The 65,392-nt window shown below is 37.5% G+C and overlaps 2 protein-coding genes across 2 annotated transcripts; one reads left to right on the top strand and one right to left on the bottom strand.

Moving 5' to 3' along the window:
* Positions 1-13,098: 13,098 nt before the first annotated feature.
* CUL1 (cullin 1) lies at positions 13,099-53,116 on the top strand. The gene is made up of 22 exons (XM_085320194.1): positions 13,099-13,389; positions 24,290-24,464; positions 25,673-25,840; positions 26,905-26,955; positions 27,896-27,986; positions 28,705-28,868; positions 33,840-34,002; positions 37,719-37,849; positions 40,778-40,885; positions 40,979-41,085; positions 42,342-42,390; positions 42,858-42,989; positions 43,514-43,631; positions 44,652-44,728; positions 45,490-45,621; positions 47,005-47,097; positions 48,598-48,645; positions 48,723-48,805; positions 49,251-49,257; positions 50,137-50,235; positions 51,028-51,141; positions 52,056-53,116. The coding sequence occupies exons 1-22, from the start codon at positions 13,250-13,252 to the stop codon at positions 52,134-52,136; spliced, it is 2,331 nt and encodes a 776-aa protein (XP_085176320.1). The 5' UTR covers positions 13,099-13,249; the 3' UTR covers positions 52,137-53,116.
* Positions 53,117-55,328: 2,212 nt separating this feature from the next.
* On the bottom strand, positions 55,329-61,276 carry LOC146587053 (histone-lysine N-methyltransferase EZH2-like). Its single transcript, XM_085320235.1, has 9 exons — positions 61,178-61,276; positions 60,682-60,832; positions 59,376-59,501; positions 58,828-59,006; positions 57,903-57,998; positions 57,247-57,328; positions 56,309-56,389; positions 56,104-56,188; positions 55,329-55,998 (listed from the first exon to the last, which is right to left on the bottom strand). Exons 1-9 carry the CDS (start codon positions 61,274-61,276, stop codon positions 55,824-55,826), a joined length of 1,074 nt encoding a protein of 357 aa, XP_085176361.1. The 3' UTR covers positions 55,329-55,823.
* Between the last annotated feature and the right edge of the window lie 4,116 nt (positions 61,277-65,392).

The raw sequence follows: 65,392 nt of genomic DNA, 5'->3' as shown, positions 1-65,392 counted from the left end.
GGGGGCTCCGCCATGTCGCGGCGCCGCGCGTGTCCGCGGCGGGAGCTGCTGCGGCCGCGGCCGCGCAGGGCCCCCCGCGGGTCGCCCCCGTCGCCTTCCTGCCGAGCAGCAGGCTCCAGGCCTCCYCCCTCCCTCCCCGTAGCCTCTTCCCTGCTTGTTTATTTATCGCCTCCTTCCAGGCGACTAGCCCCGCGGGTTTAGGTCGCGGGGAGCCCTCAGGCTCCCGCTAACTTTGCCTGCTGCTGGAAGCCRGCCGCCTCCCTCCTGGGGTCTCTCCCACCCTGCTTGTTCCCCTTTCCCAGTTGTATATCCTTTCATCGCCATCATTCCCTCGTCACCTTTCTTTCCCAGCTTTCTTTCCTCCCAGTAACTGTTTCCTTCGCCACGGTTCTTTGCCCTGCTGATCTTACTTTCCTGTCGTTAAAGCCTTCCCTGTGATCTGAGCTAATGCGCCTTCCTTCTCCCAGACTCCTTTCCTCCGTGGGCTCCAGTGTTGTCTCCCACAGCCCTGCATTTAGATCCTTCAGCTGTACTTTTGAGGAGAAAGGACCTTAACCCTCGATTATATTTGTCAGTCAGTCCTAGGAGGACACAACTAAAAAAGAAAAGAAAACAGAAACACATTAACCTGTTTTACTTTGTTTTGTTTATTACTTCTTCTGCAATCTTCGTCCCACTATATACATTCACATACACTCACATGCGCTACCCACTTTCTCCAGCAACATGCACACAGCCCCTGGCGCTAGTCTAGAAAAACCAGCTCCCTGGGAAAACCTTTTGGTAGGCCTGAGGAGAGTGGTCTGTGGGGACTAGACACTTCTAGTGGCCGTATGACTTAAATTAGTGCCAAACATTGTTTCTACCRCTATGCTGTGCATTGGTGCTGCGGTTGAGATAAAGTATGCCTGGGATGACTTCTCTTTGGGRAAGTACTACGGTGAACTGCTGCAATGTTGGGTATTGTTGGCCRGGAGTCTGTGTTGCGCTGACGCTTTGCTTGTGTGACTCTGCTTGCTAGTGACCCTACTGGAAAAGGGTCTTTTACCTCTGCTTTGTGATTTCTCTTTTCTCTCAGGTTGCCTGACTTCCCATTTTACATCTTTCTTAGTTGCGTTAGTTGTTAACATTGATTGCATTTTATAATCATATCACCATGACATATTTGAGGTCTTGTTTAAACACTGGACATAGTTGTCCTGTGGAGGTGTAGGGAACAGATTCAGATTTTCAAAGTAATTTATACACCATACATAAGTGTCTAATGTTAACAGCTTATTCACATTAGAATCTGTTTTTTCCCTTATTGAGAAAGTAACTGGAGGACATGTTCTGCATTCAACCACTGAATTAGGTTTCTAGTCTGATTCACTCCTCTAGAGGAGTCTTTTTTTCATTGCCTGTCAAGGAAGGGGTCATATGGAGAACAGTTTCTTAGTTTAGACACCTGAATAAGGCACACAGGTGCCACTACTCTGTTGATGAAACAGTTGTGCTGATTTAACTAAATGATTCTACTTCCACCTTTATCCTTCTACAATAGTTTAAACCTGCCTTATAGCTTGAGCCTGTTACTTAGTCTGCTAGCATCAGAAAATTGAATCGGTTTAATTTTATTATTTAAATTAATTAAAGCTCAATTGATGCACAGTCTTATTTGGAGACTGATTTGAGGGTAGCTTTTTTTGATTTCAGCTTATTCTCATTATTAGCTTAAAATTTTGCATTCTAGCTATATCTTGAATATAACATTGAGTCCTTTGAGAAAGTTGTTACGTCAGATATTGAGCTTAAGAAAAGTGTTTTCTTATAATTTAGATGTCAGCATTTCTTGAATGCTGCTCCTCATCGGTTATATTTCTCAAGTTGGTGTCTACTTTTGTGTAGTCACACAAAACTAACTTCATGCTTCAGCGAGACCCAGCTTAATGATGAATCACATCCTGGGTATCAGTGGTGAGGTGAATTGAGTATACCTGGAATATTCTCTTCTGACATTGAGACTGTTTGCTTGGTCGTTTGTTTATTTTTCCAACTGGGATGAAACAGCTTAAAAGAAGTCTCTCTTGTGGTTACACCACTGCCAGGGTCAACAATACACATTGTGAATGTGACGTGAGCAAGTTGTCCTAGTAAGAGGTTGTCTGTGTGTTACAGGGGATACCTGTGTAATTTGTGCTACACTTTTTAGCCAGGATTTTCTAACTTGCTGAAGGCARAACAGATGGAAGTGTAATTTGGTTGGATCGGTGGTGCTGTTTTGCTGTTGCGGTGGTGCTTCTGTATGTAACGTACTGTCTAACCTGGTCTGCCTAGAGAGGGAAAACTGGGCAGGGGGGTCGCACCTCGGTGGGCATACCGGCAGGACGTTTGCAGTCAGTGCACTTCTGCAAGTCCTTGGAAGTCCTGTGGACACTTTAGGAATGCATGAACTTGTTTTAAACTGACAACTTATGTGTTGGAATTGTTTTTTTGCAGGGGTGAGCTCATGTATGGTGTTCAGTTTCGAGATAAACTCGATGTAAGCAACTGGTGGTTGGAACCAATGTTTAGAGACCTAGGTAAAAGTTGTAGCCTATACATGGTGCAAAATTAAACTATTTTTTTAAACTTGTTGCGAAGACCATTCAGTTCCTCTTACAAAGTTCTTTTTTTAAGCAGTGAGAAGGCAAAGATAAAGAAAAATGAATAAGTGGAAAATTTTAGAGGGCTCTTGAGCTTGTCTACTTTTGCATTCTTCTTTAACTTGCTATTTTATTATAAGAGATGTAGCTCTTTCRCTGAAAGAACTACTATCAGTTGGCTGCTAATGGTTGTACCACAATGCAATTCAGGCCTCCTATAGACACGTGTAAATGACATGGTAGTAAGATTTTTTGGAGCTGATGTGCGCTGCTTTAGTGCTGTAACTTGTAGGCTTTCTTTAACATGATTAGGAATGGAACATTGTTAGATTTAAGCATTCTCTGTATTATCCAGCATGAGTAGTTATACCAGATTTAATCATGGAATAGTTGCAGTGCGGCTGATGGTGAAAAAAATACTGTTTCAGGAAACAATCTGTTTCTTGGTAGGTTGTTTCCTGATGGTTTTCTTTTTATCCACAAAACCACTGGTGTCACAATGGTGAACTGCTTCGTGTTGCTAAATCGCCTCTTCTTATAAGTGATATAAGTCAAAATGTCTTTTCAATAAACCTAATATTTCACTCTATTTAGTGTAACACTTTTGATCACTTTTGAACACTCTTCATCTGAGAATTTTAAAAATTACAAAAACRAATGAAGGCTATTGTGAAGATGAGAAAATACTGATTACATTTTGCACTTCAGAAAACTGCCACAAAATCATATAGCAATTACTGTTGGGTTTGGGATTTCTTTGTATTTTGTCCTCAAGATTGCCCTACCTTGAATACACAGTACAATTTTGATGTGATCTCTCAAAAACTCAGAAAAAAATTAATCTCATCTCCTTTTCTTTCCCTTTTGTTTTTCTGGTTTTGAAGTCAGAAGGTTTACTATTACAGATTGCTCTAGCAGATACGAGGCATTGCTTTGAATCAGTACTAAGAATAAAGGATCACTCACATTTTCTTTCTTCCTAATGTCCTCCTAGTTGTGCAGTAGGTGTTGTTCATAGTTCAATACCCTTGACTTCTGTTTTTTTTATTAATTTATAAATATTCAAGGGTGACAAAAAATGCTTCTTATCCTTGATTTCATTAGATTTGCTCTAGTTAATGTTGCTGCACACTAAAAAAAAATTGGTGTTATTGTGAATGAGAAACTGAAATCTTTCATTCACACATAGGAAGGTGAGGATCATAATTATTCAAAATTTTGCACTCAGTGTGGGTACTCTCTGCTCTGATACTGTCCTGATTTTTGAGAGATGTAGAGGTGGTTTTCTTCTCCCCTTTCCATGGGGTGGCTGGTGGTTTTGCTACTGGGGCCTAGGTGTATGTGATTTATTAGTGTACAAAGTAAATGTAAAGCAGGAAGATAAAAGAAATTGGGTAGTTAGGTAGTTATACAATTTTGGCCATAGCTGAACTTGGAAATTTCTCGTTTGTCTTTTTAATTTGCAGCTGATCTAACTTTACTTTTTGTGCTCTCTGTTTTTAAGATCAGGCAGTATCTTAAYGTTGATAGAATTTAAAATTCAGACTCTTGATCTAACTTCATCTTGTTTTGCTCTGTAATTTAAACTTAATTTCATATGTAAATTTACAAGCTTTTTTTGTCTCACAACAGTGGAGACTATTGAACTACAGATAAAATTTTTGTAGACAGAGGAGTGAATTGGGTGGGGGGGAAGTAATGGTAAGGATTGTAGGAAACAGTTATTGTTTCATGTTAGATACTAGCCTCACCTGCAATCTTATTTTTCATGGTAGTAATGTCACGCTTACTTACTGGTAACTCAGGGAGAAATTTTTCACTATATAATTTGAAATGCTCAGTTATCTCAAATTTATGCATTTGCCCAAGAGGATGATCTCTGTTCTCTTACTGCAGGCGTTTTTCCAAGTTTTGTTTTCTTTGAAAGTATGCCTTTGCTAGACTCCCATCAGCAATAGGCGTGGTATAACATCAAAATGTATGTGCTAAAGTAAATCATTAAAATTGATTTGGCTAGATTCTAGTGCAAATGTAGCTTTGTAACTTTTAACGGTGCAAGCTAACGCAACAAGAAGCAGGATTTAAATGGGGCTGTTAGGGATTTGCATCAGTTTAACCTTTACGAAATTAAGTTAAACTGTTTCACTTCTGTACCGTATGTACATGCCTGTTTCAATTGCTGTAGGACAGAACTGATTAAAAATTTGCTGTATGTGGAACAAATGTTTTATGAGGTATAAATTCTTTGATATGAGAAGCTTAAATTTGTGTTTGTTACAGTTAAGAACAAAGTCTTGAACAAGAAAAGTCACATGTGGTTACCTTCTCAGTCTTTAATAAGAAAGTTCTCATCATTTTCTTGTCGGTTCTGAAAGTGTGTTGGTGTGCTTTGTCAATATTTAGGTGCCAAAGATGGAATATTCAGGAGCAGTACTGTTTGTTGCTAACAGTGTCACAAGCACTAGACCATGCTAGGGAGTTACATCACTACCAGATGTATGGGTGAGCTCAGACTTACAGTTAGAATATGTTAGATGTATGGGTGAGCATAGACTTACAATTAGAATATAGTCAAATGCAGAACTTGCACGCTTTTTCAAAATCAAGCTTAAAAGGGGCAACTTTCTCAGAGTAGTGAGTTTGTCATTTGCAGGAAATGAATGCAAGTAATTACAACACTTCTGAAAATATTTTWTTTCAAAATGCGGTATTCCTTGTTATTATAAAACATTTTAACTATCTGCTAGTTGTAATGCCAGTCGCTCCTGAATTAAACATYAGTATGAAGACAAATAAGGAGGAAGCGCTTCAGTATATAAGCCATACTCTTGAGATATATTTGGACWTCTAGAAACTTCAGACTGCTTGCAAGACAAATCAGTGTGACTGTTATCTTTATTTATAAACTGAAGTGGCAAACTGCATTGCCTTAATCAGTTGAACCCTTGCACAAGTTACAAAATGGAAGAAGTTGTAAAACTAGTAAGCCTCTGGGAAGAGATTCCAGCCAAAATTGAATGGCACTGGTTAACATTAGTACTTTTTTAAAGATACTGATAAAAATCACCACTTTCTAAGAGTGAAATGAAGACTTAGTTTGCAAACATTATTTCAGATWAAAAAAAAAATCCYGTTTTTTTTAACAGGTCAGTATGAAGTTAAAAGATGCGATGTGCTAAGTTCTGTTATACTGTTATAATTGAGCGGGTTTTGTGTCAGGATTTAGAGACTTGTCCTGAGAGTTTTGTTTGAGATTGCTTTGCGTGTTATACTGTGACTGAAGTGGGTTGTCGGATTGTACCCTGTTGTTCTTGGTAGAGATCAGTCAAATCACAGTGTTTCAGATTATTGAATTAGTTTYAGATAATGTTTCGATAGCTGCTGAGAGCTTTTAGGAAATCAGTTACYTGTAAGAATTTTCCTCCTGGGGTCAGCAGGCTCTCTGAACTGCCCAAGACGCCTCAGAGTTCCCAGAGCCTTTGGTGTGTGTTCTTGCTAAATTACATTTGATGCCACTCCCTACTGCCTCCTGTTTTTCTTTCATAGGAAAGACAAGATGTATTTTTCTGGCTTCTGCTTGGCAGGTTGGATATCTAGCACTATGTTTTCTTGATCTATCTTCTCTAACCTTTTTATTTTTATTTTTTTTTTTTTTGCATCTTCTTGGCTGGTTCAAGAAACACATCTTGATCCATGTTATCTTTTGAGGCTGCCTCAACTTTTCTTCCTTCTCTTTAGTCCACTTATTCCTTGACTTGATTTTCACTGCACATGCTGCTGCTCTCTCCCAAGGCTGCTGCATTCCATTTTTCAAGATACAGGAGCTAAGCATTATCAGTCTTTTAAGAGGTACAAAACTTACCACTGCAGGCGCAGTTGAAAAGCGTTGTTGGGTTGCATCATGTGTGTGGCATGGGAAGACCTGAACCTCTGGGTTAGAAAAGACACACTCTTATTAAGAGTAGTTSTAAATATTTGATACAAGGATTACTTGTATGGTGAAAAAAACTAAACTCCTGCAAGATACCCAAACTAAAAAACCTTTGCTAGTATATTAATGTTAAGGATGTGGTTTCTTAGAGTATTTCTGCACAGGCAAAGCATTAGGATTGATGCAGTCACAGTACTTTTTTTATTATTAGCAAGATTGTGTATACTGACAGATTTTACTTCAGCTATGTTTGCTTGTACGGAGACRTTAGTAAACCTTACCTAGTCGAGAGTTAGCCTCCATGCATTAGGCAGTGCATACATGCTTTTGTTGTTTTATATTAGTTATTGCGTTACTGTAATGACATCTCTGTCGAATRCTGCAGGAACTTTTGTTCCTCAAGAAAAGCAAAGGTAAAGCTGTAACCAAGAAACTGTGAAAGTATGTTAAAGAATTAGTAGAAGACTACGCTGTTAGGTTTAGTTCAGTTGGAGTGTTGTGCCAAGGTTGCTGGTTGCTGGTTCGATCCCCATATGGGCCACTCATTTGAGGGTTGGACTAGATGACCTCCAGAGGTCCCTTCCAACCTTACCAATTCTGTGATTCAAAGAAAAATGTGAAAGAGGCATGCTCAAACTCACTGTGTGCRCTTCTGAGGAATACTCACTTATGTCTTGGAAAGGTCTTTGTAATTGGGCATACAAATTAAAACCGTGTTAGTTAGATCATGATAATGTATAGTTTAAGTAAACAGAAGACTAAAAACTGCTATTCCAAATTACATTCATATATTGTGCTTGAATTTGAAAATAAAGGTGACTGTAGGTGTCTTTCTGATTGGAAAGAACACGTCCAGTGGTGTGTTTTTTCAGTTTTTCAACTGGCAACTGTGTCACTGATGTGTGAAGTAATGTAGGGGTGTATTCTTTTTCCAGCTTTAGATTTTACTGATCAGAGCTATGACCTGTAGAAAGGAGAGGAGGTGGGGAAGAACACTAGAGTCCTGAAGCCCTGAATGGAGGCATTGTCAGGGGAGTAAATCAGCAGCTGTTTGACCTTCATACCAAATTTGTACAACTTGGTATTAAACTGCTGACAAATTGAACCTATTTCTTCACTTCATTTCTAAACTACTTTTTAAAAGAACATGCCATGCAACATGCTTTTYGCATCCAAAGACAACTTTTGGAAGGAATATATGCATATATACATCTGTTTTTCTTATAATGAGCTGCACTGAATTTAACTCTTCAGAAAATAAGATGAGCTGAAGCTTTTCACGCTACATCTACCTCAGTATTTTCTAATAATACAAGAGAACTGAATGCTGTAATTTGTGTAACTTCTATTGAACATCTCTGCTATAGTTGAAAGAAAGGAAGAAGTATATTCTAATATTTCTCCTCTAATATTGATATGAATTTTAGAATAGTTATTTTTCCACAGTAGTTGTGGCTTCATTTTGCTGGGACACAGTGGAAATGTCTGTTGTAGACRCTATTTCCAGATCTTGTTTAATAATGCAAATGTAGGGCGTAAAATGCTAAGGACATAATCCTAGGCCTGATATAAAAATTGATCCTAGTCTTGATATGAGGATTGGGTCATTTGATATGCATCTGCCTAGTTTATGCTCTATATATTTAGTGACCTGATACTTTTAGACAGAAATGTCAGTGCTATAAAATGTTGTGTGCAGGACCATGGTTTCAGCTTGACTTTAACTAAGCTGTGTTACATTATAATTTTGACCACATAATGGTAACCYCATGAAGTCAGCTAAACAAATTAATTAATTTGCAGGCATCCTCAAAATCCTAAATTACGAGTGCAAGTGATTGTAGGGACAAAATAAAATAATTTCTCCCACCTCTTCCCACCCTGTCAAATCAGAGTRTGCTGGAGCAGAGGCCATGTCCTTTAGGATTTTAGAGAAACATTTGTTAACTTGAAGAAAAATTCCAAGGAATAGCTTATATTCATTCTAAAGGCAAGGAAGTGCTTCATTTTGCAGAGGATACTTCTGTATGAAAAAATCTAAGGTTTTTTTTTTTTTTTTTTTTTTTTGTTATCCCTCATGCCAATACTTATATCTGCTTAAATATGTAGATTGTATCTTACAGTTTTACAGGCTAATAAGCAGTGACGGTTTGTTGTTCTCAGCTCCTCACTTTGCATTTACAAGTGCTTTCAAAAGGTACGGGTTTGGTTACATTACTCCAAGAAGAGTCCTAAGTGTGTGATTTGTAGGATGGAATATTTTCAGTATCTTTATCTATGGAGCTGCCCCGTCTTTGGTAAGAAAGGCTTTGACTGTAAGGGGGGTTTGGTTTAATTTTTTGGTGTGTTTTTAGTGTTAGGCTTGGGGCAAAGTAATAGATATGCCCTTGGAGACCTGTTGCAAGACAAAAACTTGCCAGGTATTTTGATGTGGTAATAATTTAGAGTCATTTCAACTACAATGATTCTGAAATACATTAGAGCTGGAGTGGAAATGAGCATCCAATGTAACTAAATTGTTTTAAAAATAAGAACAAACAAATTGCGTTAGGCCRAAGATAGTATTTAATGTGCTCCTGATTTACTTTTGTGAAAATATTTCTAGTGTACATGTTTAGTAGGGAGTTGGTTTGATCCATATTACATATCTTAGGTAAATAAGCTTAATAGTTGTTCTGACTCAGTGTAGAGGTAGCAGAGATTTTAGGGGAGTAAAATTGTCTGGGAACCTTCTCCAGGGTTGCTGTTAGCTGGATACAAGAGCATCTGTTGAATTACTAGATCAGACTGTTGCTGAAATACAGCAACAGGAGATTGGGATAAGATTAGTAAGAAGAGTTGAGCTGGAGAAAGGGGGATGAAAGAATTTGACAGGAGGAATTTCATCTTGCATTTTAAATCTGTGATGCTTTTGTTGAATCTTTGCCTTCAAAAGTCATTTATTAATGCTTTATCCTTTGAGCACAGAAGGTTGCTATTTTACTTACAGTGATTGTTCAATGAATGTGGCCAGTGCACAGACTTTTACCGAAGACAGGACTTGCAGCCACTGTCCAAATGAACTGCTACTGTATTRTTGTTCCTGGGAAACTTTCATTCAGTTTTGTAAGCAGTAAATGGATTTGAGGTGATGTACAGAAGGTAAAATTCTGACTTTTAGTACTCAAATGTAAATTTTGGAAACCTCATAACGTTGAAGGTTTTTGAGCATTTTTAATGGATTTTTGTTGTATTATAGATTATTAGTAAAACTTGCTGCTTCTCCACAATGTGTTTGTTTTTACCATGGTGAGATCTGGTCAYCTTACTTCATGCTGTTAGGAGTGGCAAGAACGTTTTCCTTCCTATGTTTGARATCAGACAAGGGATAAAATATTTGGAAATGACTAAGTCATTTMTGGTCCTATGCATCTCTACCTTTTCTCTAAAAAAATGCTGTTTAGACTCCTGGGTTAGTTGGAAAGCCTTGTCTCGGAACTGAAAGTTCTTATTGGGGTCAAGAAGGTAATAACTAACGGTATAAATAACTATAGATAGATTTGGAATTAAGTAAACTTATCTTCAAATTGATAGTTWGGAAATAAATGGTTGTGGGAGAACAATGGACGCATAGGCCTTTTAGCTGTGAAGTAGGAAGGTGTTGTAGTAAGGCATCAAAATAGGTTAGTAACTCCTTCAAGATGGCTTTAGGTGCTGTAAATTCAGTGGGTTTTCTTACAGTTCTTAGGTCTAAGACTTAAAATTAAGAGATTTTCTTMTAGACCTTTTTCAATGTACATATCATTTTCCTCAGGTGGACTATGGTTTACTGTTAGAAGGTTAGTAAAAGCAAAGATACTATTATCAAGTGAGCTCTGTTCCCTTGTTCTTGTATTTTTATTTCCCAACAAGTCCAGAAAGGAAGGGGAATAGCACTTCTCTTTGTCTTTCAAGGATGTAGTTCTGAAGTGTTGGCAGGAATAATGCTTGCTTTTGACATTGGTATGAGCTGAAATGACAAGTTTGCTTACAGGTGTTTTGATTGTGGTGCTTGAAAGCAAGGTAAGAAGTGGGGTGATGTTGAAAAAGAATTCAGATGTAATGCGGCCATACTTCTCTATGGACTTGTACGTGTATCAGTCGGGAAGTGCGGGAGTGGTTATTCTGTTGTTAATTGTAGTTGGTCCTGAAGAAATAGTGCAGTCTGGATTCTCTAGTCCAAAGCTGCAGAGCAGATGATGTAACTCGAGCAGGTAGTCCTGTTCGTGAAGCTTTGTGGGGGACGGCACGGTGACTGTCAGGTCAAGACTCGCTTGTGCATGCTCCTACTAACAGTGCTTGCAAGGTGAATAATTTGCTAATGTAAAGATTATGAATCTATTTTGAGCTTTTAGTTCTCCCATAGCAGCTTATGATGCTAGGGCGGGCACTGTGCTCTTGGTGGGACTTTTGAATTCTGATGCTAATTTTTTCTATAGTCCCTGTACGTTCTGCATATCAGTATTTCCTGACCTCAGAAGCCATGAAGATCACACCAATGGATTTTTTTTCCTGTATGTTTTCTAAAACATTGAAAACATCAGCAAAATCAGAGTACTGTATGATTTCAGGTGGTCCACACAATGTCATCTTGTCACAGTCAGCTCTAAGAGCTTTAATCTCTGTGTAGCTTATCAGAGAATTTACAGGAATAATGCTGTGGATTTTTGATCTTTGTAGAAGCTTAGCTGTCAGGACCTTAGATACAGATGCAGAGAAACTACTGTGGACCAGATTTGACCTTCCACAATTGTATGTGTAGGAGAGGCTTTCTGTGCTTCAGTCATAAAATCATTTTGAAAATCACGCTTAAACTTGGCATATGGAATAGAACTTCATATTTTCATGGGGTGCTTGTATATAATAATAACTGGGCTCAGTAACAAAGCCTCATTTCTCCCTCCCCTTCCTGCAGTCTAACATCATATCTTAGTTTAGCAGCTCTGTACAAAAGGCTGCTTTCATAAGCAAGCTTTTGTAATTAATCTTATGTAGTGATACCAGTCACTTCCTATGCCTGTGAAGTTAATATATTAATTTTTCTTTCTATTTTGCTGCACATGAATAAATGTACAGAGAAATTAAGTAGTTTATAGCTTTATTAATCTGTTGCTCTTTTTTTCCCTTCTGTGTTAACTAATAACTAACTGGAAAAAGCCAATTCCTTTACTCTAGGAAGTTAGCAATATAATGCTATTATGATTCTGTATTGATGCACTTAGTTTCAAAATTCAAATTGAAAATCAGCCAAGGGATATTCAGGTAATGTAGTTAAATCCAAATATTGTAACACAGATTATTAGTTATAAAAAGAAGATACTTCTAAGAAGTGGAGGGCATGCAAAAGTAAATTTCATAGATATGTGAAACAAATCAAAATTATGTTCTTTCTCATGGCTTTTTTTGTAATGGCCACATCATGATATAAAAACAGGGTAACTTCAGGAGGATGGCAGGGGAAATAAGGTATGAYGTGAACAAGGAACGCTTTGATTTCAGAAGACTGTGATAAAGGTAGTATTTGTAGATGCACTGGGGTATATACACAATTAGGAGAGCCTTAATTAGGAAAGGAAGTTAAATAGTATTATTATTGTGGAGGGGAAAACTCCACCTCTGTTAGGCTAGTGACTGCGGGCTTACATGGAGGAGTGGTTGGCTCTTCCTGGCTCCAGAAGAGACATTTGAGTAAGAATACTGGTTGTTGCAGTCTGCCTGGGAAGGGACATTAGAAGCTCCCAATCTTTGTGTGCTCAAGTGCTCATGTGAGTAATATATTTTCTTAGTTTCTTATTCTTTCTTTTACATTTCACTCAGTATTTATTTCGTGCACTTAGTTAGTTTTTCTTTAATCCCCCCCCATTATAGGCTGCATATTCTCTCACTCATAAAACAACGTACAAGAGAAAGGAATGTTTATTTACTTAATTGGAAATTAATGTAAACATGCATTTACCAGATATGAAAATTCTCTTCCACAAAATACCTTGGACTGTTGGATTGCTTGTAACGACTCTTAGATCTGGATAACAGTGATAACAGGAGGAAAAGAATGATTTTAGTAGCTTCTGATAATCCAAGATATTCATCAGGATGTTTGTTAAACAATGAATTATCACAGAAGTCTGAACTGAATTATTGGAGTTTCCCTGTTGTATAGGGAAGAAACACTTTGTAGTAGGATAGTGTCTGCTGCTTGGAAAGATTCTTACTCGGAGCAATTCTATTACGCTTTCTTATTAGCGTTAGGTTTTTGTTTTCAGTCGCGCTAACCAAAGTACCTACGGTTCCATTGTTGCACAGTTTTGGACAGATTCAGGCACAAATGGTCGCATCTTCTAGCGGGTTGCTGGATCATAAAATTATGTTCTTTGACTGTGGTATTTTAGATCTCATCATGAATTTCTCATCATTCTGAATGAAAACTATTTCAATTAAATCATTAATTTCATAGCTTTTCATCTGGTATTAATGAAGATGATTGGACTGCCAGTGCGTATAATGTATATTTTTTCTTTTTGCAGGTTACCTTCCTGGGAAGCATTGCCTTTTTTATGTAAAGAACATCTCTTGAGTTATTGCTACTGAGTTTAGAATGTTACTTTACTTGTGACTCTGATGGAGGAATAACCAGATCTCRGACTGCTGCACTGGAAGACTTTACAGGAAATACAAAATGTCATCGAATAGAAGTCAGAACCCGCATGGACTTAAACAGATTGGTCTGGACCAGATATGGGATGACCTAAGAGCTGGAATTCAACAGGTTTACACCAGACAAAGTATGGCAAAATCCAGATACATGGAACTCTACACGTATCCTAACACCTAAGCCAGTTAGTACTTCCACTGTTAGTAGTTTATTAGAATTTCAGGTTTGATTACAGTTAACTTTGTTGGAGCAGACATTAATAAAAAAAATTAAATAAGTTTAATTTTGAATACACAAAAAATACACCAAAAGAAAGTAGAAATTCTTTTTCCTTTCTGTGTTAGCGCTCTCTGACATTATGCTGCATGTCTGATTTGTAATGTCCAGTTACCAGTTAATGTTCAGTTGGAGTGAGGATGTGTCCAATGGATCTCTCTTGAATTCCCAGCATTCCCATGAAATTTTTCAGCAGCTCCTGTTCTGAGGACTGTTTTAGGATACAAAAATGGAGTTGTGTTCATGCTCATGTGTGCATGCAGAATTACTGTTTGGAAAATTTTAGGAAACTTGTTTCTGGCAGGCAACACGAAAGGATCTTGTATTACTGTTTTTTTTTAAGGAGAGGTGATGCCTCTTGCTATATTAGAACTTCAGCATATGATTTGGGGACTTAGTTTGGAACGTGAGAAATCCTGCTTCTATGCTCCACCTATCAAGAAGCACGTAAATGGATTTGATGGGGGACCACAGTAAGGCGAAGTCTCTCAGGTGTCCTCTAYTTTGCATCTCTTGGTCATTATTCACTCTGTTTCCCAGAAGAGTAAGTACTACTTAAGATGGCGATAACRGCAAAGCACATAGAAATGATAGGAGAAGTCCTAATGACATAGCACTGGAATATGGTTGCCCAGAGAGGAATCTCCTTCTCTGGAGATATTCAAAACYCACCTGGATGCGATTYTGTCTGACGTGCTCTAGGTGACCCTGCTTGAGCAGGAAGGTTGGACTAGATGATCTCCAGAGGTCCCTTCCAACCTCAACCATTCTGTGATTCTGAGTGAATATATGCCCTCTCTTGTATTAAGTAGCTTTGCTTTTTTTCTTAATTGACTTTTAAAGTGATTTTTTTTTTCCTAGGGTGGTGGTTCTGATACATAAATTAATGTCCAGAACTCATATCGGCACTGGTTTGGAATTGCATATCAAATTTTAATCTGTATGGTGAATTTTTTTGAAGGGTTAGCGCTTTTACAAAAGAGGGAATCTTGATGGCTGTAAAAAATTCTCTCTGTCACCTCAGAAAGTCCAGAGGACTACAGAAGCTTGTAATCTGTGCGTATAATCTCAGAGTGGTCATGTAATCTTATCTGTACTTGCAGAATCTGTGCTGTTAAGGCAAGTTAGCCTAAGCAGTCTTCTGAACGTTTGTAACATACTTYTTTAGTAGTTGTGAGAAGATTAAATAATGTTTGGCTTAGAGTTAGAATTTTTCCCACAACTTTCAAGACTGATTTTTTTTCAGCGCTAGGTCTATTCTTGACTGAATGAAACAAGTCTGCAGCAATTGTGTGTGTGCTAGAAACTGAAGTGTAGTAGAACTCCAAGGGGAAAAAAGAAATCCCTCAGATGTACCTTTAACTCCTATTTGAGTTCTGTCAGGCAGTCCAGCTGAATACTAAGTACATCTTATAATGGTACYGTTGTTTTTTTTTTCTCTGCATTTGGTGTTTTCAAATATTTGTGGGACAAAGTTGTAAAAGGGATGTATTGTCTATTACCTACTCATTTTCTTTTAATTGCTGCTTCAGCAACAGTTGTTGGGTCTGAAACTTAGGACAGTTGCTGTTGCTTTCATAATACAGTGGATAAGTTTTATTTTATGATTAGTTTATTAGTTTGGTAACTTAGAATATTTGAAATTCGTTAGGCTAAGAGTTCTGAATGCCTGTTTTAGAAGGTGCTCTTTGTGTCTTATGTTAAGTGCACATTTCCAGAGGCTGTGTTTAGAAGAAAGTTATTCTTTATTCTTATTACCTTTTAGATGCAGTACAGGTAGCATATTTACTAAGTCATCACATGAAGAGAGTCTAGTAGATTGACAGATTTTGTTTTGGGGGATTCTGGCTGTAGAACAACTTGGTTTGGAAAGTGAAAGAGCAGTTTCAGCTCCAACTGTAATGGATTTGCAGAACAGGCCTACTTAGAAGAATGTTGAATGTGACAGCAGTTTGGAAACCTTGGGCTATGGATGGCTTAATCATTCCCTTGTCCTCTTTTATTCCCTTTCTCTGTCAGGCTGTTGTTACTGAAGTGGATTCTATTTCTCCTGTATAATTTAGAGGAGGAGGAGAACCGTGCATATGCGCAAAACTACTTTTACTCCTATATCCGCTATCAAAGTTTCAGGTAGAGTTGATTGGAAGTGTGGAAGCTTCATGTCTTACCTGGATCAAGCAGTAGTATCCTATATTCTGAAATAGCTAAAAATTGGAAATCTGTGCTTTACTCAAGTGAATCTGAGAAAGAGCAGGAATAGTTATACAATTTAAACAATTCAGACCTCCATCCCATCTTCCCAGATTTTTCTTTCTTTCTTTCTTTTTATTTATTTATTTTTTTTTCCAGAGGATCTCTTTTGTGAGTCACTGGATTCAGTCATTTTCARGTACAATCCAGAGCTTGTATTTAAGTGTTTTTGTTTTGTTTTTTAATCCCAGCAGGACAGAGTGGCTGATTGTTCTAGAGCTTTTCTAGATTWAAAAAAACTGAAAGGATGAACCAAGAAATCTTGTTTCTAAATGGTGTTTTAATGGATTCTCATCCCATCTCTTTGCATTTTAGATTGATTTGTGCTTCTTGATTTCAGAGTGTATTTTCTGTCAGACTAGAATATCTCTGAATGTTTCTTAGTACTCCATTTAGATTTTTGCTTCCTTTTACCCTATCAGCTATGCCAAAGTGCCTGACCAGAAGAGCAGACCATTATAGAATTTGTGATATTTTTGTTTACCACTCCTTACATGATTATGAAGGTCAATGTACTAAAATTATCTTCTGAGATATGTTTTTCGTATGTGTTTCCTACTGAGAATTTAGGACTTACGTATAGAAACAGAATTCCTTTAGAACAATGTGGAAGTGAGCTTTTTCTCATCCCATGTGAAAGATTCATGAAGTCTTTGATGTTTTTCTGTYGCTTATCCAGATAATTAAGTTATTTCTGGTACTGAAGGGTCCAGTATCTCCTACAATAATAACATGTTATGATAGGCTTTATTGCTAGTTAGAGTAGAATTACACACTAAGTATTGACATCATGCAGAAAAGACAAATAGTCAAGGAGATGAACTAGATTTCTGAATATGGTGKACATAAATCATTAATGTTATGAGGGAGAGGTTTTCCTTCAGTGACAAATAGTTTGGAGGCTATTAGCAAAAGGGCTGAGATGTAAAACTCTCTGGAGCTGTCAGGGGAAAAATGGCAGGTTTTTGTACACTGCAGCTGAGAGTAGCTCCTTTACAGTTAAGTAATTCTTTCTACCTTATGCGAAGGAAAAAGAAATTCAAGCCACTGTCAAGTTGATGGTGTTATGCAATGAGGAAAAAGGAACTCCCGTTTGTTAAAATTAATCAAGGAGTAATGAGATTAGGGTGTTGTTATATCCTTCCCTCGAGTCAGTGGCGGAGAGTACCATGCTTGTGTGTAGCAAGTTGTGGGCTTCTGTTTTGAACTGTTGGCAGAAYACACATTACTTCCTGTACTAGAATTATTCTTGTAATGGTATAATATTGGCATGTTGGTAAGTCACATGCCTTTATGGCTACCTCCTAAACTGCATTTGACATTGATAAAACATTTGTGCACCTTGCACTTAAGGTGGCTACTGGATGATTTTTTAAAAAAWTTTTTAAGGGAAGGTGATGCCAGTTAATTATACAGTAAGTCTGCAACTTATTTTCCTCAGCCCACATAGCCTGAAAGGATGAATTGGGATTTACGTACATTTGGGTTTAAATTCTGTAGAGAATGAAAGGGTTTGGTGGTTCTTCATGTTTATGTATCTTAAACTGATACTTGGACCGGATTTTAGACTACACAAAGCTTTCCTGCGTGACACTTTTCATAGTGTCTTGCACAAAATGTGAGTAACTTTCTGAAATCTCTCACTTTCTTCCTCTGAGCACACATGAACTTTGCATTCATCATAGCTGAAAATTAAAAAGTTGGTTTTGTTGTTGTTGTTGGGTTTATTTTTCCCCCATGTCTCTGTACTTTTTATTTGAAATATCAAGATGAATTTTGTGGCATAAATTCATGATTTCAGTGTCTTAGCTTGCAGAACATAATCTGAGAAATGCTATTTTTAAGGAATTTTTTAGGCCATATAATTTATTCTTATACTGATCAAAGTAGTCTCTTTTTGGTTTTAATAGTTAAAGAAAACCTTATTTGGAAAAATAACACTAAACATTTTCTGTGATGAATTAGATTTCTACTTACTTGAAACAGGGAGCTGTCTTTAATTGGTGAGAGGAAGAGGTGAGAAGTATGCAGGTAGAAGGATTGGTTTTGTTACTAAAATGGCATCTGCAATGTTCAGATTGGCTTTAAAGGTCTTTTAGTGTTGTTAGTTTTAGAGAGTCCTCTAACACACAGGAGTAATATTTGGCATAATTGTTACATAGCGTTTATATGAAACTTTGAAGGAAAATAGCCACATTTATTGACTTAATTTTCTCTACTCTCACACCACTAAGTTGTATTCTCCAACTATGTTTATTATTGTTTCATTATTGACAACTTTGTCAATAACTTCTGAAAACATTGTTGATTACTTTTCAGAAGTAAAGTATTTTAAAGCAAGGTTTGGTAAACGTTCGGTGGTTTTATCACATTTTACACATTTATACTTGTTTGTAAACTTGTGTATGTTGGTTCAAGTTTTGTTAACTTACTGTGATGAAGTGATATTACTGGGTTATCCTTTTCAGCAAATATAAGTAAATTTATCGTCACAGAAGGTTACTTTAATCTGTGTGTTGTAAACTGGCATATTGCTGAGACAGATATCTTATCAATGTCAGTAAATACCTTAAGGGAGGGCATCAAGSGGATAGGGCCAGACTTTTTTCAGTGRTGCCAAGCGACAGGACAAGAGGCAACAGGCACAAACTGAAACACAGGAAGGTCCACCTGAATATGGGGGAAAACTTCTTTCCTATGAGAGTGACAAAGCGCTGGAACAGGTTGCCTAAAGAGACAGTAGAGTCTCCTTTTCTGGAGGTATTCAAAACCCACCTGGATGTGATCCTGTCTCACATGCTGTAGGTGACCCTGCGTGAGCAGGGAGGTTGGACTAGATGATCTCCAGAGGTCCCTTCCAACCTCAACCGTTCTGTGATTCTATGTGGTATTAGCAAGGAATAGAGGGAAAGATTGAATTAAATGGTAAATAATTAAGTGTACTGTGTTTGCAGATTAGAAGAGCTAGATGACTTGGGTTAGTCTATCCACTGGTAAATTAGAATACAGAAATGCATTTTAGATTTTTTTTTTTTTTTTTTGCTTGTGGATAGAGTCAGCAGCACTAGTAGATTTGCTTAGGCAACACTTATCAAGGCAGTGTCTGTATCTATTTGCCATGGGTTTTGTGTGATTGCTTCTGTTCAAATCCTTGTCTTCATGGCTTCCATGGGAATCCCTGTGCTCTAGTAAGATTTTTAGCAGGCAGGTGTACAATACAACTGCAAGGATTCTTTCTTCCTGATCACATAAATCTGTTGTTACTAGGCAATGCAGTGTGTTTTCTTTCAGAACATTGTGCTCTTCCTGCGTTGAAAAGATAGCCGGGCATTAAGGCATTGCAGGTTTTAAACCTGGGAAACTGTTCCACTTCCTTTGGAGATGAATTCATTCTAAGCCATCCTTTCACTTTAACATCAAATTGTTTGAGGYCACTTTGGATTCATCAAAGTAACCTCCACTGTCTTCTAGTATTAATTCTGCTTATGTTCAATGTGGTATTTCATAGCATCTCTTTTATGCCAGTTAGTGCTTTGAAGGAATATGCAGGTAGAAATAAATGTGTGTGTTTACATGTTCAAGGGGTGTTTCGTTCACAGTAAAATGCATATACACTTTACGTTTTTGTGTGTGGAAATGTAGGTGTAACTGTAAGTGTGGGTTTTTTTTTTTTGTCTGTGTTTATAAAATTTGCTGCTTTGGTTCAAAAGACCTGCAAAATATATTTGGAATAGTACGATCAGTTCCTTGTTTGATTTTTCTTCCCCATGTTGATCACTGGCTGTTCTACCTGCTTTTTATAGTTACCAAGAATATTCTGTGCAAAAACAATTTCTGTTGATGCAAATTACTTTAAACTTGACAGCAACTTATGCTGTGGTGACTCTTACACTTTCTGGCCTGAAGACTGTACACTTTCTATAGGATGTTCTTGAAAATTTGTTTTTTCCTGCAACTCAGTGCTTCTCTGCTTTTTGCTTTGCATTTATGCCATGGAGATAGCAAAAAGAAATTATCTAGTGGTCTTTAGATGGGTTTTGCAGCGCTTAAAATTTCTCGGACCTCAAAGTTGCTCAGGTACGCTTGGGATCTGATAGCAACTCCTGCTGTTCTCTGCCTCCATCTTCCCCTAAAAYAGCAATTGCTTAACAACAGTATAAYAGTACATCATATTAATAGTAYGTYGTATTAAAAACTAAAAGCATAATTAATATTAGGATAAAACGTATCCAAGCAGTGGATAATGTGGAAAATGTATAGAATTAAGAGAGGGGCTTGTTACTTTTTGCTTGTTTGTTTTTTCTCTGCACCACTGTGTGGGACATCTGTACCCTACCTTTCCAAACGATGAACTGAACATACTTTGTATTGGCTCCTGCTGATCCCTTCCTGAAAAGAAATCTGAGGGTTTGTGKTTTTTTTTGTTTTTGCTGTTCCTCACAAAGCTGGAGTGCATGTTTGAAGTGCTCTTTTGGAAAGTAATTTATTTTGGCAACCTCTTGATTTCAAAAACTTGTGCAAAATTCCATCCTCTATGGCTTGTGAGACCTTGGAAAAATCGCCTACATATGTCCACTTCTCTTAGAAGCTTTATTTATGCATGGGTGACTCTGTGTGTTTTACATGGCGTAATCTGAATGGAAATTTTAATCTTTTTGAAGAAAATGTGCAAGTCTTATTTATTAAATATAGTGAGCTGGACTGTTCATATTAGAAATCATTTTTCAACAATACACAATTTTCATGGTTTTTCAAAATAATTTTTCTAACACAGTGTTCAGTGTCTTTCTAGCCCTTGTTCTTGCAGGCCTTGGTGTAATCTAGGAAAATACATTTTTTTTATGTAAGCAAAACTAATCTGAACTCATTTGTGTAGGCTAGTTCTTGAGGTGACAGAGCACTGAGTATGGAGTTAACTACTTCATTTGATGTGTGAAATAGCAAAGTAATGCCTGAATTTCACTTGATTTTAAAGACTGGAAGTAATCAGTGAAAAAAACCCAGTTAGAAAATTGCTTGGCATGTTTTTTTTTTTTTTTTTTTTTTTTTTTTTTTTTTTTGGGGGGAGGGGGATTGTTTTGTTTTGTTCCATGTTTCCTCCTTTTGGAAAGCTTTGTTGAAATTTGATTTTGCTGTGGCTTTGTGCTACATCATATTATTTGTGCTTCCCTTTCAGTTCCTTTTAGTTTTACATTTCTGCTCCTCAAACTGATTAATTTCATTTCTGTTAATTTTTCATAGTAAAATGGAAAAAAAATTCATGGGACTCAAATGCCTTTATGAAAGGGCAACCAATTAYCACCTCAGAAGAGTAGTTTTCTTTATAAAAAGTTAAAATTAGGRACCAATGTGAAACTTATTTTACTCATCGATATAAAATCAGAGTATTTTCCTATTGTTTCTAACTACAGAACTGGTATTTGTGTCTCATAATTTCTCTCTGCACTTGTTCTTGAGAAAAAAAAAGATTCTGTATTTTGGCACATCTTCGGGGGAGCGGGTAGATTAGAGGTGGCCTTGGTACTTTCCAGCTTGCCTTTGGATGGTGTATCTGCACAAAAAGTTTATGCGCTGCTACTGACAGAGTAAACTATCYGGGAGAAGGGAAAATGGTTATTTGTAACCTCAGTCACTTCCCCAAACCAAATCACTGTCTGTCTGCATAAATGGTTGTGCTACTCAAAAAGCAGGTGGCCAGGGTTGGGGAGAAAAACCCTCCAGGTGGAGTGAACATCAGGATCATTTACTTCATTGGGAATGATTTCTTAAAAGGCCATAATTTAGTTATGAAATGGTAGCATGGGAATTTCTTTGTCTTTTGTAGGGTAGTGCAAAGATTGTCAAAAGCATTGTGAATGGATTAAATTGCTGAAGATCAAGGTGGTAAAATTAATTTTAGAGCAGTTTTTGGATGCTTTTTGTATCACATTTTAGAGAATTTCAAAGAGGAGTAAGTCTCTTCTGAAAGAGATTTCTTTCATCTTAAATTGCAGAACATTGAATGAAGCGGAAAAGTTTCCTCGTGGTCTTCTACCTTGTGTTTATGCATCTGAATTAAAATTTAGTTTCTCTTTTACAGTTGGAATGGTGTAGAACTTAAAAGAAAATGGTCTGGTTTGCCCTTGCAGTAGGTGCTTTGTCTGGTTGCTCGACTGCATCTCACAGTTACCAAGTGGARGCTGGGGAAGCAGGGCAACTTCCCTGCAGTGCCAAGTGGGTCGTCAATAAATTAATTTCCACTTGTAGTAGTGTGTGAATTACTAGGCAGAATTGTGCAGACACTGCTGAAGATRTTTCCTGATGGCTGTTTGGATATTATATGGCTTCCAAAGTATGCAGCAGGTGAGATTAGTTTGCTTTCTGCAACTCAGAATTTTCCTTGTGGTTCTTGGCTGGACTGTGATGTACTTTGTTGTTAGCGGTGCAATTCTGATCTTATTTTGAGTCTGTCAGTCCTTGTGTTAGTGGGCTGACTTTAGCAGATGGGGACCCAGGTAGTAAACAAAGTGTGAGAGTGTGTTCTTGTATGTATAATACATCAGCTATTTGCACTTACAGACTGCTGGCTACACTAAAGCAAAAATATTTTAACTTCGATTTKGGTTGCATAAAACAACTAAAATGGAGCGTTTCAGAAGTGCTGTGTTGTGTTGTTRGGCCTTTGGTAAGTGAGACGCAAGCTGGGATAACAAGCAGAGAGAGCCATTACTGTATCTGCTTTATTTTTTACTCCACCTCTGTGGGGGTTACTGTCGTACATGGGGAAAAGATCTCAGCCTCTCTGTATTTAATTTACCAGGAATCCTGGATTTGATAGTGAAATGTATAGGAATGGAAAAAAGGTGCATATCTCCTAACTGTGGTCTTTTATTATTCTGAAGACTGTTGGGATTGTTCTTTTAAGAAGAACRGGGAGAATATTTTCATCTGGCCCTATTACGTAGAAACTGTAAGAGTCACCATCTGGAGAACTGTTGTATCTTGATGCTTGTTTAAAAGCCACTTGGGGATAGGTGAGTTGGGGGAAGGAGGAGGCAAGACCAACAACTAGATTTTGTCAACCAGCACCCTAAATTCCTTGTATAATTATGGAGAGACTTTCCATGCATAATACGTAGCACCACAAATTGTGCACCTTAAACTATGAGAGAAGTTCTGCTCTCCTTCTTTATGAAAGAAGGAAAGTTTTGTACCCAGAGKACAGCTGTTATACAATATAATGTGACTTAAGTGGGGAATTCTGAAATGGAAGCATAGATGGCAGAAGTAAGGATAGAGCTGGAAGAATTGGACAAACAAGTAGCTAGGAACAGATGTGTGTTGTAAAAGAAATCATTAATGTCTAGGACGTAAACAGCTGGAAGAAAACAAAGCTTCAGTTACTATGCACAAGTGCAGATTTTACRTTATTGGTTAATGTTGTGGGAAATAGAATTCCTTTGCACCTAGAAGAGGTAACAGGTGTGGAATGAATGTGAACTTCTCRAAAAGGGTGAATCTTAACCAAAGGACGTTGTTCTCCTGGGCAGAGTGAGATGACTTTCTGAAACAAGTCAAAACCAGGTTAGACCTTCTGGGTTTCTCAGTACAGTGTTACCCTAACAAGGGCTGCCCTCAGACCGTCGGTAGAACCAGGAGTGCTCAGTAACTCTGTTCTTGTTGAATACTCATTTGCTGAGCRAGTCCTTTTCGTAATTTTTGCTGTCAGGTCTGAGTCCTGATCCAGTCTAATTTGAGGACTACTGAGTTAGTTCCCTGTTTGCTGAGTGCGGTCGCTTTTAGAACACTTGAAGTATTTCAAGCTTCCACCGATCACTTTGAAAGAATGCTGAATATTTGAATATACATTAGCTCAGAAAACAGTGTTTTCTTGAAATGTCATGTTAACATCTGCATTAAGTCTTTCAGGTTGATAGARAAAGTATTGCTACCACATCTTCAATGTGGGGATTATGCTTGCAGCTCAAAAGTGTGGTTTCTGTTATCTTGTCCTTTAAAGTCAATGTTTCTCACCATTGCTACTTTCTRGGTTTGTTCCTCATGTCTGCATGTGTTGCTTGACTAAATTTTTTATTAAAAAATTGGGTTGGCAAAATTATTTTTCTTGGTATTTTCAGGTACTGAATGTTGCTTGTACGTTGAGACTAGTGTTGAAATTTCTTCTTGCTCGAACAAAAGCTTACATTATTTGTAGATTACCAATAAAATACATGAAATAAATACCATTTATGCCTTGAAAATAAGTTTATCTGCAAATTTCTGTGCTTTTCCTTGGTTGTCTTATTTACAATGTCAGGGAAGTTTAATTCTCTGTGCAGCATGAGACATTTTTGCTACTGATAATTCTGCTTAAWTTTTTTTTTTTATTTTCCTAGTTGTAGTTTGATTTTATGTGGGCTAGTATGTTTTGTAATGTATTAAGGGTGGGTCATTGTTTATAATCGTTCTAAGATGCCTTATTAAAATTAACAGACCAATTTTCATTGCATTTTTAATGTGTCGTGCTCACACATACRTATTCCTTAACTTTCCTGTCAGTCATGTTTATAACTACTGTACTAGTGTACACCAGTCTAATCAAGCACGGGGAGCTGGAGTACCTCCTTCAAAGTCCAAAAAAGGCCAGACCCCTGGAGGTGCTCAGTTTGTTGGCTTGGAATTATACAAACGACTAAAAGAATTTCTGAAGAACTACTTGACAAATCTCCTTAAGGTAAGATGGAACTGTAGATCAACTGGGAATTGTATCAGTACAAACTGGATCGAGGAAAACTTCTCTATCACCAAAGTTAAAACTACATGTAGCTACTGGAAGTAAGTTAAGTGAATCTGAAATGTACTTCTTTTCCTTAAATATTCTGTTAGCTGTTTGAAGGTATCCTTCGCTTTGCCACATGCATAGAGCAGTCACTGAGTGTACCCATGAGCTTCATTTCCTCTAACCACTAAAGCGATGTTTGTATACATTTTTTTTTTAAGCTGTCCTGTCCCTTAGCTTGTAAAAGTACAACTAGACTTTGTAACCAATTAGCTAGCATATTAATAGCACTGGAAAAAATGGAAGGGTTACTTACAATGTTGAAAATGCCTGATGACAGTCATTAATAACTAAACTACTAATATAATGGTATGTTGGGCTGCTTTTTGAGAGAATGATTCCTTGGTATTTTGGAAAGGCATTCAATATTAAGGAACCGCACTTACTTTTAGTTTTTGAAATTGTAGATTTAAGCAATGATACAAGAATTTCTGGAGTCCTAGTGAATTTACCTTGCAGTTTGGTGGTGGTGATGATGCAGCTGCATAGAAGTATCTGATGTTTTATCCAGAATGGACTCCTATTACTCTTCCCCTTCTATTCAAGATGTACTGGTCTAGTTTGGAAAGATGATTAAACTTACATGTGTTCTGTCTTTTTCCCTATAACATGAGCAAACATGATTCCATACCCAGTCCAAAGATGTAGGATCCCATTTGCTACCTGACTCTTCCTAGAGAAGGCCTTGTCTACACTCATTTGTTTCAGCTCCCCAAGTAGCAGCAGCAGCAGTGGGAATTGCAGTTATTTTATGAAGGTTACTGTGTTGAATGCGTTACCATTGATTGCACTGGCATATTTTACCTAGCGTGCTCATCAGTGTTGCTCTCTGTTTCTAATGTGGTGACTTCTTGCTCCCTTCCAAAAGACAGAAGAGAGTGTCTTCTGGAGCTTTGTCTGTGTTGTTATTTTTTTCCACCCATTTTCTAATTTATAAATCTGATAGTGGCCTAGCACTGTGTTTCTTATAAAGCTGCCATACTGAGATAGTGCAGAGATGATGTATTGTGTGGGTTTCTTACACCATGAATTCATGTGCCTTTGTGTATCTTTATGTACTTCAGAAATTACCCTACAGTACTGACAAACTTTCTTCTTTTCAGGATGGTGAAGATTTGATGGACGAGAGTGTGTTGAAATTCTACACTCAACAGTGGGAAGATTATAGATTTTCAAGCAAAGTATTGAATGGGATATGTGCCTACCTCAATCGACATTGGGTTCGTCGCGAGTGCGATGAAGGTCGTAAAGGAATATATGAAATTTACTCGGTAAGTCATTTTTTGAAGTGAGTGAATTATCCATTTCATTTGTCCTTTGCATTCTTATYCTACAGATTGCTCCTTGAAACTTGCTATTTTTATGAAGTTCACAGAAGTTTTGAAGTGTGCTTCATCATATAATTAGTTAAAATAACTCTTTTCCCCTTTTAAACCCTCACAGCATGCCCCCCTGCACATGTATTTGTAAAAGCTCCATGAGTCTAACCTGTGAAATTCGATCTGCGTGTATGTGTTGACACACTGCCTGTGTGTCATGGGCTGTCATTTGCTACTTGCAGTTCTGTGTGTGCATCAGTGTGGCCTTGTCATTCCACTTAAAATTTAGTCAACTGTTCCAAACATAAAGCAAAGTAAATTGCATTTCTTTCTGTTAACTTCACTACATCCTTACAAATTTTTCGACATCCAGCCTGCTAAGATTCAATCAACGTTTGGTTTGTAATATGAGTTACTTTGGTACAGTTTGGAAGACTGATATGTGATTTTGATAATTTTTTTGTAATGTAAAGTAATACTAACAATGGAAGAGCCTGATGGAAGTTCTGTCTCCAATAACTAAAACTATATTTTTTATAAAGTCCGAGTGTTGTCCTTGCTGGTATTGCATTCAGAAATTGATGTTTTATTTTACTGCTTGCTAAGATATCTTTGCATAGCGTAGAACAAACGGTGGGGTATCCTTACTTACCTCCTTCTCGGCTATTATTTTCACTGGTCTAATGGTGAGGGACTATATCAGCTTGAAAATTGCCAACAGGAAAAACTGTTTTGTCAAAATAACATGAAGAATTCACTGTTTTTCAGAGTTGGCAGTAGAATTCTCTCTGCCAGTGAATAGGACATCTTAGATTGTATTAGAAAAAAAGGAAATAATTTTAATATGAAAAATATCCATTAGATGAGATTTGGTGTTAAAGCGTCATTGTAAATATTGATGCTGATYATTTAGCTTGTTATCTTTCTTTAAAGAATTACTGTCTGTATGTGTGTATATGTGTATATTTATTTATACATATTTCTTTCATCTTTCATCTCCCTTCCTTTTCTTCTAGCTTGCCTTGGTGACCTGGAGGGACTGCTTATTCAGACCATTAAATAAGCAGGCATGTATATATTTTATGACTGAGATACTATTTTACTGGGTGGGTTTTAAATGTTATTGACAATTTTTCCCCTGAGACCTTAAAAAAAGGTCTTTGTTTTTTGGTTGTTGAACATTCATATCAAGAATATTATGTGGACTCTTTGCTGAGAGGACCCCAGGCATTTTAAAAAGCTAAAGGTGTTAAATGGAATCAGCTGAAGGTGTTAYTTCAAGCCAGATGAGTACTTAGTGACCTTGATGTTTTAAGGTTTCAGATATGAGAGTCTGTAAGGASAGTGACAGGACAGGGACTTGAGTGTTCTCATGTTGGTATAAATCTTTAAATTTACACTGATGCATGGGAGATTCATGTCAAGTTAACTAAACGCTTTTAATTAGTGAATCAGCGCAATATAAAACAAGGCATACCATCAAAATGCATGGTGTATTTCAGTCTTATTTGCTGTATTTCACAGTGAAAAGACTAAATTCTGAAAGTACTGAAAGCATTGGTTACGTTTCAGTTGTAAGGAACAGTATTTACAACATTTCAGTCATGAGCATGAGCTATACCTTTCTTTGTCTAAATTACAGGTGATTAGTTCAGCTATTATTGCAAGATTCCCCTGTATTTCAGCTATGAAACAGTACTTTGGTTTAGAAGAGGAGGGGAAAACAAACAAACAAACAAACAAAAACAGCAACAGAAAACAACCGAACAAGCACTTTCATACTCTTACTCACTCCTAATAGACTGTGATTGTGTTGTGTTGTGGARCTTACAGATGCAGCTTGCTATGTGCTGGAGGAGGATTCTTATGTTCAGGGTTCCTTAAATTTTATTATCAAGGGGCTTGAATTGTCTTTGAAGATGGGGRTGTGCTCCTGATTAAGTACTGTGCTTGACCTACCGCTTATTTTCTCCATGCGTGACTCACTTTTAATCCCTGTTTTCTAAGGTAACAAATGCTGTATTGAAATTGATTGAAAAGGAAAGAAACGGTGAAACTATCAATACAAGGCTGATCAGTGGAGTTGTACAATCTTATGGTAAATGAGATTTCTTTAAGGCTTAATTATTTTCCCTGCGGAAAAATAAATTCCCTATCAGAGTCTGAAAATAACCTTCCAACTCACTGGATGTCCAATAAAGATTTTTGCAATAAGATAAACCTGGTTATGCAAAAATTTAACTTTCTGTATGTAGAGATACATGGCACGTAATTGCAGTTAATAATGCAGTACTTCTAAAGTATGTAATCAGGACTRATAAACAGGAGTGTTCATTGTTTATGAATCAGTTATTTAGGAGCTAAAACTGGAAGGGGTAAAAAGGTAGCATAGTAAGTTACAAGGCAGAGTGATATTCCTTCCTCCCCCTCAATTGTGTGAAATTGAGACTTTTGCCGTGCTGGTTAATGATTAAACAATCCTTAATAAAAATAGACATATATGGATATAATCTAGAACTCTGAGAGATAAAAATGGAAATAGAATTTAAAGTAAGTGGCATTTGAGAGTGAAGTTTCCTAAATTCTGCAGTTTGCTCACTAATTTATCAAAAAGTGCAATTTATATGAATAATATGATTTCTGCTACTTATTTCTAAATGTAGAATAAATGTGGACTTTTAAAAGTGCTGAAAAGTGGTGCTGCTACTATCCCAATTGATCACAGTCACATATCTAAATTTAGAATGAGCGTATCTGTTTATGTGCAAAGGATCATTTAATAAAAGWCAGTTTTATCATAATTTGCTTTCTTGTAGTGGAGCTGGGGCTAAATGAAGATGATGCATTTGCAAAAGGGCCTACACTAACTGTCTATAAAGAATCCTTCGAATCTCAGTTCCTTGCTGACACAGAGAGGTTTTATACACGAGAAAGTACTGAATTCTTGCAACAGAACCCTGTCACAGAGTACATGAAGAAGGTAAGTTATTTAATAACTCTATGATTATTTTCTAGGTGCAGATATTTATTTGAATTAGAAGTAATGTAAGTTCTTGACTTTTAATTTCTTAAAATACTGAATATTTTATAGAAGGAAAACCAGTTAGTTCTTTTTTCCTAAGGTGATTTGTTCTTGTGTGGTGTGAAGTTTATCTCCTTAGTGCATTTCGATAAGTGCAGCGAAAATTTGAAACTTTCTTAATGGGTAAACCTGAAGAGGATGGTAAAATAAATACRGATTTTGTAGACTTCCAGATTTGCCACCAAAATAACCATTTTGCTTTGAAACTGCAAGCTTACTCTTTGTCTGCTAGACACAGGTAGCATGTTAYTGAAATCTCTTCCTGAGCAAACTGGCCTCCACAGAGTTAGTAGATAGTTAATCAGCTTTAGTTCTTTCAGAATATTTTGGTCTAGTGAACCCTACACAATAATTTTGAGCAACAGAGACCAGATTTAAATTCTTAGTTTCTCTGGCCTCTGGGATCCCAGATAGGGCAATTAAGAACAAGCTGGATAAACACTGACTATTTCTAGCCTGGTTATTGGGTCAGTCTTACTGAATTTAAAATAAATAGATCATGTTCATCTTGGATAACTGCTACTATATATACATTTTTTAACACATTTCCTTGCTCTCTAAATTGCTCTTTCTCTCTCCCTTTCGATTTAATTAAAAGCCAGAGCTTTGTGAGTGTGCAAAGCAAATCTGCTCACACACCTGGAAAACCTATCCCTCACGCCAGTACCTCTGTGCTCCTTTTGTGTAACTGCTTTTGCCACAGAAAGAATTTTGCCTGATTCCTGGTTCTGAAGTGGATGATTAAAAAATCAGTTGTTCTCAGACATCTGTATTTACTTTTCTGTTACTGCTGAATTAATGATTTTTATTACTTCACTTTCAATTTCTTGTCTATCTTTTCGTCTTCCAAAATATATGTAAAGATAGAATAAGGTGATCTCAGTCACTTGTAACACAAATGACTGGCTCATCCAGGCTTCCTTGGTGCAGGACACTAAAAAGCTGTCTGAAGGTYAGTGGAGCTATTTCAAGAACTAGGGATTAGTGGCAAATAGTAACTTAATAGTTACTTAATAGAACTTAATAGTATCCCAAACAATCTTCAAGACTGCAAAAATCCACAGATGAATTAAGCTGATGATGTTGAGGCTAAACGCATAGAGAAAACTATCCAAATGCCGAGGAAATCTTCAGCAGGAAAACGTAGCCTTATTTTAGTGTTTGAACAAGTTCAGATCCTGGAGATGCATAAGCCGTTTTGGCTAATTTGCCATCTCCTCACAGAGAATATGCCTGCATAAAAATCAAACCAAACAAGAAACTCCATTTTCATTACTATTTGCTAGGTTTTAACTGCTGAAACTGGAAAAGCTCCATATAGGACTCCATAGCAAATGTAGTGGAAGTGTGCAGAATGTTGTAAACTGGGGCTGGGACCTCAGAGAAAAGGTAAAATATRTAAACTGAAGCTAGAAACTTGTCCCCTGTGTGGGGAAGGGAGACTAATTGATTTCTCTGGTCTGCATGCTCTACTGGAGAGATCAAGAGAGATCATGCAAGTTATCGGAACTGTTCGTTTGCGATTCAGATGTGCTTTCCTTCAGTTTTATGTTACTTCTGTATGCATAAGGGATTCTTAATGTATTTCTGACTTKGACAAAATTCCCTTGTGATGTTTATTTCTTAATTTTTTTTTTCTCTGTTTGGATATTGTGATCAGGTATGCCACTTAAATGCCTGGAACAGATTAGTACTCCCTGTAATTACTTGTGTATTGATATAATTAGGATTTGTTTGTTTGTTCCTGTTATGAAAAGCCTTAAATGAGACTGCTGTGACTGCGGGACTACTTAGAACTTTTCACAGACATASTATCACTAAGAGGGTCTTGAAAGTCATCTTTAAAAGTATGAGATAGGAAAAGTAATATGCTGTTAATACTCTTACTTGACTTTCTTAGATAGCCCTGTGCATTGAGTTCTGACTGAGTTAAATGGCTTTGCAAAGACTTTCAGGCTTAACCAATCTGATAGCCTTCTATGCTAGCATGACTGGCTGAGTAGATGAGGGGAGAGCAGTGGATGTTGTGTGTCTTGACTTCAGCAGGRCGTTGTGTACCTTGACTTCAGCAAGGCTTTTGACACTGTCTCCCCTAACATCCTCCTAGAGAAGCTCAGSAAGTGTGGGTTAGACGAGTGGACAGTGAGGTGGATTGAGAACTGGCTGAAATACAGAGCTCAGAGGGTCGTCATCAGTGGCRTGGAGTCTAGTTGGAGRCCTGTAGCTAGTGGCGTCCACGAGGGCGCAGTACTGGGCCCCATCCTGTTCAGCTTTTTCGTCAATGACCTGGATGAGGGGWCAGAGTGCCTCCTCAGCAAGTTYGCTGATGCTACCAAGCTGGGAGGAGTGGCTGACACACCTGAGGGCTGTGCTGCCATTCAGGGAGAMCTGGACAGGCTGGAGAGTTGGRTGGAGAGGAACCTCMTGAGGTTCMACAAGGGCAAGTGCAGGGTCCTGCACCTAGGGAGAAATAACCCTAGGCATCAGTACAAGCTGGGGGCTGACCTTCTGGAGAGCAGCTCTGCAGAGAAGGACCTGGGAGTGCTGGTGGATGACAAGTTGGCCATGAGGCAGCAGTGTGCYGTTGTGGCCCGGAAGGCCARTGGTMTCCTGGGGKGCRTTAGGAAGAGTGTTGCCAGCAGGTGGAGGGAGGGGATCCTGCCCCTCTCCTCAGCCCTGSTGAGGCCTCATCTCGAGTMCTGTGTCCAGTTCTGGGCTCCCCAGTACAAGAGAGACATGGAGCTCCTGGAGAGAGTCCAGCATYGGGCTACTAAGATAGGGCAGATGCTCTAGTCCCTTCGTCATGAGGAACGTCTGTGAGAGCTGGGCCTCTTTAGCCYGGGGAAGAGAAGACTGAGGGGGGATCTTATCAATGTGTGTGAGTACCTGAAGGGAGGGTGTCAAGGGGAYRGGGACAAACTCTTTTCAGTTGTCCCGTGTGACAGGACAAGAGGCAAYGGGCAGAAATTGAAGCACRGGMAGTTCYGCCTGACCGTGAGGGGGAATTTCTTCCCTGTGAGAGTGACAGAGCCCTGGACCAGGTTGCCCAGAGAGGTGGTGGAGTCTCCTTCTCTGGAGATACTCAGGGCCCGYCTGGATGCAACCCTGTCTACCATGCTCTAGGTAACCCTGCTTTTGAGCAGKGAGGTTGGACTAGATGATCTCCAGAGGTCCCTTCCAACCTCAACCATTCTGTGATTCTGTGAAGACTTGATTAGAATTAAGATGCAGGTATGTAGTTATAGAAGTAAACTTACTGAGTTTAAAGAGATTGTGAATTTTTCATGTGAGGGCCAGCCTGAGAAGTAAAGCTAGCATGGCATAATATGCCGTAGGAAAAAGTTTGTCCTAACAGTCGTGAAGAATATCCCTTGCAATAAAGCCTTAAATCAAATTTGTGATTTTTTTTTTCACAATTGAAATAACTATAGGTACTGTTATGCAGGTAATTGTTTCCCTGGTTTATAAAACGTGGCTTAAAAAGTAAATGGAATGATAAGAGCACAAAAAGTGAGAGAATTTAAGCAAATTTGGAGTCAGAGGTGAATCTTTATTTTCATAAAATAGTTCAAAGTAGACTATAAACCGTCACTTTTGTTTTAATAAGAAATATTAGAAGTATTAACTACTTAAACTACAGATATACAGAGATAGTCAAACATAAGTTAAATAGTCTTACTAGTCTAGTTCCAACTTCTGACACTCATCAGAAAGATTCAATAATTTGCTGCTATTTGTTGTCATTAAGTAGGTTGATTGCTAAGGAACTGGTATGTACTCTGAAGCACGAGTTTATGTCCCTTCCCAACCTCTTCTTTCTGTTTCTTATGCTTTGAGCTGTACTGGTTTAACTCCAAAAGTCAGTAATCCAGAGTCATGTCACCAAAGCTAAGTGCAAAATTAGTTTGGGAGAAAAAAAAAAAAAGAAGTTAAATAGTCTTCTATATTACTGCTAAAGTTTTCTGTGTATGGTGCAACATTCCTGCAGTTAAGTTGTTGTTTTGTTATCCATAATATTATCTTTCATGTGTACTCCATATCCTAAAATGTTAGGAAAATACATTAATTTAATTTCCTTCTCTTAGTGATATTTCTTAATTTAAGTAATCTGGACTGATAAGAAGCTGTATGTGCCTTGTCCCTAATGTGTCACTCTTACAGATGGCTTGTAAAATTAATCTTTAACATTTTCACAAACAAAATGGAGGTAATCATTATATAAACAGTTTCAGGTTTACATTTTGGAATTCAGTACTATTTCTCAAGTGACATTTAGARTTTTGGTTTAGCAGGAACATACGCATAAGTAGCATTTCATGTGCCAAATTAAATGCTAGTACAATTTTAATGATTGTAGATTATTGGGAAGCTTTTCTGTGTAAGAATATATATGAGAACATGAAAATAAATTTGTGATGGGCATATTGTTAAATGGTAATTTTGTGCCTTTTAGGTTTTGTGCAAACATGAAATGTGTTGATCTCATGTTTTAAATGAGACTACCTCTGTGGCTGGAGAGCTTACTGATCTTAAAAGCGTGAGCATCTCATGTTGGCCATTTTTTTTTTTTCTGGCAGTGGATTTTCAACCGAAAACATCTTATTCAAAAGCACGAGGGAAAATAATGTTGCTGTGATTCTTCTCCCATTTCAGCAATATATAAAATTATTATCAATGTAGACATTCAATCTGTGCATATACAGTAGGGAAGGAGTCACGTTATGATTAACTGCTTAAACTGCAGAGAGGGAGAGGTTTTTTTTTTTTTTTTTTTCCTGGATGCATTTACTGAGTAGTCATCTGTTTTCTGCTGTTAGAACTCTTCTCTACCTTTTGTACAGGTTTCATGTTTATCTTTTTGTTCTGTAGGCTGAAGCTCGCCTTCTTGAGGAACAGCGTAGAGTTCAGGTATATCTCCATGAGAGCACACAAGATGAATTGGCACGAAAATGTGAGCAAGTACTTATTGAGAAACACTTGGAGATTTTTCATACAGAGTTTCAGAATTTATTGGATGCTGACAAAAATGAAGGTAAGCTGATAATTGAAACAGTGGTTTTAGGTTTTCCTGCAGTTCCTCTCCGATGATTTGTGAGTAGCGTAAGTTCTGGTAATGGCTAAATGTGATTTCTTTAGTAATTAGTTTGAAGGAGAAGATGGACACTGAACCWGTCAGCAAGCAGCTGTTAATTAAAAGGGGATGGCCTCAAGCTGCCCATTCCAGTCTCAAGTTTTAAGGCAAAATGGAACTAATTTTGATTTCTCTTAATATGACTGGAACAGCTTCAAGAACATCTCACCTATTCTTTCAGCAGGAGCTGGTGCATGCAGGAGACCGGCATGAGACAGAAAACAGACCACTGGTCTCACCAGCTGTTTCCAATGCCCCTTGGGAGTCAGCAACTAGAATTTTACAATCCAATTTGACTAGAAATACGTTTAGGGAATTTTAAAAGTAGAATAGAAACAAGGAGCTTCTRAATTATTGATTAGAACTGCACATAGGACAGAATGTGAAAAGGTGCAAGTTAGTAATTAATGATATAATTTTAGCTGTGAAAATTAGTCTGAAATGCCACTAATGGAGTAAGTTTATATCTCTATAGATGGCACGYAGAATAGAAGCTTACTTATTTTAGAGGAACTCTTGAAGACAATATCTCTTTATATTATAGAGATATCTTCAAGAAGTTAGAAACTGTATTTGTAAGTGTTCAGGAGTTAATGCTTAGAAAAAAACAGCAGTTAAAACTAGGGCTGCATAATTCTTGCATATTATGCAAACGAGGAGGACGAATGGTGTTTCTGATTTTTCTCATTGRGGATTAAATCTGTACAGGAAATAAGCATAAGACTATCTGTTTTTTCTTTTTTTTCTTTTTTATTTTTTTTTTAAGGAAGAATTGAAGAGAKATTAAGTTACTGTTGTTGATGATGTTGGTTTGAGAGTTGTAAACTTCTTAAAGAATTGAAATGTCTGAGTGGCTCAGGATGAAGGATTACAGAATCATGGAATGGTTGAGATTGGAAGGAGATCATCTTTGAGATCATCTTTGAGACCTCTGGAGATCATCTAGTCCAACTCTCCCTGCTTGGGTTGGATTAGTGGCCAACATTAGATTTGTCCTTTTTTCTGAAGGTGTTAATAGTTGTGAGTGTATAATTGTGACTGCTGGTCTCTTTGTGTATCAGCCTTAAAGAGCAGCTGTGAATAATTCCCATAATCATTTTGTTGATAATGAAGGGACACCTCAACATGAAAATAGACATTAAAGCATGATTGGTAGGTCAGAAGTTGCCTGTTTAAAATGTAAATTGAAGATTTTTACCTTCTACTAACTCCTAAGGGTCAGCATTGTTTACATTGGGGGGGGGGGGAATTCAGGAGGCCTTTCCAGACTATTTTACTATCAATATTGCCAAGTCTGTGGGCTTTGTGAGCCTCTAGTATAGACATTTACTGGAGTGATGTAACTTTATATGTTTGTAGGAGCTGAAAAATGAACCAAAACAAARCAAAAACTAAAGAGAACAAGATAGTGCCAAAATTGAAGAGGATTTTTTATAGGTCTTAGTTTTTTCTTTTACTGAAGGTATTCCAAAGATTATTAGGTGTTTTTAAAGAGCCATGTTTTCCAAAATAATTCTGTTCCTCTTCCTGTGTTTCACTTGCAGAAATTACAATAGTTGTTCCTTGGCCATTTCTAAGTTTCATAATTTTTCGTAGTTAGAAACATTTATTTTTGATAGCGAATAAAGAATGAATTATCAAAGAATCCATGATCAGTTCACTCTCAAAGCACTGGACTTACAAATTTATAGTATACTTCAATAGTCTGTTTTAGATTATCCTAAACTCATTTAACGTCTTCATTCTCTTGTTCTTGAAAGTAAGCTGCTTTGGAGGTCCTCCCATATAAAGTGTATTAGGCAGGTTGTATTACAGGCCACTCCTGCTGCTATTCAGTACCTTTTTAAACACATTGTGCAACCAGTTACAAAGGTTGTGCGGCACATTTGTCATTTGTTACCTATTCACATCAGTATGATGATGTCAGGAAATAATTATCTTTATGGGGAATGAGGTGTTTTATTCTGTAAATCTTCCTTGAGTTTTTGTAGAGTCTGTTTCATATTTCACCATCTACAGGCATCTTGATAGAGCAACCTGTGACTCTTTGTTTGTGGGTAGATCTAGTGGCAGAACATCCCACCCATGCTTGGCATTATTGTCCTATCATTTTGCTAAAGTCCTACAGCTAAAAGAASAACATACTCTCCTTTTTGTTGTTGTAAAAGTAGAGCATCAGGTTAAGAACAGGATTTTTCAGAAGGGAGAATCGTTTTTTAAAAATGATCGATCCAAAAGATTAAAATTTGCCGAAGTTTTAGCTGAAAGCGTTACATGGAAAGGRCAGTTGACTTGAACACAGGTGGCATAGCTTCACCAGTAAAGGCTTCAAGTTTTGAGTGTCGTGTTTCAAAGTTAGCTAGCTGTACAACTACTTGATAGCTCCATTTTTGTTTAATATCTAATAATCCTCAAGTGGTAATAAATTATACATAAAACCTTCAGAGAAGACCTTAYGCTGTGGCAAAGCTACGTATAGCTGAAGAGCGTAAGACAGATCCAACAAGTGAAATGTCCTCATTAGTCTCCAGTAGCTAACTTAGTGGTTTGCCGTTTTACTCGAGTGTCTACTAAGTAAGGCCAAGGTTGCTAGAACTAACTAGTAGTTTTGTGCATCTGGTTTATGTCTGTATTAAAGTGTTTAAAGAGTCTTGCATTCAGAAAGTACTAAAACTCTGCACTGTTCAAAAACAGTAATAAATACAAAACCCTCTTTAATATTAGATTTTCCAAAATTACTAATTGATTTTGGAAAGTCTTGGCTGAAAACTGGTAAGATTTTAATATGAGGTTTTAGCCTACCTGAAGTTATGTCCAATTTCTTATCACCTTTATTAGTCTTGAGTTYTGGAGGGATGGTTTTCTCGATCATTTTTTTTTTTCTTTCAGATGTAGTTATTTCTATTACTGATCAGATACCTAAATGCTCTTTAAAAAGAGGTACCTTTATTTGCAGTGCTTTATTTATTGCAAGGAAGTTGATTTATAATTCTTCCATTTTTGTCTTAAATATCACATCAGCACATGACATTTTACCTCAGATTTTCCACAGTTGCTAGCTGTTGTTCCCACCAGAGAGCATACAGATGGATGCAGAGGGTGGTGATATATTTCTGAAAACTGTTTTGTTTTGAGCAGAAGGCTCAGAAAGGCTGGTGGTCAGTGGGAGAACACTGTTCTTTTAACCAGTTGTATCACTACGGACAGTCTTGATTAAAGGTATCAGTTTAGAAACTTTAACTAATGGGGAAAAGTTAATTCTATTTTTAAATTGTTGCGCCTCTTTTAATTGTTCATAAAAACTCAAAATCAGAAGTAAATACACTTTTGTAATTTAAACCTTGGGTTTTATTCTTGAAATTTCTGTAGCGTTGTGAAGATAAGACATACCTAATCAAATTGTTTTCCCTTTTAAGTGATCATAACTTTCCAGGTCAGTGCAAAGATTTACTCCAGTACTTTTTGCTATAGTTTGTATGGCTTTTTACAGCAACAGATGCATGTATGTTTTTGTCAGTGATGATGTTGAATGTTTAACTCCTATTGTCAGGTTTGTAAGCGAGGAGTTGGAGTCATACCTGATACAAACGAAAGACATCGGCTTTCTTTTTTTCCAGACTTGGGACGCATGTATAACCTCGTATCTCGAATCCAGGATGGCCTTGGAGAGCTGAAAAAACTGCTGGAAACCCACATTCATAATCAGGGTCTAGCTGCAATTGAGAAATGTGGAGAAGCTGCTCTAAATGCAAGTATCAAAATACCAATATAAAAATCATCAGAATAAGTCTGTATGTGGCTGCTACCAGTTTTAGGTTACAGAAGGGTGAATGTTCACTGATCTAATTTCCAGTTTACATATATTTTCCTTTTCCACTGATTCAGCTTGTGGATTGGTCAATTCTCTGATGCTTATAGGCTGCTTAAAACAATAGTAACACCACTGTGTTGCTACTCTTTGAGCTTTGTGGATTTTTTTTCTCCCTCTGATATTTTGTTCTGTCAGGATGTCTTGTCTGCTTTGAGTGCTGACTCTGCAATATCACATCCTACATCTGCAGATACACTTGGAAGACCACTATTTAAAGAAGCATTGTCTCTAGCAGACTTTATTTTATTTCATTGTAGTGTGGACTTTGAACATGGATGGGACTGTTTCAAGAAAGCTTTTGTTGTTTTTAGTTTACTACTTAATAGCTTCATTCTGTTTGGAAAAGCATGAGAAAGATGGTGGGAGGAAGAGTCAAAGCAACAATTGAAATGTTTGGATAGGATGCAGTATAAGGAACAGGCCAGGTCTTCTGTATTGCTGTGGTCATTGAGCCATATATTTGGCTGCCTTCGATTTTTTTTTTTTTTTTTTTTTCCATGTAATTGTAATTGTAATTTTGGGCTTAATATTTCATTAAGTAGGGGTGAATCTTAACAATGAGGAGAAGCTTTAAAACATTTGCTAAACTTCTTTTTGTCTGTAGATATCGTGACATTTTCTAGGAAAGGAATGATAGAATAAGACATTGTACAAAGCAAATTAGAATAAAGAATATATTTTGGCAAATCTTTAGTTAAAACTGGGTTAAACTTAATACTAGTTTGATTTTTAACAAAGATTATTCTAACGAGCTGTTGGCCTCAGATATTCTTGGAATATCTTTGTAGGTAATTGTTAAAGCAGCATTCTGTAATGACCGTGTGGAGAGCAGTAAAAAGATTGTGTTTAGCATAGATAAAATGCTTAGCAAGCCTCGTTTCTAGCACAATATGATCTTTTGTGAACCATGAAATAAGCTTAGCAATCTTCAGGGCCATTCATGGATATCCTCTTAAATTTTCAAATCAGATACACTTTATGGTAAAATCAGTTGAAGCATCCCCTTGGTGTTTATCACTCAACAGTTCCTTGGTACCTAAGCCTTCAGGAGCTTCCTGGAGAAAGAAAAAGCTCTTTCTTCAGGARTTATGCTCTACCTCAGTCTTTGAGAGAGAGGAAGTTGGAGATCTGGATGTATTACTTCATTGGCTCCAACCATTTACAGAACTCTTTCTGGTAACTTCACTTTTTCTTGCTTCCTGAACATATGCTTTGCCTTTCTTTTTTTTCTTTCTTTTTTTTTTGACATTTGTTTCTTTATTTTCGTAGTATCTTCTGTCACTTTTCCTTGGGACGACTTCATCTCCTTATTCCAGGATATTTCACACCACTGTATCCGTTTTCATCATGAGCTTGTTARTGTTTGATCATATTTAGCTAAAATTGATTCTACCTAACTTGATTTATCTGTACCTTGTCTAAACAGACAGCTGAGCAAATTTCTTTTTAGTTCATCTGCAGTCAGTGGAGAGAGAAGTCATTCTGACACAACTCTGACTGGTTTTAGACTGTTACTTTAGAATAATTTGTGTTCTAGACTCCATTAACTAATTTCAGTCAGCAGATTACCACCTTTAATACCCTTGGTTATCTGTTTGGAGTCCTTCTAATCAGGAGACTCTTCTGTGCAAGTCCTTCAAGTACTCTTGAAATTCTTGCGTGAGAGGATCTCGCGCATCTGTCAGTTCTGTCTCAAGCAGTGCATTAGAGTAGTGGGTTGTGCTTGGTCTTAGTGGCAGCAGGAGAAGCTTCTCAGGGTACTAATACAAGCCTGACCATGTTTTTCCATCCATTCCTGTCATCCGGAACTCTTAGGGTAGGAATATTGCGGAGTGCCCCCTACCCAGTCCTTTCGATATCTGTTTATGGACCTGTTCTTTCTGAATTTGTCTAACCCCTTTTGAACCTGGTGATCTTATCTGCTTCCACAACCTATGGCAGCAAGTTTCAAAAGTTCACTACATGATATGTAAAGATTTTCTTTATTTTTATCTATTTTAAACTTATTTCCTGTTAGCTTTGTCAAGTGCCCTATGGCTGCAAATTGGGACTTTGGATGAACCTTCGCCTTTTCCGTCCTTTTCCTGATTTTGTAAACCTCGGTCATATACCTTTCCAACCTTTTAGTCTTCAAACAGAAGAGTTTTAGCCTTAGTCTGTTTGTGTGGTAGCTGCCCTTTYCGCCTGGTGTTTTCGATTCCCTTCGCTGCTCTATGCTGACTCCACTACCTCTCTCAAAATGCAGAGATCAGAACTGCTCACAGTCCTCAGTCTGTGGGTGCAGTAAAGATGATGCTTGATGTTTATTGGCAGTTGGCTGCCACTGGAAGTTGAGCTGATAATTTTCAAGAACTGTCATCGATAACTCTGAGATCTTTCTAGAGTTGTAGCTATTGGAGRCATGGTATTTCTTTATTTCTGCAGAGATTTAATTGGAGGGTTTCTTCTAACAGAGATGGGCAATCACAAAATTGCATTTTTTTTTTGAACTGATTGGAATTAAGCTTCTGTATTAAAAAAAAGTCCTTCATGGAGATATTTACAATAGTTGAGGATTTTTGTTTCCTTTTGTACTATATTGTGTGGTACACTTTCTGTAGTTTGGTCCCTGTAAACAAAAGCTTGCGGTAATGTAAGTCAGTTGTGAACATAAAGCATAAATTAGTCTGGGCACTATCATATATCTAAATGTTTCTAATACTGTGTAAATTTTCACCATGAAAATTTGCTTAAGACAATGATTAGTCATGTTTTGGAAGAAATGGCAGAAAGTCAATTGCAAGCAACAAGTTCTTTTTCTTACAGGATCCAAAAATGTATGTACAGACAGTGTTGGATGTCCATAAGAAATATAATGCTTTAGTTATGTCTGCATTCAACAATGATGCCGGTTTTGTGGCTGCATTAGATAAAGTAAGTATATGTGTAAGTAGAGTCATATGATGACCTTTTTTTCTCATTAGTGTTTTGGCTCCTAAAAATTTCACTGTCTCTTGTGATTCATAGGCTTGTGGTCGATTTATAAATAATAATGCAGTGACAAAAATGGCTCAATCATCCAGTAAATCCCCAGAGCTACTGGCACGATACTGTGACTCTTTACTAAAGAAAAGGTATGTCTTCAAAGACTCTTGTTTCAGCTTGGCTTTTGTTTTAAAAAGATTTAGCATATGAAGTTTTATATTGTCTTCAGCAATAGAACTTAACAATTCAATAAAATTTAATTATACCAAATTCTGAATGAAAAATTTCAATAGGGATTTTAAAGATTATATTTCCTTTTCTTGTTTTAAGGGGGAGAAGGTAACAAAAGAACCAAGCCCTTCCTCGCTTCCTTCCCCCTGTACAGGAGACTAAGTTCTGGGTGTGGGGGAGAATTGTTTTATTTATTTATTTTTTGTATAAAACTGAAGTGTTTTCTTCCCTGACTCCCCTAAAATTTGATGTGTGTTTTACATCTTATAAAGGAGAGAGGCACTTTCCCTTTTTGCATTAAAACTCTTGCTTTCCTACTGTTATTTTCTCTATATCCTCTTCCATCCGGGTAGAATTGAGGAGGACAAAAACTGCCTTCTAACTTCTTGCGGTTCATAATTTAATTAAGGTATTTGGCTTCAAATGGTTCAGCAGCTCATAAACTGAGTTGGTATCAGTCCAGCTTGTACTGGATTGCCGTCAGTTTTGTTCACTGGTGACTTTGCTAGATGTTTTTCTGGGGTGTCAAAAAGACAAAACAAAACCAAACTCAGGAGAACTTGCACACTTTTCTCCTCCCTTTTGTCTCTGCCCTTTTGCCTTGTTTCCCCCCTCCCCCCCCTCCCCCCAAACACACACAAAAAGATTTAACTTCGCCTTTATAAATACTAGCTTTCTGCAGGATGGCTTTAGGATATGCCTGATGGACTAGCATGATATGGAGGAAGGCAATGTGTTGCCACGTCAACTCTCACCCAGTCAAGGAAGAGTTCTGGGAGCTGTTGCTTTTTCACTGTCTGTGGCACCTAAGATAAGAAAGAAAATAGCATTTAGCAGCAGAAGGAAGCTAGGAGACAGAGATCCACATTTAAACACACAAATCCTAAGCATCATCTCAGGCTCTTAGGAAGTCCAAAACACTTCATGGTACAGGACTTTGACCTGTTGTTTAAAAACCCAGTAAAGTTGCTTAATATATGTGCGTTATGTGCAGTAATGGAAACTGTTCATTTCATTACGTTGTTTCCTCTTAAAAGTCTTTGGCCCCAAAACTATTCCATCTRTCATTTTAACCATATTCTTTTGTTTATGAAATAAATGTCCACAAACTTCCGTATGTTATTTTAATTTAGTAATTTTGGAATCATAAAAAAATGCTCCTCTTTCATTGCAGCTCAAAGAACCCAGAAGAAGCAGAATTAGAAGATACACTCAATCAAGTGGTAAGACATAAATACAGTTCTCCTCTGTTCAAGCTTTGGCAAGTTAGAAATATTCAGTTGTCACGTAAGGTAGATGAAATCAGACCTTTTGTTCTGTCTGTTAGTTTCCATTAGTTAATATTATATCTTTTCAGTAATAATAATCTCTGCAATGGCTGTTGGTTGTATTTTTAAAAAAAAAAAAAAAAAAAAAACTTAAGCCAACAGTGTATTTCAAGTGGGTGAAGAGAATTTGCTCACTTGAATTTTTATGTTGACAGAGAGAGGGAGACAGGGTTGGAGATATGTTTGCGTGTGTAGATATGTAAACGGTGTATATATAGCGTATACAGGTAACGTTTACAGTTGTATTGACATTAAAAAAGAAAAAACTTAAATTCAGGTATTAATAAAGTAGCTACTATTGTGGCTCTCCATCAATACAGATGCTAAAATATTTTCTTATAAATGTTCTTGTCTTTTTCCAGATGGTTGTCTTCAAGTATATTGAGGATAAAGATGTGTTTCAAAAGTTCTATGCTAAAATGCTGGCGAAGAGACTTGTACATCAGAACAGCGCTAGTGATGATGCTGAGGCAAGCATGATCTCCAAACTTAAAGTAAGTATTCCTTGGTTGTCCCATCACCTACCATGCTGCAGATCTTGGTGTTATCTTGGAAAGCTCTCAAAATACTATGATTTTATTCAGATTTTGTTACGTGTGATATAAAAGTATAGAACTGCTGCACTTTTGGCAGACTTGCATGTCTGTCTGATGGAATAAGTTTAATTCTAATACAAATAAATTACATAAACATCCTTATCTAAATGAATGACTACTGAAATGTTGCCAGGCATGTTGCTTAATTCCATTAACCATTGTTGGTACAAAAGTCAAGCAAAATAAAGTCTAAGGTCTTCTAGTAGTCTGTTCATTGTGTGTGGGTATGGTGGTTTTATTTTTGTTTGTTTGTTTTTCCAAAATTGTTGTTTTCGGTGGCAGTTAAATAGCCCTTGTCCAGTTGGGTTARTACTTAGGGAGATACTGAGCATTTGCATCTTCTTTAGGAAAATGGATTTCTATACTTTTCATTCTGTCAAAATGTATGGTCTTGCTGACATATCTGTGCTTTTAAAATGCAGCAAGCTTGTGGTTTTGAGTACACTTCCAAGCTGCAGCGGATGTTTCAAGATATTGGTGTAAGCAAGGACTTGAATGAGCAATTTAAAAAGCACCTGACCAATTCAGAGCCATTAGATTGTAAGTAATACATTTATAACTAGCTGTTGTTCCAGAATCTGAGTTACTGTTAAGTAGTCTAGCTTCCCTTTATTTCTACAGAGAAAAGCTAAGTATATGATGGAAGTATTTGTTTTACAAATCATGGCCTCCAAAGGTTAGCATTGTTRTTATATTTTGACCAAGATAGGTAGGGTTTTTAAATTAATGTTTTAGGTCTGTGCTGTGTCTTCTAATAGCACTTTATATCTTCTGTTATGGGTAGCCTCCTCCTGATTTTGCAGCTCATCTTTAGGTAGGTAATTAAGTTAAGTTGAATCCTGTATTTTTTTTTCTCTTTTTAATGATTGGAAAGATGCTTTTGTTAAAAATGGCTTTGCTTTTGAGCACTGTTTGGCTTAGGTAATCAGACTTGAATAGAAATATTAAGGGTGCTGTCTTTTAGATCAGTAGGTAGCTCTATCGCTTTCTTATGAAAAAGGTTTTTTTCACTGAAACTTGTTGAAACAAATCCTTTCAGAAATTATAATTATGTTTTGAATGATGTTTGAATGACTGTTTTATCGGGCTTAGATTTTATTTATTTTTATATTATATGTACWAACTTGCCCCAAGTGCTATACAGATATGGACACGAAATTTTTATTTTTGCCAGTGTGTACTATAGGCTGGAGATTTTTCAGTTGCACATAAAAATAAGTAAATAAATCTACATTTATACTTTTTGTTTGCATGTTAAAAGAGAAAAATCTCTCACGGGGTAGAAACAGGATAGTGATCTCTACAAATGAGAGAAAATTTAGTTACTGTCCCGGTAACTCTAATGCTATCCAAGAGCACCTTCGTCTTACGTGGATTCTTTTGTTTTACGCTTTGAATAAAATATTATTTATTATTTTATGATTTCCACCATGTTAGTTTGAGGAAGACAGAACCCTTTCCGGTTCGGGATAGTACTGTGAAACTGCATGTTTGGAAAGAAGGTGGACCCAAAGAGGAGAATGTGGTTAAGTCTGTTAATTTGTGTGCCCCCTCTTGCAGTGGACTTCAGCATCCAGGTCCTGAGCTCTGGATCGTGGCCGTTTCAGCAGTCCTGCACGTTTGCTCTGCCTTCTGAGGTGAGACCCTTTTTAAAGCTTAAGTTTTAATTATTTTACAAGAGGATTGCTGATTTATCCTCCTGTTCTGTTGTGTGTCAAAGAGGACTGGAAATTTTTGTTTATGCTGTTGTTTTTGTCTAGAAGCTTTGTCCGTCTAGTTTGGCTTTTTGACTGGAGGATATTTGGAAGGAGATGAATCATTCAGGTAGTAGGAGGAAATTGTCTGAAAAACAAACTGTCTCTGGTGGAAAGACTGTGATTAATGAATCTTTTTTTTCAAATTATTGAACAGTAACTGAAGTAAATCTTTGTTATTTTTCTGTGTATGTCTTTATTTAAGAAACTTTTTCTGGCAGTTAATTTCAGTCCAGTAAACTTCAGAGAGTAAACATTAGTTTTCTGCTGAGTGTTTATCCAGAATAGGCAAGACATGAATACTGAACATGAGAAATAAGTAAAAGTTATCAAATGGAGCATTAAGGTGGTTAAAAGAAATGGTCTTTGTAGCCTTGATTAGTCTATCATAAAAGAAGACTGGAACCTTTGCCCTTGGTTACGTTTTTATTGTTGATGATTCTTTGAAGGGAGGCTCATCGCAAGGGAAACTTTCCATCTCATCTGAAGAATTTGAATAGTCTGGGTTTCCATTTTTTTCTCCTAGAAAACTTGGCAGTGGGGAGTTACCTGATTTGATTCTCCTGTGGTTGGTTCGGGAACATATTCTAGAACAGAAGTGTGAAGGAAACTAACCTTTTTTTATTGCTGTTGTTTTCATACAGTTAGAACGGAGTTATCAGAGATTTACAGCGTTTTATGCCAGTCGTCATAGTGGAAGAAAATTAACATGGTTGTATCAGCTGTCCAAAGGGGAACTGGTTACCAACTGTTTCAAAAATAGATACACGTTACAGGTAAGAATAACATCATGTTAATGGGAACACTTGATTATTGCGTTGTCTAGAGGACTGAGTGCTAGTTGATGGCTTGGAAGACCTGTTCAGTCCCTGCTCTGCTGTTTTTACATTGTTTGGATGAGCTCTCTAGTCTCTTTACTCCTAATTTGGAGATAATGGCTTTTCCCTACCTTAGAGGAGCATTGTGCAGATAAATGTATTAAAAATAGTGAAGTGCTTAGATGCTGAAGTATGGAAATTCATGTGAATTCCTGCACCAATGCACAAACTAATTTTAATAGAGTACATTGAGCTGTATTTTCTTTTTATGTCAAAGCATTCGTTAATAGCATGTAATGATGTATCACATTAAGTATTTTAAACCATTGACTGCCTTTATTAATGTACCTGCGTGTACCTGTGTATGTATACATACGCATACATGTTTATCTAGTATTTAAAATGCTCATATGCATTGATCAGCTTTACTCCCAAGAGTAGTCCTGCTGGCTTTAAGTAAAACAAAGCACAGGTGCAAAATCTGGTCAGTACAAATCTTTTATGTATTGCTGAAGTGAACCAATGTTGCTAGACTTCCCCGGATAGTTCTTGGTGTTAAGACTCATAGAACCTTTATTATATGCTTGATTTATTTTCTTTAATGCTACTTAAGATCTAAATTTAAAAGAAAATTGATTTACAGAAGTAAATTACTTGTGGTTTAAACAGTTGTTGAGCTGGGTTGTGTGAGATAACTGCAACCTCTTTGTATATGATCTCATACTTCTCATACTTTCCTGTCTGCATTCTCTCACAAAGTAGACAGAGGAGGGGAAGTCACAAGAGTGAGAAGAAACAAGATAATCTCAGACTTTGAACTTGTGTCTATCAACATATGTTAACCCACTGGTGATAGTCTTGAATAAGCCACTCATGTCTTCCTTGTTTTTAATTTTGATTTAATTACTGTGCTAGAATTGGGAGCTCTGTGAGGATGAATTCAGTGCTCTGTGTAACTTTTTAATGAATATTTAAATAGGTGAGAGTCAAGGAGTGACAGAAGAAAATAATTAAGAATAGTATGAGCAAGTAAGAAAGATAAGGCTTTGRCACCACGATAGGAGATGTGAAGAAGTGTCTGCAGCTAGTTAGACGTTCATGATCTTAGGATTTTTGTTTAGGTAATGATGGAACATAGAGTTCTGGCTATGTAAGAAGTATTAGACTTTTCTGTATTATTAGCCCTAGTGGGATATTTTTCATTATGCAGCTATGCAGCATATGTGTAYACACAGGTGAATTTCAAGCTGTTCAAATTTCAAATGTATGTTTGTTCACTCATTTCCTATTATTTTTTTTCCCCCTCCCCTCCCCTTCCCTTCTCTTTTTGGGATCTGGAAGGCATCAACATTCCAGATGGCGATTTTACTGCAGTACAACACAGAAGATGCCTATACCGTGCAGCAGCTGACAGACAGTACTCAAATAAAAATGGTAGTGACTTTGCACATTTAATAATGCTCTTGTGGAGTCTCTTGGGCTTCAGAGCTCTTCCTGCTATCATAAGAAATTGGGATTAGATATGTTTGAAGCCAGAGCAAGTTTCTGTTCTGAAGGAACAATTGTTTTCTTTTCTTTCAACTTAACTTTCCTGGTTTACTTTCTTTTAATCCCAACTTCTTACTCATTAATGTGTACTACTGCCATTGATCAGTAGAATAAATCATGTAGCTTCCTACTGAGCTTTTGTAATCAATTTTCAGTTTCTCACTGCATGTATTTTAATACTTAAAAAAACAAAAAACAAAAAAAAAAAACAAACAAAAAAACCCCTCACACTTACAGGAAGAACAGTATTTTCTCCATAGTAGTGTGCTGTGTTTCCTTCTGTTTGTATCTCAAAGCTCATAGTAAAACCTTCAGGTCTTGCATTGTGATGTGGAAACTGTTCCCTCCTTTTCTTTCTGAGTAGACTTTATGGCCCACAGTTTACTAGACATTCTCTCTTCTAGTAATAGGTTTGAAACAAGTCTTCTGGAAAGTTAAGCAATCTCTAGTCACTGAAGATTTTTACTTTCAGAAATGTACAGTTAGTAAATTACAGCTGCTGATACTTTACGGGAAATTCAGGTCTTACCTATGCTACAGGATTACATTTATTATAGAAGCTCATTGGCAGCCAGTTATTTAAATATTTTGGCCCAAATTTGTGGTTAGGCCAGAATAAAAGTGCTGTCTGTGCGAATGACACCTAACTGTAAAACTCGGATCACTTTCACTGTGGCAAAATAGCAGCCTTGCAAGGCTACGTGGGATGTTGATGATAGTGTAGCCATCTCAGTAACTGCCCGGTGACGGTAACCAGAGCAGATCCCTGGTGCAGGCCAGACATGAAAAATGTGCAAAGTGGAAAGCAGAGGGTGCTCATTTTCTGAGATTTAAGCCTGGCATGCTACTTATATTTGCATAATTTGGAGCAAAACGCTTTCTTACGCTTGGGAGCTATTTTGCAAGTAGATTTATAAAACAGTAATTGGAGAGATCTGTTCTTGGAGATCAGTCTTTCTGAAGCATTTGACAGCAGTTGACCAGCTGCAACAAGAATGTGCCCTAATGCCCCAAAAAGACCTTAGAGTGTTTTATCTGTGTGAACTATGTATTTACTGATTCCCAGCCCTGTCTTATAGCCCAGAGAGGCTGTGGAGTCTCCCTTCTTGCTGACCCTGCTGGAGCAGGGGGGTTGGACCAGGAGACCTCCAGAGCTCCCTGCCAACCCCAACTATCCTGTGATTATGTGCTCTGCAGTCTTTGGTTCTTAGTCTAAATCTGTAGACTCTTTTTACTTTAATTTTCTGTAGAAGTTTAAGAACAAGATTTGAAGCTGTGAAAAATGAAATGTGGATTAAATGCAGTATCTTGCACTGCAAGCGCTTTAAGTTTGAGAGAAAGGTGCTGTATGTTTGCACTGATAATTTTTTTTCTATAACTTTGCAGGATATCTTGGCACAAGTTCTACAGATACTGTTGAAATCAAAATTACTCGTAAGTGCTTTTGCTTTTTTATGATCTGCTTACCATTCAGCAAAATGTCTGAATATTTATTTATTTATTTCTTGCAGGTTTTGGAAGATGAAAATGCAAATGTTGATGAGGTGGAGTTGAAACCTGATACCTTAATAAAACTCTATCTTGGTTATAAAAAGTAAGGAAAAAGATTTAGCAGCATACATCATTTATACACAATTGGCAGCATCCCGCCTCTCTGCATATACCCTGATATATGTGAGATGAAAACTTCAGGGTTCAAGTGCAAATTTGAATGTGGATCTRATATAGCTGCTTTAAAAGAGGCATTTGGCTAGTAGGGGGATGGGGAAGGTTTCTGCTATTTCAGTTTGTCATAAAGTCTGTCAAGGTCTGAATATGTTTTTACATCTCCATTTTGTTCCTTGATTGATGTCTGCATAAATACTATATTACTGTGCCCATTTTTGCCGAAGTGCATGATTTACATGCGCTCAGCAAAATGCATTATATTTTATAAGGTTACCATAGTGTACACTGATCAGCAAAGGCCAAAGTTTTAAGTAGTCACCTGCTACAGATAACCTGGCAAAGATCAGCAAGCTCATTTTAGACCTTTAGAGCATAAAAGTGCCTTGAAAACTGAAATAATGAGCAGAGTTTTCTGTAGTTTTTATTACCAACTTATCCAGTGCCGTTTTCAACATTCATCTTTTTAAGCTGTGCACACTACTATGGTGAATTTTTTTTTTTAATCATGCTTATCAAAGTGTAGAGATAAACTCAGCAATGAATTCAGTATTTTTTTAAGATACTATCTCAAGTGAAAGAAACTCTTTTTTTCCCCCCCACTTAAAAAACCTTTCCTTGGACCTCAGTCATATTCTGCTTTGTTCCTTCCTTGATGAATAATTACAGATCTGCTTGTARTCTTTTAAGAATTCACGGCCAGTTAYGTAGCATAATAAGGGAAACACCTCGATGCTGCTGCACTGTCCTAGAACGCTGTTCCCAGATTACGATTCATGAGACCGCGCTGARTAAATAACGGCTTTGAGTGCGGCACGGGGCACGGGTGGGTGCTGCCACGGGCCTGCGGTGCTCGGCTGGGGTGGCTCCTTCCCTGCCTATAACCCAGCATCTTGTCTAGAGAGCAGCCAGGGCCCGTGGTCACATACTGCCCCAGCACGGCGGCGGGCCCTGGCAAACGCGAGAACTGCGTCAGCTTTTAATTTGACTAAGATTGTTAAATCTTCCAACATGCTGAAGTCCCATTTTTTTTAAAAGTAATCTCTAGGGTTAAGTCTTTTTGACTTTTTATTTAAGTACTTGCTGAAAGTAAGGCTATTGCTCTCTTGAAAATGGTAATGTAGGYGCCTACATCTTAACTGAGGCAGTTTGGGGTTTGGGTTTTTTCCTTCTCCTTCTCTTAGGAGCATCTTAGTTTTTAAAGAGGATTTTTTGCGGGGGTAACTTTTAAAGTATAAGAACTAAAAAGATTGNAAAAAGTTAAGGGTAAACATCAATGTGCCAATGAAGACTGAACAGAAGCAGGAGCAAGAAACTACACACAAAAATATAGAGGAAGATAGGAAACTACTGATTCAGGTGATTTGGGTGGCAGAATATTTGCCCACCATGTACCTACAATTGTACCTTTGCAGTTCTTTAATGAAGATCGGGTTTTCTTATTTTTAATTAAAAGACCATGTGCTATTCCAATGCATAATCAAATTTGAGCTAACAGTGTATTTACAGTACTCTTAAAGGCTGTTAGGGTCTGTAATAGAAAATGTCAAAAGGCATGATAGCATACTGTTGTTCTTCACAGTGTTTTTACAACATGCTSATGAGTGTTTGGCTTGCAGAGATTTATACTCTCACCAGATGTTGATCTTGGAAGAAAACCGGTAATATTTAGATAACTAGATGGATAGATAATGTCTAGATAGATGGATATATTAAAAATAGTATCATGAAAATGTTTTATCATTTCATTAGGAATCCACTGGAGATGCAGATTRGGCCGGGGAAGGAAGTAAAATTTGTTACTAAGAAAATGAAATGTTATGGTTAAATACGTGACTAAGATTTATAAGCATTTTTATGTTGGTGTTGGTACTGTTGTTATTACTGACCTTAAGCAGGGTGGTTCTAAATTCACGTCTCAAACGCTTGTAACGAGCGTGTGCTGCATACAGAATACCGAGCTCTTAAAGTCTGCCTGAATAGTTGGCATTTGCAGGCATCTGCAGGCATGCTTCTCTCCGTCTGCTGCTCGGGTCTGGTGTGGTGATGCTTCTGCATCAGCAGACACGATCTGCTGGGGAAGTAAAGTGGCTTGACCCAGAAGGACAAACTGTATGCTCCTAAGCACGTCTTTCTGACTTTGCTGTTTAGGCTGCTATCGTGCGAATCATGAAGATGAGGAARGTTCTAAAACACCAGCAACTGCTTGGGGAAGTGCTAACGCAGCTGTCCTCCAGGTTCAAACCACGAGTTCCAGTAATTAAGGTATGTGAAAACAGGAGGTCTGAACGTGTGCTGAGGGGGGAGAGGAGAGTGTTAAATGCATGTTTCCAAATCAAAAAGGAAAACTAAGGAGATGAGTCRGGACAGATCTTCCTTGTTTTAAACAAGTAGGGAATACTTCAACAAAAAACTGTGTTTCTCCCAGTGTTTCTCAAACACTAATGTGCATATTGGCTTTTGTTTGCAATGGTAAAAAATGGTTTGAAAAAAAAAAAGTGCTTCTTTAAGCTGGCACTGCTGCTGCTGAAAGTAGGCCTTGCCCTATGCTTACCTCTTGTTCCTACACTTGTGCTGCTCTCCTTGTTCTGCCAGTACCGCTGCTTACAGGTCCATTTAATACAACAGACCAGGGAACTGTTGTAAGATAAAATAACTTGAAGGGGGAAAATAGTAATACTTAATTCTGGATCCCTCATCAGACTTGTTTAGTGGTCCCACAAATGGTTTTACTTCCACAACTGAGGGGATAGCATGGAGCAAGACGCAAGCGGTGAAGAGTAGTTGGTGCAGATGCTGAAAGAGATGCTGTGTGTTTCAGACTTAACTGTGTACTAGTTACTGCAATTCCTGTATTTTCTAACATTACAATAAGTGCTCTGCATGTTGTTTAATTGTTGACCATATTACTGTGAAGTTGCTCAGCRTATGAATGGTCAGCTGATTTCTCAGTCACTACACTGGAATGACATCGAGTAACCGCAGTCAGTGGATTAGCAAAATCCTCTACCTGGATGTGCTTGGTAGTGGGAAAGTGAATTAATGTGGTTTGTGCCCTTACTCCTGTCCTCTMCTTGGTGTGAAGTTCAGCAGTCGATATTGTTAAAACCTTCTAGTCACCACAGAAGTGGTATTTCTGCCACAGAGTCCCAGACTTACCTTTTTGTTTCCTCCTACAGAAATGCATCGACATTCTGATTGAGAAGGAGTACTTGGAACGTGTTGATGGTGAGAAGGACACCTACAGCTACTTGGCTTAACATTTTTATTAGCAGTTATCTGACTGTGTGACACTCGGCAAATAGGTATGTGATGGAAAGAATGAAAGCAACTGAACTTCATAGCAGCCACCCTGCTGCCATTTGGACCTCCCTTTTTAATAACTGAGACCAGGACTCCCATCAGCCAGTCTCAGACTTACATCAGAACTGCTCAGGATTGATACATTTCAAGTATGTAAATATGGACACCAATGCCATTTAACCTAATTTAAGAACAGAAAGGAATCAAACCCTTCTCCTTTAAGGGTTGCATGCTACTGCATTTAAATCAATACATTGGCTATATGGTAAACAGCTGTCATCACAGGCAGCACTTATAAATGTTGGCAGCACTTTGAGAGCGAGTCTGAATGGACCCATGTGTAATCTGCTATGAAAAACCATTTGTATAGTGTGTTTCATTTTTTAATGTGTGATAAATAAAAAAAAAATTAAAAGATTTCTGTACAAGTTGCATTTGGTTTTATTGTTTTAAGTTTCACTACTTACTTACCTTTCTAAATGTAAATAAAAGGTATAATGATTATGAAAGCTATAACAATGTTTTGCTGTTCCTCATTTCCACTGTTTGCCGGTGATTTAAAGCACTTTTTGTTCTTTCAAAAATTAGTTTTCATCTCTAATCAAATGTGCATGTTGTTTCTTTTTAAGAGGAAATGTTTGTGTTTTGGAAAGAGAAGAAAGTTGTGCTGATCTGAACAAATATGCAAAATAGAAAATACTTAGAATATATATGGCAATACTTGATCACTTGAAATCAGAGGCATTTTTTGATACTAAACAGCTATAAAATGCATTGCACTTAAATGCTGCCCAGAATTAATAAGGAGCTTAGGCTGTTCTTTTGTCTGAATAGAAGAGAAAGTAAGTTGACTATATTCCTGAAGAGTAATTCTCAATTCCTATTGAATGCAATCTGCCATTGGAATAAAGCATTTTTGAGTGATACTACATGCAAATTGATTGAGCAGGCTTCATTCTGTTGTTCTCAGTGTGGTGTATGTGTGTGTCATACACAGGTAAGGTGAGCTTCCAACTGTTAACTGTCTGCAAAAGGTTACCATCCTTACAGGTCTGTTTTGCTAAGTGTCTTCCTCTATTCCTGACGGTGAAAAGACCCTAGCTGGCTGCTAGAAATGGTAATTTGTTCATTGTTTGTTGTGGCAAGAAGAAAAGAGGCCTGGGATTTGTTTTGATATTGTATTTTTGTGAGGAAAATTACCTTTTAATGACTACAGTTGTGCTTTGTTTTGTGGGACCTACAAAAATGGATGTTGATGATGAAAGGAAAACTTAGTGAAGTCCCAGCCTGAATGATGGAGCAGTGCTAGAACTGATTGATTCTATGTGGTTTCAAAAACAGAAGCATGGTACTTTTTTTTTTTTTATGTTAGGATGCTAAGTTATTTTAACACTCCTGTAGACAATTCTGTGCTTTGCCAAGGGCATAACTCATAGATGGTTGTAGCATGAGCTAGAGTGGTGTCTGGACAGGTGAAGTGCAGTGAATAATGAACCCAGCAGGTGTGGAAAGCCAGAAAACCTGCCATGTTAGAGCTGCCTCTGAAAGCCTTTTTGGTTTTGTTTTATGGTTTGTCTTACAAGCCCACAAGAGATTTGGCTGCCTGACTACCTGCTCTTAGGAGCAAGTAATACCAGAGGTATGCTCAAGAGGTTTAACTAGTTAATGCCTTCACAGTGAGGAAGAGTCAGGTAGGCATGTGTAACACTCTRCAGTCAGGGACAATTTCTTGCAATTAGTTTTTGCAATATTATTTCTTTCCCCTATGGATGGAAACAACAAGTAATTATTTTGCTGCTGTGTTCAGAAACTCAGCTGGTTTATCAGAAGTAAACCTTTGCTGAGCTTCTGTGCAAGACCCAAACTGACAATTAACAGCACTCTGATTTTGGATTAAAACTTGTGTAAAACATTTGTAATAAAAGAAGTGTCTATACCAATAAGCAAGACTGTTGTTGCTTACAGGTGAACAAATTAAGAGGTGCAACATAAATGGTCTTAGAGTGATGATAAAAAGGGAAAAGAGAAAGGTATGTGCAGTTCCTGTTGCATTCTTTTGGTTTGCACCCTCAGAAGAGCCACAGCTSTAGAGGGCTGTTAGCTGTACCGCCTTATTCGCTTACCAAAACAACAGTGTCCTGTGCAGTATATCTCCACATTGATTGAACTGGGCAGAGAGATTCAACCCAACTGCTTGAGCACCTGAGTTGTCATTAAGCTAATATGCATATCGAAGCAGGCCTTGCACAACTAGATGAAGATGCATCTTAATGTCTTGAAAGCCTTGCTTGCCCCAAAAAGCATCACAGCTCTCACAGCTGCTGCTTTTTTCTAGAGACCAATGGCAGGAGCAGCTCTGATGACAGTTTCTTGTAGGTCTGTTCCTTCCCCTCCTGCCTGCCCCCCCCCCCACCGCCCCCAAATGTATCCACTGCTACTGGACCCTATTTAGGGCTCAGGATACATGGCAGGAAGGTAGAAGGAAAAAAAAAGTGTAATTGCTGTTGTAAGAACAGGTTAACTGTAGGAGCAAAAGGGTTCTGAAACAAGGGAATATTTTAGAGAACCTGAATTCAATCCAAGGGCTGAAAAAATTGAGGATCACTATTAAGTTCCTGTATCTATCATACAGATCTCCCCTCCACTGTTCAGGAGGGAGTGTAAACACTGAATGTTTACATTCATCAAGTATGATCTGAACACAAAAAGAACTAACTAACTAACTAACTAAGGTGCTGCCTGGTGTTGTTTTCAACTTCTGAACAAGTCTTCAGCTGGTTAATACAGAATTTCAACTCAGTTCCAGTAAAAATGAAGAAGTTCAAGTATCCTTTATTCAAGGTTGAAAAATGTACCACACCACATTATTGCAAAAGTTCATAGGTACAAAACACTTTGCAGCTGGTGAGAAGGCAATAAAAAGTTGTTTTTTAAATTTGTTACTATAAATTACTGTTACAGTACTTTGCAAATTCAGAATTTCAAATTGCATCATTTTTATTTTTCTAAAATTGCCCACAGTACTAGAAATTCCTGAAGATAAGGCAGCTGTTTGTTTGTTTAAAAGAAGAGGTAGCTGGTGTCAAGGGATTTCCATTTCTCTTTCAATGCCCACATATTTAAGGGCATCAGCTTGGCTGTATCTAGGGGAGAAAAGAAAAAAAAAAAAGTAATGCTGAGTGTTTCAGCCTCACTGTTCTGACATAACAGTACAMCCTGGAGTACTCTTGTACCTAGCTTTCCCACAGTTTCCTCAACAGCTGGGCATTCTGTTCCATATGTAATCATGCAAATACAGAATAGCAGCAAGCATTTAAGAAATTGCTTTTTTTGAAGAGGCTGAATAAGCAGGAAGGAAGGTAAATGCTATTCTTTCCTCTTAGATTTCATAGTAATCAATCTTGTTTTAGCTAGTGGAAACTAAAACCAGTTTTCAAGATGGCCTTACACAGTACTGTTGTCACTGGAGAGCTTATGTTCTTCCTGAAGTGAGGAGTGAGACAAATTTAGAAGGAGGTATGAACAAAAATCTTAGCAGGTACTTCTGCCACAGAGCAAGAGAACTGCTAACCCTTTCTGAAGGATGGAAGAGACAAACAGTGATGCTACTTACAGGACTTGACCAGAATAGTCTCCTTTAAACATTAATGCTGGGAACCACTGGAAGTCTGTCCCCATAAATAAGAACATTTCTCAACACAAACTGCTGTTTGAAGTTTACAAGGCTCTTTGCCAGCCGCTTTCCTAAAGTCAGACTTACTTATGATAGCTGGCTTTAAGAGGCAAGGGCATTGTCCCTCAGCTGCTGAGGCCTGAAGTCTGGACAGGAGGCAGACAGAGGAATTAATTTTGAGCTGGCCTAAAATACTTGTAAACTAATCCAGTGTGGGACAGGGAAGAAGTTACAAAATACCATCTACCAACCTGTAGTCAAAGAACAGTTCTTCACCAGTCTGAATGGCTCTCTTAGCAAATATACCTATTCTGTGATCACCGTTAACCATCATAACTGTTAAGAGGAAACACACACATGTTAAATACTGATAGATGTGTATTTTATATTAGTATTCTACAACATTTCATATATTGTTAGACTAAAACAAGTTAATTTAAGTTAAAACTTACTTACCTTTTGCATAGCAATTTGGATTTACTGAATGGTTTGCAAATCTAATTTTGTTGCCCTTACGTGTTGCATCAACCACAAAATCTAGGAAAAAAAACAAAGGATGGTCACCTACCACCAGGTATTTGTCTATCTTTTTAAAATTTGTTTTTTTTTATATGCAGTGTGCTTGGATTTTAGCAGCTGGAAAAGGTAACTGCTCAATTTTCCACGTGGAAAAGCTGGCACATCATCATACAACAGCTTTACTGTCCTACAAAACACAAAAGCTTCCACTTGCGCCATGCTGTGCATTCCTCATTCATCTCCTACCGCAGTGACATTACCTTAGTTTCTGATTTGAGACTTCTTTCTTTAGCTTTATCTCACAAGTACAAGCATAAAATATACTAAGTTAACATTATAGTTTTTAAAAAAATTTTTTTTGTCTTACCTTTCAAATATTTCATGCATGACACAGTGCAGGATTTTTTCTCTCTTCAAATTGCAGCAGCCACACACCTCTGTTTCCCCAGACTAATCTTCTTCCCCCACCAACTTACCTCCATAACTTACTGCTAATTTAGGGTCATAGTAAAATGACCATGGACAATAGCTAGTAAAACTTTTTGCTTCAGGCTATCACTGATGCTCGTATATAATTTTACTCCATGAAATTCTACTTCTGCTCAATTCATCTTGTATAGTTTGCATGTCTAAGAGGCTCCATCACTACTGTCTAGTTGACTTGCATTTCATGAAAGCACATTTCAGAGGTCGTGGTGATAGGGAAATAAACCCACCTATAGAGTTAGCTATCAATGTTAGGAATCTGTAAGTTGCCAAGAAAAGATGTGCACAAAAAAACTCAGTGTTACCTGCTATCTGCAAAGAACATGGATGAAGGAAATGGTGTGCCTATTGTATTTTTGCTGCAAGGGTTCTGACTAGTACATACATACCATTATTCAAGTTAAACAGAAAGCTGCACATGTACTTGTCATATACTTTTCCTCTTCTGTCTGCCTCATCCTGAGAAATAATCTGAAAGAAACAGTACTAGTAAGAGACCATCTCTCTTCTTTTGAAACCACAGCRGCAAAGAAAAGACGTATTTTTTTTCTATTCTCCAGCATTAAAAATATTTTCAAACTTAAAGTACTTTATAGCCAGCATTTTCAGCCTATCAAACAGCTTGCTCTTAGCATAAATTATTGTTCTTTCAGAGCAGCTGGAAAGTTAAAAATTACAAGCATCTCAAAATCAAGACTGCATAACTGATTTGGGATTCTTTTATTAGTGTGGAATGTCATTTAGAGAAAAACGCCTACTGGATTTTAGCAGTTCATTAAATGATTCTGCACAAAGATCCGGGCATGTCTGAACTGAAATTAAATCTTGAGCTGCAACCAACACTCCAGCATCTCATTCTCACAAGAACCTGTGTCATTTTTTTTTTAATAACATTTAAACCAGGTAGCTCGCGAGTTTGAAAGCAGTTGTTGAACAGACACACATTGAAGAACATGATACAAAGTTATCGGCAGTCTGTTGATCTCTAGCCAACTCACAGCTTTGCTAATTAAGATTATGTGTAAAGAGTATTGGCCTTCCTTACCTCACCACAGTATTCAGAAATGAATTCATTCTTCTGTACAGGATCTTTGATGAAAATTCCCCAGCCTGCCACATCTGAAGGTGCCAATAGCAAGTGCTATAGAAGAGCGCAAAAAAACCCAAACAAACTTTAGTCATGCCTGGCTTGGATTTTTATTTTTTGGAAAGTACCACTTCAATGAAACATACGCTGGGGCTCCAAGAGAGACAGCAGAACGATTCTTCTAACCATCAAACACACACTAAAATTAAAGTACACAGATCACAAGTTGTACATGAAAGAAAACCACACAAAGTACCTGGAAAAACTACAAATTTAAAGTTTAACCTTGAAAAAGGTGTTGYATATATGAAAACACAACTTTGTATACACCACGGACTTCAAACTGTAAAAGTCTGCTGACAGGAGCCTAATATTGACTAGTTTAATATTAGACTGACTGGTCTATGGGAAAATGTTCCAGAGCAAAATGAAGAAACTTTTTTCAGCAGAGAACTAAGTAGGCTTTTCAGACATCTTTGGTAGACTAGATACATCCATATACTATATACACTTAGCAACAGCTATTAAAACAACAAACAAACAAGCCAATATCCTCTCTCTGAGCCAAGTCTCCTTGAGGCTGACCTAGGGGAAGACTTATGAGCTATCTTTTCAAACCAGCAGCCTATTCTGCAAGTTACAAGCAAAGCCTGAATGGGGGCTGTAGTTTACACACAAACACCAACTTGGTACTGGCAGATGATGAAACATACAGAGAGCGCTGAAGAGCAGCATATAACTGAGAACGATACACAAGTGAAAAAACTAACCCCCCTTTGGGTTACTTTTCTGGTTGACAGCATGGAGTCAAAGAAATTCCATTCGCTAGAATGAAAACACCTCAAAAATAAGAAAACAGACATGCATGTGCAGATCTACATACCTTTTTGGATCCTCTCTGAATGCTGCAGTTCTTGCAAGAAACATTTTTGCTGTCCCAGTGGTCAGCTGCTCCACATGTTAAACAGAGATCAGGATCACATTCACGTACAGCTAGATAACATGGACACTGCTTAGTGTTGCACTGTGCTTTACAACGACATCCAGGAAATCTGTTTTGGCCTACAAAAGAATACATGGGAAACAAGGCAAATATGAAAAACGTGCATGGTAAAATTAAGACAATAAAGATTACAGCTAATCAGAATATTAAAAAAAAACTACCAAGTCTGTGTAGGACATTTCAAGAACTGTACATTCTTGATTGTCCTAAATTTCCTACAGTCTTTCTCAAGTCTAACTCTTAACTAGCCATTAAAGTCAAACAGAATCTTAAAAGAGCCAAGTTAAATAGAACATGCACTCCCTTTTCTCACACCATTTACTGCTCTTGAAATTGTTTGCAACAGAACAGACAGCTAATACCAATTTACATGTAGAGAAATAGAACAGTGAAAGAAGTTACATATAGCTTTTAAAATTGTTACTTACATTCTGAGCTGCACTGACAAAACTTCTCACAGAAATTTTGAGCAATCACACATGGGCACGAGCTGTCACAAGGTTGACGTGGATGGTCACATGGCTGATAGTTGTAAACATGATTAGATGACCCATCTGAATAAAAATAGCAATATTTTGTAAAGCTGAAAGGTGCAAATAAACAAAATGCAATTCCTTTCACTCTTTAAAGCAGAAATACCCTTTTAGACCCTTAACTTGCTAAGAAACAAACAAAAAACCCAAAAGCAAAAACCCMAAAGCAAACAACAAAAAACCCCAAACCTACAATCAGTGGTAAAACCAAAAATGGACACCAAACCAAAATTGTAATGGTAATCAGGTGTTCGTCAGCATTAGTTGCTTGCTTCCTAATGCAYTTCATTCTTCCAATTACTCATCTGCTTAGAGCATTCAGAGCTGAAAGCTGTCTACTGTGGAAAACTGAACTACGAAACTACAATGGTATAATTTCCTGTGTGAGAAATGTTCTAGAATAGCAGTGATAATATTCAAAGTAAATTTGCTTGAAATACCCCAAATCATTTTTATTCTGGAACAACAGTCAACTCTCAAACAGATACACTGGCAAAACAATACCTGGGCATTATACCACTGTGCTTTCCCAAGTCAATTTTCCAATATAGACAAGTCTAAATTCTTGCAGGCAAGGAGGGACTATCAGGGAAAAGGCTAGAGATTTATCTGTAGAGCAGCTAGGAGAATCTGGTGCTGTATAAGTTACATTCACTGTGAGCACTCCTGAGCTTTCCTTGGTTTGCATGTGTTTGTAAAAATGACAAATCACCAATCAGCAACCAAAAGGGAAAGAGAGAAAAATTCAATTATTTATGTTGCTAAGAGTCCCAGCCATTCTCAATGAATTTTCAGAAAACTACCTCTAAAATAAACCACTTTCAGAAAAAAACAAATGCTGCTTATTATTGCAGCTCATACTATTACTACTGTTTGTATTTATGCTTCAGTGAGGCCATCCTGAAAAGATTATAAATTCAGCCTCCTTCCCTCTTCATTGAATTATACAGAGATCTTCCAAACAGTTACATAAACCAAACGGAATCTTTTCTCCCTTCTGTATCTATAGTAAGAACTTATTTTTTTCTTTTAAATCCCCCCATGATCTCTAGCTCCCCATGGAATGTATATAATGGCCTAACATTAAAAAAAAAGGAAAAAAAAAAGGCAAAACAAAAAAAAACATTAAAGCAAAAAGGAAAAAAAAACAATAGTAGGATCTTAAAAGTTCAGGACATAAATTGAATGGAAAGATGCTAACCCTTTTTCAGCTGTATCTTTCTGCAATGAGCAGCCCACAACCTGCAAAAACACAAAACAAACACAAGAAGGTTGACAGGAACTCCTCCTGTAGYGGGCTGCGAGAGGTAGCTGTACCTTGCACCCACACTTGGATCAAAATGGGCGACTTTCTGCTAACATGAACAATCTGCTACGTGTATAGAAATCAGAAGTGGTTGCAGCAGAACTGCCCTGCCCCGGGCTCCCAGAGCTGACAAGAGCAGCCCCGCAGGCAGTTCCCTGCCTTCCCCCCTCCTCCCCGCTCGGGCTCCTCCGGGGGCAGCGCTGTACAAAGAACCGCCCCCCACCCAGCCGGCGCTTGGTTCAGGGGGCCTTAGAGGAAACACCTGCAAGCGCGGCTCTGCAGCGGCACGGCCCAGCGGGGAGCCAAAGGTCTGCGAGCCGCCCGCTTCGCAGGCTGGGCCCAGCTCGCCCTAGCGCTCCCCGACTGGGCTCGCCCAGAGRCTGCCCGCTACCTGCCGAGCTCCGGGTACGGGGCAACAGACCCCACCTGCCCAGCACAGCCCTGCTGACCGACCCCGGGATTCCTGCTGGTTGAACAGACTTTTCGCCATCTCGTTCTCACTGTYGGTACTGCACTAACCCTTTTCCCTAGAACTTTTCCAAACTCTATTATGTCCTTCAGTCCTTCCTTAGCTTTACAGTTAGCTTATCCCTGTCCACGCAAACATGTTATTGTAATTTTATTTTTTTTAAACAACATGCTTTTTGTTATCATAACATTGCTCACTATACTTGCAAGTTAACGATTACCACTTTTCTTTATTTTCTACGCATTTCAGATCACAACCTCTTCAGGTAGGGCCTGTCTACTATTCCATGAATTGCAGAATCAAGCAAAACTRAGYGAGAAYACCTGTCYGGCCTTTAGGTGCCACACACAGACKTACTGTATTTCAATRAGCTTAAAATGAAAGTCAAAATCAATGGTTTTAATTTTTCTTCAAAGCCGGGGTACAATTTTATGCATTTTAGTAAGCACTTAAAAGTTAGGTGACCAAAACCTCGTAAAATTTTTTAAATGATGCAGAGTAAGGATTTTCAGCACCCCCCCCCCACTCTCCAGCCAAATAACTATTAAATATGCTGCTGATTTTATTTAGCAACCTCCCTTTCTACACAGATTTATTTATTTACAACTGGTCTAAAATACTAGTGAATACATGTGCTTAAAAATCCTCAGCACGTAATATTCAGAAAACTGCACAGCTTTTCAGTGAACACACAAAAGTTTGTATTCCAAAAAAGTAACTTCTGCTGTATATATTCAAACAGGATTTTTTAGCTACTACTTTCTTTTGTACATGCATTATATCAATCTCTATTTTATTTGAATAATCCCTCCCACAACACACACATGAAACAGCTTTAGGTAAACATAAACCAGATTCTCTATGTAATTGCTGTTTCAAARCCTTACAGTTGCACTTCTAAGTACTCTACAGCTAACTTCCTTTCAAGCTTTCGAAGGAACCCGTATGAGATAGAAAACTGCTGAGGTAGACTTGTCTAGGTAACTGTGAGGTTGGCGAGAAGGGTACAAACCCCAAAGACTTTATCAGAACTACAAAACTCTACTAAATAGATGACATTCTTATGAAGAGTGGCTCACTCCAGAGTAAAAAGATACCAACATGTACTTATGAATTATGAGACACTGATTCTCTGTAAGAAGTGGCTTCCCACTTAATTGAAAGAACAAGTGTAATTTTGACTTAAATTACTCTAATAATGCATGTCAAGCTGTTTTTATTTTGTCTGTCTGGTATTTGGCAAATGCAACATATACAATACTTTTCAACAACACTTCACTTATTATCTTGGGCTTGTCTCTCAGCCCAAGATAATAATGGCCTACTACCATACCAACCCCTTAAAAGCTTTCTGTGGATGAACTCCTTAATACACCATTTCATTAGCAGAGAGCCAATTAATATGAACATGCTTTGAGTTAAGCACTATTCTAACACTTCCAAACAAAATGCTAGTTGCTGACTATTTGCTAGCTGGGACTTTTGGGTTTCCATGGTAATTGTCTTAGAAAATTATAGACTGTATTGACAAGGTGACCTGAATATGACAAAATTACTCTYAACAAAAAGTTCAGAATACAAACAACACAAACTTGCAGAAAAATAAATACAGAAGTCACAATGAATATAATCAGCCTAGACAGTCCTGTAACAGAGACTGGTGTCATCAGAGGAAAACACCTTGGCAAGAAAGGAGTTAGAGATATACAGTGTGACCAGGGATTAAGAAGAAAATGAGAGAAGACAACGTGCAGCAAGTTATCCAGTGCTGATTAATTAGCAAAAAGAGGAAGTTTGATTAGCGCAATCAAATACTACAGTAACAATCTCGTAACATTCAAAACCTGCTAGAAAATTCTGCAATTCCCCTTGGGTTATTACACAAGGCTGAGGCCTGAATGAGTACACCACCAAATGCGGAAAACTGATTTTGCTATGCTACCCACTCTTTAATCTTCTATCTCTATTAGGAACGCAAGGCCTCCAGTGACAGGATTACTACTTGCTTCCAAGGCAGAAAGCTCCTAATTTAAAGGCAGTCTGATAATACAGAGAAATTTCAAATGTTTCCAAAGAAGAGACAGAAGGTTACGCCAGAAAGTTGAGAAAGCAGTATCAAAAAGTTGAAAAAACATTCATGAGTCCAGGCATCAGAAAAAAACAAATTGGAAATTCACCAAGCAAGCAGGTAGATTTGTACATCTGGTTCCTGACATCTGCATGCGAGCCAGCATTAAAAAAAAAAATCCACAAGCATTATGACAGAAGCTGTCAAAAATACAAAATTACTGTCCTTCTCTGCTAACAACTTATCAGGTGGTGCTAGCTTATCAGGTGGTGTTTTTAGGAAGTACTGGTATCAGCTAATGAGACAGCAGAAATGCACTCTTTAGAAGAAGAAATTACTAACTTTTTTTTCTTACAAAGGCAGAGGGATACTGTGATAGGACTGGAAATACATAATACATGACAGTTATGCAAACATATGTGGCTAAATCTTTGCGGTGTTTTATTTTATGGCATCACTCAAATAGTGAGGTGTATGTTTTAGGAGACTTGAAATAAATGAAGTCTCTAAGACTCCAACTTCCTTCTAGGTGGCATACAAGAGTATTTGTGCCAAGGCCTCAGAAATATCTTTGCCAGTCAATGGCGAGTCTTTAATCCATTTATAAAGGCACCAAGAACACTAGGCAAAAATCATACAAGCTAATCAAATATATACAGTGAACAATAATCCAGGGGAGGGCAAGAACAGAGCAGGAGGAGAATGAGAAAATAGAGAAAAGAAAAATTCTTTCATAATAAAGTCTTTACTATGTAAACTCATATCTGAATGGGGGGTGGGGGAACAAGAAAAAAAAAGGAACATTTTTTCAGCATTACATGTGACTACTAGTGATAATTTTCCTTATTAATCTAGAGAAGATATACTGACTATTTAAAGCAAGTAAAATTCAGCTCCTAGTAATGGAAGAAAACATAAATAGAAATTAACAAGTATTTTCCTTCCAACATATGTTCATGCTTTTTTGAATTGAAAGAATTCTTCCTTTGTTCATCTGCTTCTATACAAAGAATGTATGTGAGGAGTGTGTGAGACTCTCCTCCAGCAAAGAAGAATTTTTATGGCCTGTCAGGTTAGATGCTGATACATCCTAAGATAGGCTCCAAAAGATGCTGGCTCTTAACAAGGGGGAAAGGAAGATAGGGAGGGAGAGAATATCTTTTACTAACAAGTATTTTTGATAGTCCTGTCAGCTAGTTGCTTGGTATGCCGATATAGGGCCCCCAAGATGGTATGGGAAATACTAGAAGGGAGCAAGCAGCGATTCACCTGACAACGACAGTCCCACTGGCAAGAGAATGTCTATCATTTTGTAATATTATCTAGATGCTCAGAAAGAAACATAACAAAAAGCCCTATAAGAATATGTGTTATCAAATCAGTTAGAAAAGCTGTCTTTTCAGTCCTCCGCTTCTGCTTTTCTTTTCATTGAACGCTGCTTTTCCTTAAATGCTGCCACATGTACATCAGGGAAACCTGCAAACCAATGAGTCCCCTGCAATGAAAAAGTCCCAAGGGAAGACAAGGGCTTTCTGGGTCTGGGACTGGATTTATTGTAGCAGTGAGCAAACTCAGATTGGGTTCAGTATAAGAAATAGAGGAAGACTTCCAGCTGCTTTTCCCAATCACTAGTTGCACGATGTCTTTAGAGAGTGCTCAAGATTACGCTGTGACACAGAAGGTTGTGACTAAAAAGGTTGTTTTTTTTAAAGACTGTTGCAGAAAAGAACACAGCTTGATCATCATGCATGCAGGTAGTACAAGGCATTTCAAAACCAAGCTGCTGACATTATGTTAGCAGCTAGTATGAACAAAAGAAAATTTAAAACCTCAAATATTGATATATGCTTTCACTTATTTGTTAAAAACACAAAACAAAATCCTCCAAAAAATATCAACCTGGAAACCATATAATCCATTTCAGCTTCAAAATACATGTTTCAGCCTTTCAGTTCAGTTTCACTTTTCAAATAGATACAGTGGCACTATTTTTATAGTAATTTGCCTGAATCTGAAAAAAAAAAAACAAAAACAAAAAAAAAGAAACCACTAACTCCTAAGTGTAAGTT

This window comes from Rhea americana, unplaced genomic scaffold, assembly GCF_003343005.1.
Source record: "Rhea americana isolate MKP2758 unplaced genomic scaffold, rheAme1 scaffold_62, whole genome shotgun sequence".
NCBI lineage: Eukaryota > Metazoa > Chordata > Aves > Rheiformes > Rheidae > Rhea > Rhea americana.
Note: the sequence above shows the minus strand (reverse complement) of the source record. Positions and strands in the feature narration are given on the sequence as shown.